General features: G+C 39.6%; 1 protein-coding gene across 1 annotated transcript; it reads right to left on the reverse strand.

Moving 5' to 3' along the window:
* Nucleotides 1-8,103: 8,103 nt before the first annotated feature.
* Nucleotides 8,104-32,458, reverse strand: LOC139732405 (short transient receptor potential channel 4-like). The gene is made up of 12 exons (XM_071643269.1): nt 32,273-32,458; nt 23,238-23,417; nt 18,686-19,019; nt 18,020-18,189; nt 17,063-17,411; nt 16,460-16,599; nt 13,452-13,567; nt 12,374-12,610; nt 11,488-11,683; nt 10,877-11,071; nt 10,246-10,293; nt 8,104-9,401 (listed from the first exon to the last, which is right to left on the reverse strand). The coding sequence occupies exons 1-12, from the start codon at nt 32,456-32,458 to the stop codon at nt 8,112-8,114; spliced, it is 3,441 nt and encodes a 1,146-aa protein (XP_071499370.1). The 3' UTR covers nt 8,104-8,111.
* Between the last annotated feature and the right edge of the window lie 39,631 nt (nt 32,459-72,089).

Raw genomic sequence — 72,089 nt, forward strand, 5'->3', positions numbered from 1 at the left:
TGAATCGGAAATAATCGACAGGTGCATGGGATCTCGGATTGTGCATTTGTGCAAGCTGCAGGCCCATAAACCGGTTGTGAATAATTTTTCGTTCATTTGTTCGATTGCTTGAAACAAGTGCAATTGCTTTATGAATGCTGCTATTGTATGCTCTTTCCCTGGATAACCTAATGTCGGTCTGAATTTCAGTGATAGACTGATCGAGTGGTATATTAGTATGATCTGTGCCTTGGACACTGTCTTAATCACGCTGATAATTAACAAGTACACGTCCTTGTATTACTATCTAGGCCTATTTGTCATCATGAGCAATTCATAGTCTGACGCCGAGAAACCTGCAGTAATAGCTTCGATATATACATATAACCACAACAGTTGATTTGATTCCTTGCGTTACATAAATTTCATAAAATAAGCGTAGACTATCTATTTATGCGATTCACTGTCCTTTCATATTGTTGATATACTAGTACAGCAACAACAACAACAACAACAACAACAACATATGGTTGATATACAACTCTTGTCCATTCTGTTTTGTCTCTTACATCCTTTCCTCAGTAGTTTTGGTGTTGTCTATATAGTCTCGTTTCATGCTTGTTCGCGTCTAAGTAAGTGTATTTATCTGTTCATGTATTAGTTATTTCAGTGGGCTTCCAAACTTCTTCCTCTTCTTTTTTTTTTCTTTACGGTATTTCAATTTATCTTTCCATTGATGTTCTGTTACAGAGAGGCCCACATTCTACAAGCTCTGCCTTTTTAGTGGGTCCCTCCATTTTTTTCGCACTTTACGCAAGGTTATACATGTACTTTACGCAAGGTTATACATGTACTTTATTTCGACCCCTTCTGTTTCTTTTTTTGTTTACTGCCTGTACAATGTATGATTACTATGAGGTTCCGCAGTTATTGTATAGTCTTTTCATTCTACAATGTTCAACTTACCTTATTCTCTGTTATCAAAGGAAGTGAAATGTATAGATGTTTTGTCGAAAAATGAAATAAACTTTAAAATTGGAAAAAACAATGAATATAAGTCTATAGATGTAGATGTAATACTAAATACTACGTAACTTCAAAAGCAATGATAGTTCTCAGAAAAATGACAATTTTCAGAAAGCAATGGCTGGTTTTCGAGAAGGAATAGGAAATATTACTGTTACTATTTTCATTTATTTACTCTTTTTTTAGAGGACAACCGATTTCAAGGAATTTGCCTTCGCGAATATCTCGGAGACCTGCCGGAATTCAATGTGTGCTACTAATGTTACTGTGTGAGATGTAGAAAAACAACACAACACAAAACAAACACAAAACACAAAAACACACGGATAGGCTAGTAATTATTCAAACATTAAAGGGGAATATACCGGAAGTATACATCAACATCCAGGGAAATCATAAATGTTATAAAAATACTTGGGAGAAGTTTTAGGACATCAGGTGATTTGTTTAAATGTTATGAATGTTTCAAATCTTCTTTAAATCATTGCATCATCATTACTGGATAAAAGGCTTCATCATTCAGTGATGTCACACTAGAGAAACAATATAGGGAAAATGTAACGAGAATTCCACATATTTTCATTTGCTAGCATAATTTACGAGCATTTGATTTAACTCCTTTTAAAGGCAGGAGAAGATAAATTACCTTTAATGCAATATTTCAATAACAAATCGAAGGAATGTGTGCTTTTCGGAAGAATTGAAACGTCAAATTTGTGTTTTATTTCTTTAAAAAAGTTTTATATTACAATTTTCGCTGCATACGGCCATGCGCCTCCTGAGTTAGTGTATTTTCCCATCGTCCCTTTATCACTTAACACATGAAAATTCCAATGCATAATCAAATAGTAGTAATATCAGAATGAACGTAGCAATAAATCACCAAAGAAGCATGATTGAACGTCCCTGTATGCATCATATCATGTGTGTGTGTGTGTGTGTGTGTGGGCGCGCGCGCGCGCGTGCTTTGATTAGTTTGATTAACTTGATCAAAACAGGTTTTCTGAGATTTATGCAGAATTTTATATCACTAGTGTATACATGGTATGATTTGCAAAAAAAGAAAAGAAAATGTATGTTAAAAAAAGAATGTGATTTAGCAGCACAAGTGTTTGTGTAATGAAGCAGATATTGATTGGTTTGATTAAGTTGATGATAATAGCGTTCTCTGAGATTTATGCAGGATTTCAGGTCATGTATGTTTATACATGACATAAAACATGAAATCATACCATGTATGTTCTATACATGGTATGATTTGCAAAGAAAAAGTAATATTGTACTGTATTTTTTTAAAAGATGATTTGATTCAGCAGCATAAGTGAGAATAACAGCTGCTTATTTTTGTTCATATTCATTTCATTGTGAAAATGAGCCTGATATAGAATGAAATTCAAATAGAGAATGTCATAAAAAGTGTGTGTATGTGTGCTTGTCTTGAATGCGAGATCGAAGAAACTACAATAAGTTTTTGACAAAAACGAACAAACAAACAAACAAGCAAACAACACAGTACACCATGCTCTCAAGAAGTTGACTGTTTCAGAACTCAATCATCTTTATTAGACAATCTTATGTACAGATAATAATATATAACCTTGTATGGCTTACCTCCATTCGGTGTTTTACCACCCATCATCTTCAATCAGTATAGCATTCACATAAACCTTGATATGAAAATATCCCATCATACAGAATAAATGTGCTTGAGAAAATGTGCAAGGTATAGAAGATAAATAAAACAGAGTATGATACGCAGTTCCTGTTTTTATGTAAAATATATATTCTATATGTTACCCCAAATTGACACACACCATTTTATTCTAGAGAAACTAAAATGTTAACATACATAATATTCGATTATTTGCTCATACATGGTTACACCTCATGATGAAATAGCGGATAGCATTATAACAATGGAATACGAGTACTGTGTATCAAATGTATGTACATCATCCATGACGACATCATAATAGGCCTTTAAACATGAATTTTTGGTTGTTTTTATAGTCATAACACTACGATTACAACTTGGAATTTCGATAAAACTTCGCGTTTCTACAGTTCTATTCCGTTTCTTATCACACAGTGGAAATAGAGCATACAGTAAACAGAAGGGTTCTTTCTTCATACTTTAAGAACACATGGCGATGCAACACATAAAACGATATCATCCACCAATGCTTACGAAGAGAAAGTGCAATAAATCAATCGTTTTCTATCTTTAGTAGAAAATCATTTGGTCGAAACTCTAAAAGCCATGTATGATGACATCGCATCATTCCTATTCTTTTCTCTCTCCCTCCCTACCTTTATGAGAATGTCATTCAAGACAGCCGTACCAAAGAACAAGGGAAAGAAATAGGCCCAGGACACATGATGATGGGATTGACTTTGTTATGTCTTTTCCCGATATGTAGTGAATGAGATAAAGTTGCATAGATGAAGATACCACCGTAACATATACTTGCTGGCTTCGATGAAGATTTTTTCCCCTCCAAATCCCTCGTAGACTCAATACAGGTGAAAGAAAACACGTCGGTATTGTTTTTTTTTTTTTTTTTTTTGAATGACTGCTGTGTTATGCCAATATTAGATTTTTTTTAAATCTGAAATGAACCGCCTATGCCATTAGGACTTCGAAGTAATCATGGATCACAGGATAAACTTGTACACGCATCTTATGCGTTTTGTCCCTTCCGGTACCACGAAAATATGACCCCAGGAAAAAATGACCTCCAAGCGTCGTTGCGATAAATGCCGCCCTCAGTTTTTGACGCGAATGAGAATTCAAAACAATTGTATTTGTTTTATAATAGTATAATATATTCAACCCTTTATGGACTCCAGGCAGTGTGTGCAGCGTTATGTAGTTTTCAGTGCCAATCGGGACTCAAAGCACACAGGAGGGCTAATTTGGAAAGAGTTCCTGCTGATTAGACAAATGTGGTTCGATGTAACATCGCCACGTGTGGCATGCTAAACTTGACGTTGGCCTCATTAATCGGAAATCGATAAGAAATACTATGAAAATCATTGGAAATCGATAGATATTAGTAAAAGAATCATGATAAATCAAACCCTCACTAAAACTTTTTTTTTTGCAGAACCTTATAAACTCAACTACAACAAAGAGCTCAAGTTTACATGCTGTCATGAGTAAATATCAAAATCTTTAATCTGGAGTCTATTTTTCAAAACCACATTTATTGTATAATCCGTCATTGTTGTCTGTCTACCGATCCGATTACAATATCTGTATTATTCCTGTTACGTTTCAAATGTTTGGTGCCAGTATATACGAAAGGAGAACGAAGTAGCACCTGTGTCGCATAATCTTGTACAATTCTAAGTGAATAGAACAAGACTGAAATGTCACATATACAAGGTCAATAAGTATAAACGCGTTTATCATAGACATTCCAGATTGGGCGAGATGGTGATTTTAGAAGAGTGGAAAATCCATGTATAAAATACGACGCCAGATTTGACGATATCACCCCAATATCACAGCCTACATAAGTATAATCGTATCATGTACATTATGATCTTTGGTGCATCTGTCCCTAAGAATGTATCACTTGAGTGTAAACTTTCATGACATGATATTATAGGAGCAACAACAATAACAGCAAAAGTGATATCACGAGCAATGATTGCAACGATGCTGACGATGTAGTCGATTATTGGTATAACACTGGCAAGAAGACAGAAGGAAAAGAAAAAGGGGGTAATGAAGAGGAGAAGCTAAAAATAATGACTATGTGTGTACCGGTAATTGAGTAATTATGATTACAAGAAGAAGAAGAACGAGGAGGAGGAGGAGGACGAGGAGGAGGAGAAGGAGAAGGCTTATTACTACAGTTGTCATTCCCGGGCAGTTTGTAGCTGGAAAGTCGTGCACGCTATAGTTAACGTTTGACTTCAAGTGCCAATTTAAGTTACCAATTGCTTAAAACAAGACTCACAATGATTGCCATGATTGCTAAGAGAGCATAAAACAAAACTCAGTGATCGTCCAGATTATTATTTTTTGTGTGTCTTCAACGTCAATTAGTCTCTCTTACTTGCGAATCGTGTACCCAGTAGTTGGTTTTTTTCTTCCAGTAAAAAAAAGAAATGGAATACATATGCTATACTATGAGGCAGTATGAACAACGTTATATTGCACAATGGTCACAGATATTTGCTTCACGTTCAATGTTGCACTTCCATCGAACACGACTCAGGGCAAACTCATTGGAAGCATACCACCCACGTTATGTTGTATGCGATCAAATTATTAATGTAACGTTCGTGTGATTGCGAGCAAAGGACGAAAGAGTGAGTACTAATGCAGCATCCGTCTTGGCCTATTATAAACTATACAACACAAATACATATCGCCGTTTCAAAATTGCAAACAAAATAAACATTTTACCTCAAACGAAATAGCTTCATTCGAAATTTGAATATTCGTTACAGTTCAGGACTGCGCTGGTCACACTTAAGACAAAGAAATGATAGCGAATAGATATTTCCATTTAATCATTGACATTGAAAGTGCACACTTATACCCTATCATACAAGAATGGTGAGTTGTAATCATTTTTGTGTGCTTCGTTAGACACCTACGTTTTCAACAATATAATGTAATCTGCATACCACACTGTTTAGATACTTAACGCTCTTGTCACATGAAAAATGATCACGTGCTTTGTAATCTTGTATCTGGGTGACGAATCAAGCTCTGTACCAAGAACCAGGTGTGAAATAGAAACAAACAGACAAACATGCAGACAACCCGGGCAAACAATCGCTGAATTAATGGCGTCATGAAATTAAATGTGTTAAGTGACTTATCTTCAGCAAAGCGCGGGATAAAACAGAGCTCGATGGAGATCGCATTCTACTTCGTCTTGAGAAGGGTGACTTCTCTCCTTTTGGGGGATACGAGTTACTCCTCCATGTTCTGGCTAAGATGATACCAAGCTAATGGAATAATAGAGGAACGCATAAATAATTTGGGTTGGATACAGGTTCCTAGCTGGTTACGGCAAGTAAGAAGAATTATTGTCACAGACACCATGCCCACAGTGACTGCTGTCTAGTAGATATAGATCAAAGCTGACAATTCGTTTTGTGCATTAAACATTGATGCATGAAAGAAACATACTGTATTTCCAAATAAACAATGTGCCCGTGGTTGATTTCTGGAGTATATTGTGCATTTTGGAGGGTGATAAGGCAATTTGTGTTTCTCTTGCCAGAAGCCGGAAATAAGAGATACTTTTACAATAGATTTTATGCAGCACAATATCAAACTATAGTAGAGCGTGTAGAAATTCTTAGTTTGACATAGAAACGAAATAATAAAACTCCTTAACTTGATTGCAAGACTAGGGTCAATATAACAAACGACTTTCCTGTTGATCGATTAAACATCCTTGTCGAAAATCGATCTCGTTAGACGCACTGATCTCTGTGTAACAAGTTACATAGAGATCAAAGGTTAGACGGTGGCAACAGAAGCATCTATGGCTGTTTTTATTTTTTGTGTGATCACTGCAAGAAAATGATACAACGAACTGGGATACAACTCCCTCTTGACTATTGCTTTCTCGTTTACTTGCTACTTTGGAAAATGAAATGATCGAATTTTTTCTTGTATCAAACAGAAACAATTAACGTTCTCTACAAAAGATGAAATGATATGTGGCAGACGAGACAACATGAGTTACGAGAAAAAAGACTACGACAACGAAAATTGTTGCATAAATTGACTTCGATTTTGATTCGATTGTTTTCATAGCAACCGATTGATATTACTTTCCTTTGCAAAAAAGTGCATATACATGTATACGAGCATGGAGCTCCATGATACAAGTGTTATCTACTCTACATCTTTCATTTTGTAACCATAACCATGATGCGGCACACGCTGAGTTTTTCTTCTAGATTAAAACATTGACTTTTTCATACGTACATGCACGATTGATTTTGGAACCATTTTATCATACACACGCACACACACACACACACACACACACACACACAAACAAACAAACGCACACAGCCATCGACTATCTTTACAAGGTTTTTGAAAAAGGTGGTGTTTCTTTTTTTCCATTTTCTACAAAATATACGAAAAAAATCCGTGGAAGGCAGAAGAAGTGTACAATTTTACCATGTAATGAAAACAAAACATTTACGTAAGATAACCATGGTAACGTTTCTCGTACTATTCGTATGACATGTAAAAGATTTGAAGCTGATGAACGGACGTAACAATACTGCTGCTATATGGATGAAGAAGGAACTAGACGTAATCGAAATCTTGACGAAAATCGTCCAATGGGAATTTCTGATCACATCGTTAAATTCAAATTCAGACAAATATGCCAACAATTAATTCTGTTGTGAATACGATTAAGTGCATCACGTGGACCACGATTACTTATGCCGTCTACTCTTTTCCGGCTTTCAAGTTGATGTCTTTGGGATTATACAAGTAAAATGAACTTATGATTTTTAAGAGCATGACTACAAAAAGTCAGCAAAGATATGACTGAGAGTATATTTTCACATAGACATTCTAATCATGCATCGAAATACTTTTGAAAGTGCAATTTGCATGTGTATTGCATTGATCAATAGCAAGTTACTAATTTCTCATAAAAGTAAAGTAAGACGAAATCCAGTGACTCACTTATGGAATGTTAGTCCATTTTATTTATGTAAACTGAGGGGTTTTGTGTTCTAAAGCCATGGAAATTACTTTCTCTAGCGTACAGAAACAAATCTGATTTAATCAAACATTTGAGCGCAAAAATTACGATCTATTGGCAGTTTATTCTTTATGAACCTGAGGGTTTGGAATACCTACCACAAAATACTTCATAGCTTCAACTGTAAAGAATATAATACTTTGTTATGACAACTGATCAGTGATTGTTCATGATTACAATCCACGTCTTTATTTGCGTGCAATGTCTACAGAAGCCGATAATATTGTCCAGCCTTCTCCATGGTACGTACAAAATATCAAGATGCATACTAATTACTGTTTTTCGTTTTGTTTTCTTAGCAAAATATACTTTACTGAGTGACGTCCACGCTGCTTTCACTTAGTGTGGCATGTTGTTATAGCCATTGTAGACATATCGTGACATGTCAATTTCTTCTGGGTTAGGTTTAGTGTTCTCCGCCCAGACGTAAGAAGGTCTTGTAGCCTGCCAGCTGATTTTGGGAATCTCCGTCACTTCCTGATCGGTCTCGTTTCCTAGCAACGGTGACGAGTTGACTTTCTCGACGGAACCATCCTCTTCTACTTCTTCGCTCTCCTCCTCCTCTTCCTCGTCGTCCTCCTCATCCTCCTCCTCTCCCTCATCATCCCTTTCCGCGTCTTCCTCCTCGCTATCATTGTTGTTGTTGGATCTCCGTAGTGTGTTCTCCCCATCGTCTTCTGTGGAATCCTGCGACTGGAAGCTATTGTTTGTGGACGCAATGCCCGACGTGCCCTGAGAGTCTCCGCTGGCGTCGGGAGAGGGAGCGTTCGGGTCCGCTTGAGGTAGCTGGTGGAGGGGATCGTCCTCCAACCTGCCAGCGAAGGCCTTCTCCCTGCGCAGTGGGGCGCGACCCGTCAGGGATGATCTCCTCGACACGTTGTCCTCCCCCACTTGCGACGAACTGGTGTCCTGACTCCCGCTGACTTCCGACCGGCTCTCCGCCTCCTCGTCCACCGTATCCAGCGTCCTGGACGTTGGATCCTCCACCGATTCGGATATTCCCGAGTCGCTCAGGCATGGCTTGTTCCTCGCCAAGGCGCCCTCTTGGGGAACGGGTTCCACAACCGAGGCCGCGGACATTCGCCTCGCCTCCAAGTTCGGCAGTTCGCCAGGCGGAATTTGTGACATTCGCCTCGCCTCCAAGTTCGGCAGCTCGCCGGGCGGAAGTTGTGACATTCGCCTCCGCATCGACTTTTTCTGCAGCTCGTTCACAGCGATCATGACGTTCTTGACGTTCTTCACCTTCAGGAACTCCGGCATGGAATAGTCCTCCTCCTGGATCGGTGCGATTTTCAACGGCTTCGGCGTCGGGTGGTCCTGGTGGACTGGGCTCTTCTTCCCTTTCTTCCCCTTCCGGTACAGGTATGACGGCACCCTGTGGAGGGAATTCTCCTCGTCGGACGGCGATTTGTTCTTGTCGCTTGAAATGGAATCCATCGATTCGGACTGGAATTTGACGATCTTGGACGAGGCAGCCGGCTCCTTTCGCTTGAGTATCTCAAGCATCTCGTAACGGAATGAGGAAATGTCTTGTTTGATTTCGTTGAGGTCATCCTCGGTGACACCTTTCTCCTGCTCGCCCCGCTTGGAGTTCTTCAGGAAGCGTTTCACCAGGCTCTTCATGACTCGCTAATGAAAATAAATGCACACAAATAGGAAATACTGTCAAAATATTGTCCACAAATCTTGCACGTAATAAAAGCAACTAACATGGGTAGAACTTCTCAAGACTGCAGGATATCGGTGTTTTTTTTAAAACTGTTCTAAATTTCTGACACTGCTCATTTGTAAACTTATGTGACCTCACAAGCAATAATATAACATAGTAGATGCTTATCGTGTGTTCAAGTTTCAATATACATGCCACTATCATTGGCCGTTGTCTTTCACTCTTTCTTTTTAATTTGTGCACACGATCCAGTCATCCAACTGATCTGTTCTACTGCCATCTCGCTATTATTTTGCTGACAAAAAGTTGTCGACATGACCCAACGTCAAGATACTGTTTGAAAAAAAAATGTACAGATGACTTTACTACCTCTAACTCTTAACTTTTTCAATGACATGTGGACGCAGATCGAACACTTCAAAATCATTGTTTATGTTATTTTCATGGGGGATGGGTGGGTGCGTAAACAAAATGCGATACAATTTCACGATTATGATTATGTTTTCCTTTGCTTTTTTAAGTGCCATGATTCTATGTTTAACATTGATAGTAATATTTTTTCTTGTTTTGAGAAATACGAGATACATTCAATCGAAAGTGAAGCGGAAATAAAGGTGACTGAATATGTTAGTTTGAGTTTACGCGGGAGTAGATGCATGAGTGCAGCATCTCTTGGACAAATGAATGCAATAAATGCTTTATGCGTCCATTTCTTTCCCTAGACGACGTCATGAAGTTGAGGGTATTATGAACTAACACAAGTCAACATGCATTTACATTGCATAGTTCCTTTAAGGTTCTCACCTGGTAGTCGTCGTCCTTCTCCTTTTTCTTCTGCGTTTGATCTCTTTGCTACGATTGTGACGGAAAAAAACAAAGATGGGAAATGGGTTCAGTATGACACTCCTTACGTTTTATCTTGTCTGCCTCTGAGTCGCTATACATGGTATTGAAGGGGAGTCAGATTTTTGTTTCCCACCCGAAGAGGTACAAGAAAGTTTTCTAAGGACGAAGATTATGTATGCATGCATGCATGTATGAATCAACCAATTATGCGGTGAAAATGAAACGTAGAAAATGTATCTGACACACAAAGAATTCCGTTGCACTGAAACGGGTCCCGCTCAACACTCTGGATGATTCTCATCAATGCTATGTTTCAACTAGAAAATCATGCAAAATTTACATTCTCAATACTCACAATTTCAATGATGCTATATTGCAAATGGAATTTTACTTCATAAAAATATTTCCATATTTGGTATCAATTTCCATATTTTGTTACATTTCATTTGAATCAGTGATACAGTTATGGGAAGAAGATATATATGTAGTGTGTACACAATAACCTCAGACAAGCCCTCCCCCCCCCCCCCCAAAAAAAAAAAAATCCTTATACCAGCAACATGATTGGTTGGTTTGAAGAGTGACTTACTGCTCGAGAGACGTTGGCGAGGGATTTCCTCCTCCAGTAGCAGCAGCACACGTTCCTCCAGGTCCAACGAAAGAGGTAGTAGAAGGATTTTGGGCTGGGGAGGGTGTTGAAAGGAGGGGGTAAAGTGTTGCCCTCCTCGAAGTAACTCATCCATAGCTTCGCTCGGGCAAACTTCCACTCCATGTCCGCCCTTGTCTGGAGCGAAAAAAAAAAAGAAGAGAAAAATCAAAGCAATGAGTGACACAAATAACAAGAGAAAAACCTGAAATACTGTTTATTTTTCAATGTTGACTGTGGATTGAATGCGAACTAGCATACACGAAAACACCACACACACGCGCACACACACACACACACACACACACACACACACACACACGTACGTACGCACACAGACACACAGACACACACGCACACACACGCACGTACGCACACAGACACACATACACGCAAACACTTAACGACGTACTCCTGGTAACCTCTCCGGTACATGTCGAGCCGTTGCGTATACTGGTATCATTTTTGTCAGATCGTTTACTGGATATTTGTTCCGTGGTTGTTTCGCCACCATGAACAGCTAAACTCTATCAAAGAAATTCTGTGGAAATTACCTGGATTTTCTGGAATGACGTGTTCATCATGGCGATGAGGAGGTTGAGCAGGATGATGATGGTGATGAAGTTGTAGAAGCAGAGCATGACAGCGCCGATGAACTCGGTGATATCGTGCTTGGGAATGACGTTGGTGACCGAAACCTGGAGCTGCCCTAGTGTGGCCCAGATCAGCGCTTCGAGCGATTCGAACATACTGTGGAAACATAGAGGACAGTCATCGACAAACGATATGATAACGAAAATTTCTTAGCATCCTTTGTCTGGTTCCATAATGTTGGTGACCTTTTCATATCAAGGACATCAAGCTTTGCTGTTTTGTTGCATTGTTCATAGCTTTCACTGACATTGTTGGCGTTCCTGTAACGAAGTTAGAATGGAATTATACCTAATCTTATGTCATTTCATGTTGTTCTTATTTGTCTCACCCTTTTTTTCTTTTTTTTTGGTAGGGTCAGGGTCGGGGGGGGAGATAATGATGACGAATTTTTGGAATAGATTCGGATGTCAGTAACTAATTTGTATCCGTTGTAGATAAAACGACAGACACAGTTATGTGCATTGCATTAAGAAAAAAAGAACAGTGATGCTGTTGTGAGTACGTGCAGGTAGCAATAGTAATAAAAGTACGGTACGTAACTGTCTATTGTTCAGCTCAAGTGTTACAGGAGGATGATGTCACCGCTAGAACATGAATACATCTGGAGGATTTTTTCAAGATGGAGCTTAACAGAGTGTAGAAAAATTAAGAAAAATGTTTACGGATGTATGACGCATATTTTCATAAAGTATTTAGTGATTTGGTTATTCACAGACCAAAACCCATGAATAGATGCCAACACACATTTGCACTGCGGGATGCCTTTAAAAGCACCGAGCCACTCACTTTGAGAAAACGTCATTGGTCTGTTCGGGGCACGTGACCCCGAAGCAATCCTTCTCGCTTCCGTTGTCTTCGCCGCCGTAGACCCAGTAGAGCTGGTTGAGGCCTGCCGCAAAGGAGAAGAGGACCAGACCGATGAGAAAGAGGAACTTGAGGATGTCCTCCACCATTCGGCCGAGGGAGATCTGGAGGGGGCCGAGGTGTGAGTTGGCGGTGAAGAGGTACACGAGGCGCAACATGCTGGGGAAAAGAAAACAAAATGTGTAAATAGTATGTACAAACAGAAATTTCAATAATTGTTCAGTGCGAGATTTCAGAGAGAATGTAAGTGAAGAAGGCGAACGTGCTATCAAAGCATATATACTGGTTGATGAAAACTGGTTAAGGAAACTGGTTGATGAAACTGGTTAAGGAAACTGGTTGATGAATGCATAACTGTGACCACTTATATCACTTTTCATTAAAAGAATGAAAACAACAACAAATGGGCAAGATTGACAAGAATCCTGCTTTTACCGGCCCATCCACGTGAAAAAGGAAGTGGCCATTAGGAAGCCATATGCCGATTCCATAATAACTGCGTTGTTCGCAGCAATTTTCTTTGCATTTGTGAGGTTTCTTCTTTTACGCAACAGGAAACGATTATCATTTGTGGGTGGGGAATCTAAGATTCGTATTGTTGTTATCTCTCGTTGTTGTTGTCGTTGTTTATACGTGGTAAGTATTACTGTTTGGTGTATGGCTATAAGACCATGCAGTCATTGTTATTTTCATGGCACCCTTTGATTTTCTTCCCTTGTTTCGTAAGGATGTTCATGAATAATTAGACGGTAATGTAGGGCCTCTGAATTTCTCAGTCACCTAGCTGATATCCGCATCATTAGTGTTTACCAGTTCTAACAAAAACTACAATGCATCTGTCATGTTGGAACTATGCAACGTCCGCCAACAGTAGTTCGAGAGGGAGAAGGCGGAGGATGAGTGGGGTGTAGCTTTTTTTTGTTTGTTTTAGTTAAGCACTTTATCGTTTGTGTGTGTGTGTTTGTGGGTGAAACAAAACGGTCATGTGATAGAACCTCACCTTAGTACGTTTGCTATGGCGAATGCGGCTTCGGCCAGAAGGGTGGGGTCGCCCATTGTCCATTGGTCCCTTGGTAAATTCGGATCCCCATACCGCTCATTCTTTATTACATGTATCTACGTCATAGAAATGTATAAAATTGTAACGTTGTTTGATTATGCAACATTTTCACATAACGCCATCACGCACAGAATACGGAGTGCATCATTTTCCTGGAGGATCAAGAAATACTTAGTAACGTATACACTCTTAACTTTGACCCTTAACCAGTGTCACACTGGGAGCACGTTGACAGGTGCAACTATGCACCTTTCAAATATGACCAGAAAGGTGCAAAGTTGCACCTTTAAAGGTGCTCCCACTGTGGCACTGGTCTGAAAGGTGCAGAGTTGGATCTTTAAAGGTGCTCCAATTGTGATACGCAAAACAGAGAAGGGTAGATGAAATGAAGAAAACGAGAAGATAAGAAACAGGAGAGAGGTCGGGGGAGACAGAATTAAAAAAAAATCCAAGTATAATCAGAGAGCCTGTATTTTACAGCAATGATAAAGTTTTTAATGATAATGAATAATAATAACGATAATAGGGGGTATTTCTAATGCCTTTATACCACTCAGTCAGAGTGCTCAAAGGATATGATACTTCTCTGCTATTCCGTTGAAGACGACTGCAAACGCTCTAAGAAGTAATTTGTTAAGACACTTTGAACATGAACTTATGGAACCAATTCTCGATTCTACGTTTCAAAGAAATCAATTATTCCATGAGTATCCCACTCGACGTTCCAATGAATTTCATTTACATCTTTTACAAACTATTCTTGCTATCTTATCTACACACTTATCTATACTGGCCCAACTTATTGGAATTTTTTGAACAAGGACATAAAAAATGCACCCTCTATCTTACATTCATTTAAAAGGAGATTAAAGTTGTTTTATGGCAATTTTATGATCCCACAGATTTGAATCAGCCTGTTGGCTTATCTTAATTCCTTTTTGAAGAATTTCAATTATAAATAATATACTGTTACGTATTTTCTCGTCCCTGTTCTCCTAAGACACTTACAGAGTAGATTCGATTTTATTTGTATTACTTCTGCATCTATTTTTCTCTATTTTTCTGTATTTCCGTATCCTTTTCACGCATCCCATTATTTTTTCGATATAATTCTGTCGAGGATCGCTGGATCTGTTTTGCCTTTCTGTCTGTTGTATTGTCTTCCTGTTATATTAGTCTTGTCTCGTTCTGTTTTGTATCTTAGTAGTCCATGGGCCAAGACCCGAAAAATGGGTTGTTGGTACCATCTGAGGTGGCACAACCCTTTTGGTGTCAGTTTGTTTGTCGGGCATAGATATGCTTATCAAGCTATGATAGCATTTCCAAATGAGTAGCTTAGTCATAATAAATGAATTTTTAACCAATTTGGTTTCGTTTTTATATCCCTATACTTCTGAATCGAAGCTAAACCGCTATACAAAGAAAAACACTTCCTTCTGTATGTCCACAGGTGTTCTGTTGTAAACGCGGTGCGCTTAGTCTTTGTTCAGGGCAGCGAAGGGAATATCCAAAGGGTTATGATGTCCACAGCTGTCACGCGGTGCGCTTATTCTTTATCTAGACCAATGTACCGTTATCATATCTAAAGTTCCTCATAAAAGGGATTATCTATACTGTTTTTATGCTACCCTATCAACAAATACATCAGTTTTAAACAAAAATCACTCTGTTCATTTACAATATCATTCATTATATTGTATCGTAGTGTACCAGTACATTGTTTTTGTATTATCTTATATTGTTGGAGGGAAATAAAGCGACATTGGCGTGGTATCAGCATTTTCACCGAAGCATTTTGGCCGGAAAATGATAAATAATTGAAAGATACGGTAAAATTCACGAGGAATTGCTTTTGTTGTTGTTGTTGTTTTTAGATAAAAAGATATACACTGTATCATACGCTTTGGATATTTCCTTCGCCGTCTAAGATAAAGACTAAGCGCTGTGGACATCATAACCTTGGACATTCCCTTCGCTGCCTTGAATAAAGACTAAGCGCACCGCGTTTACAACAGAACACCTGTGCACATACCATAGAGCTGCATTTTACAGCTCTATGGAACACACAGAAGACAGTGCTCTTCTTTGTATAGCGGTTAGTTTCGATTCAGAAGTATAGGGATATAACAACGAGACCAAATTGGTTAAAAATTCATTTACTATGACTAAGCTACTCATTTGGAAATGCTATCATAGCGTGATAAGCATATCTATGCCCGACAAACAAAATGACACCAAAAAGGTTTTGCCACCTCAGATGGTACCAATATCTGGCCTGGCCCATGGACTATAGTCCCCCTTTATAAGTTTTGTCGTCCGAGTCTCGTTTAATGTTTATTCGCCTGTGTATGTGTGTCTGTCTGTAACTCTGTCTTCTTAGTGGGCTTCCAGACTTTTTTCCAGACTTTATTCCCAATCTTTTTTCCCCTTTTTGCATCAGTTCATTTTCTATTGACATTCTGTACCTGAGGAGCCCACATTCTACAAGCATTGTCTTTTTAGTGGGTCCCTCCATTTTCCGATATTTTGCGTAATGTTATATTGTCTGTATCACTTCAGTCAATCAATTTTCATTACAACATATTTGTTACCCCAAGGTCCCACAATTATGTTTTCTCAATTTACTTTGTTTTGATTATGCAACCTTATTCTCTGTTACCAAAGAAAGTGAAATGTTTATTTTCTTTTCGAAAAATGAAATAAAGTTTGAATTGAATTGAATTGAATTGAATTAAGGAACTATACGGCAAATGCCCAAATACGATTAGACATTCTGTACGGACTGTGGAAGTGTTTTCTATCCTAGTAGCATCCAGCCGTAAATATCCTTTTCGAAAGAGTGAGGAATATTTGTCAATGAGACTTTGCTTGCATTTCTGTCGACAAAATCATCAACTGTAACTACATGACCTACGTACAATGAATTTTGGAATCTGGGGAATACTTACATTGACGTATGCCGTTATTCGCAAGCCTATCACTGCCATGTACAATGAATTGGTGCCAAAGTCGAGTAGGTTCCACCAGTCATGTAAATATTCGAGAAAACCGGAGTCCCATAGCTGCTTGATTTCCGCCCACACGAACCCTGCCAAGGAGAAAAAGGAAGGGCAAATACAAAATGATAGCAATCATTTTTTTTTTGAATCAGCAACTGAGCTAGCTAGTCATGAGCCCATATTGATTGCGTGTTGCGCTCATATCATTGTGTGTCGTTTGGAATGTATACATACCGTATGCGTTTTTGATAACCGTTACTAAGGTAATTTTCAATATTTTTTCAAAGTAATTATTGTTCTCGCGTCACCTGCATTTTGCGCATATGCGCTGAAGTCATTCCAAACAGCAGCGAGTTGTTAAACTGATCTATGAAAGTTGGATACAAAACGAGTGTAAAAAAAATACCACTGATCACGTAGGGCCAATATATAATACGGGAGTCAAGTGATATTTGATATTACGGCATCTAAGGTAACTATCCTCCTTATAAACTGTGAGAAAGCTTTGACAAGACGTTTTTAAGACCTATAGAGTGTCTCGTTATCTGTTACCTGCTATCCACCAGCATATTAGCAGCTCGACGTCAGTCGGCGACGGGCCGCGGGCGTTCACTCGGTTACTGGACGCGTTGTTCCCGATGTCGAGCGAGGCCATGAGTAGGAGCACGACAAAGACCAGGTAGGAGGCACTGTGACAAATGAACTTGAGAAATGGAAGACGAATAATGCGGCCCAGTTTGGTCTTCGGCGCGATCAGGTACATGATGGAGAGCAGCGGGAAAGACATGCCGACGAAGAAGCTGATGAGCACCTTCAGGGTCCAGTGCTGCCGCCGCCATCCCGGCAGGCCCTGGTACCACTCCTCGGCGAGCAGCTGCTGGCAGTTTGGATGAGCTGTGAACTGGGGGACAGAAGCGAACGTGGGTGTTGATTCCGACCTTCATTTTTGCCCTCGGGGCAACTACTAGAGAAAGAGTAGCCAACACGGCTTCACCATTCCCGACCCCATTTGAGTTATTTGAGGTATAGCTGTCGATATCTACACACAACTGTAATGTAGTTTATAGAGTTAACACAATTATAGTTGTATGTTCATGGTTTGTATTTTGTATTTGGCACGTTTGGAGAAATCGCATCTGACATTCATTCCTTTATTGTCTTTTTCTTGATTAGATTTTTTTTTCTTTCAGTCAGCCGTTACTACTCGTAAAATTTTACCATATACAGTAGCTGTCTTGTATCGATTTAGTTTCGTCTATACAATTCAATTGTAATCCATCATGTCCATTCTAAACATTTTGACTTTGCCTACTTTACGAGTGACAAAATTCGATTTCGTTTATCATTCTTCTTTTGCTTCTTTTGGTGAGGCCGCTCCCCAGTGATACCCCATATTATGACTCATCATCAAGGCACTTCGTCGGCAAAGAATTTCGGCAAATAATGTAGAACCACCCCATCTCCCTGCCAGACAATGGAAGAGACCAATCACGTGGCATATCTACTCACCGCTTTTTGTTTATACTTGATGGCGAGTCGTAGCCTACTGAGCGGCTCCTCACCGCTCGGGGCGTCCTCGTCTCGGTTGAGGATGGCCGAAAGCTCGTGAGAGCCTCGAGTCTGGTCGAGTAACATCGTGGCGAAGTCGCGACAGTTGTCGGCCAGTTTTTCATATTCCTCTGACGTAAGACAGAACAACACCAGACAAGGATACTATTGAATATACCCTTGTCCATTTTCAAGTACAGACAATACATTTCATAATGAAAGATTGGATGACGTAATGACTAATTGGCTTACTCGAGGTTTATGTTCCAGGTGACATCCAAAATAAGAAAATAAACCCTAATGCTCCATAGAGTTCCATTAACTTGATTGCAACACAACTTGGTATCTCGACAGAAAGAAGCAATCCATCAAAATTGTGGCGTCTCAAAATATGCAACTGCTTACCTACCTCAGCCTCCTTTCTCATAATACAGACTTTGAGAAATCATAATTATAGCAAACAATTTGAAACAAAATGGTCGCAGCCTAAGCATTTCCATTACGTCCTACCCAATCACTGCCAATGTACAATACGAGTGTCAATTTTCCAAAGTTACTGCGTCCTCATCTCGTCAAAAGACTGTCTTACTGATACAGCCAGCCCCTGTTGCTGTGCTGTTCCCGTACCTTTGAACTCGTTTTCACGGTGGCTGAGTTTTCGCAGCTCCCAACTGAGCTCGAAGGCGGTGAGGACGGGATCGTCGCTGGAGAGTGCGATCAGCGAAGAGCTGGCCAGCGCGCGGTAGACGTTGAGGCGCGAGCGGGAGTGGCGCAGACCGTCGTGCCGGATGCTGGCTTTGCAGTCGTCGCACCCGCACTTCACGTCGTGTGGTTTTGGAATCGAAGCTCCCCGCTCGAGCAGGACCTTGAGGATCTCGTAGTTGTTGCGGTGGGCAGCCAGGATGACCGGCGAAATGTCCGAGTCGTAGTCAGTCTCAGTGGGCTCTTGGAGAATCCTCACCTGTGGCAAGTAAGACAAAAGATGCGCGTCACAAAGGCGTGTTCATCTTTAGGTCCTGGTCATATGTGAGCGAAGACCAATGGCCGACCATTCTATCACCCCTGAAATCACTGTTCGGCATTTGGCTATTCCAGGTGGTAAAAAGAGTTTTTGGAAGTCAGCAAATGGTTGCCAGCGGTCGGTGACCGGCTTTGGTCGGTGTTGCATTGAAAGCCTTTTGCTTTTCAGTTCAGTTCAGTTCAGTTCAGTTCAGTTTTTATTTCTGCATTTCAAAATCAATACAAATCAACAAATCAACAAAATACTTACATACTCATTTACACAGCTAATATTCGTAACGTTTGGATCTTACATACATTTTCTTTTTTTCAAGAACGAATATCATATATGAAAGGAAGCAATAGGAAATGATAAAAATGAAATGCAGGGGACCATCATCACAAGCTAAGCTTGACGAGGATGATGGCCCCAGGTAAAGAGATACATAAAGAAAATCTTGCCACTCACTGAGTGGGGGGTAATTGTGCAATGGGCTCAACGAAGAGATACATAAAGAAAATCTTGCCACTCACTGAGTGGGAAGTAATTGTGCGAAGGGCGTGCGGTGCAGTGCGGTGTGCATTGTGTTGGGATGAATCTTGGTTTGTACGTTGAGTGTTATTTTGTGTATCAGTGTGATGAGGTGAATGTTACTTCAGTTATGGCCGTGAACTCATTGTTTAGGGTGTTTGTTGACCAGGTGGTATGAATATTTATGTGTCAGAAGTATACTGGATTATGAGGGTGTTTTTTAGTTCTCGTTTGAAAATGTTCAACGACGTACGTTGTTTTAAATTAGGGGGTAAAGAATTCCAAATATCTGGTCCATTGTGCTTTAATGATTTTTGAGCTAAAATGATTCTGGGGTTTTCGAGATGGTAATCGGACGACTGACGTGTTGGATATGAATGAACGGTGAAATTTGGAGTGAAGAAGCCATCAAAAATTTTTGGAAGACAATTAAATGTATATTTATACATAAAAACAGCAGTTTGAAAGGTGTGAAGATCCTCAATTTTCAATGTTTTTAGTTGACGAAATAGGGGATTGGATGGGGATAAGTAACGGGAATTGGTAATCAAACGTACAGCACGTTTTTGGAGAGTAAAAATTGGATTAATTTTAGTTGAGCCACAGTTTCCCCAAGCGATATTGCAGTATGTGATATGTGGTAAGATCAATGCATTGTATAGAATAGTCAGGGAATTTTGAGAAATGAAGTTTTTCAGTCGATATAAAATTCCTACAGTTCTTGAGACAGACGTGTGGATATTATGAATGTGATCGTTCCAAGTTAAACTCGAGTCAATTGTGATTCCTAAGAATTTAGTAAATCTTACTTCAGTTAAAGATAATCCATCAATATTGATATTATAACTGCTGTTAATGTTCTGTGAAGCAGTAGGTTTGAAACGTATAAAATTTGTTTTAGAGACATTAAGGGATAATTTATTACATATAAACCATCGGGAGACTTTGTCTATTTCCGTGTTCAGAGTATTAAACAGTGTTTCAAGGTTCTCATGGGAGTAAAAAATCATCCGCAAAAAGTATAAATTTAAGAGTTTTTGATGTATTTATTATATCATTAATATATACAAGGAACAGTAGGGGGCCAAGAATTGATCCCTGGGGAACACCACATACAATATTAGAATTCGGAGATTTAGATGACTTAAATAGTACATATTGCTTTCTGTTGGATAAATAATCAATAATCCAAGAAAGTGCTAAACCACGAATACCATATCTTTTTAATTTGTAAATTAATATATCATGATCTATGGTATCAAAAGCCTTTGATAAATCCATGAAAATTCCTATAAAATGTTTTTTATTTGCAAAAGATTCAGTAATCTTATCTAACAATTGAATTATAGCTAAATCGGTGGAATGGCCCTTTCTAAATCCAAACTGATTAGGTATAAGTAGGTCATTTACATGAAGAAAAATGTACAGGCGTTTATGAATAATTTTTTCCAGAATTTTAGAAATACTAGGTAATAACGATATTGGTCTATAATTTGTTAAAAGAGAAGGGTCGTCTTTTCTTTTGAAAATTGGAACTACTTTCGCAATTTTTAATGAGTTTGGGCATATTCCAGAAGACAGTGAAAGATTGAAAATGTAAGATAAAGGTGTGGTTATTTGTTTGATGATTTTCTTCAGTATATAAACACTTATTTCATCATGGCCACTAGATCTACTTGGCTTTAATCTGTTAACAATCTCCAGTATTTCTTCCTCATCTGTTGGGGTAAAGAAAAGGGATTTGTCGCAGTTTGGTGGAAGAAATTCAGTAAAGTTTGAATGAACATGTTTGTTTTTTTTATTTTTGAAGCTAATTGGGGGCCAATATTTACGAAGTATGAGTTAAAAGCATCAGATATTTCATCAGGGTTTATGAGTTCTTTGTTGTCATTATAAAAAACGGACGATGTTTCCTTATTATTTTTACCTGTTATTTCATATATAGTTTCCCATAAACCATTTACGTTATCCTTTTGATTATCAAACTTATCAGAATAATACATTTTACGAGAAATACGAATCAAATTACTGAGTATATTTCTATACTTTTGTAATCTGTAAAATGTTTTGTATTGTGGGTAGTAATCGCCAGTTTATACAATTTATTACGGGTTTTTATTGAATTGATGATTCCCTTTGTAATCCAGGGATGTTTGTTCTTTCTGCGTGTTTTTTTCTTAACTAAAGGAATGTTTTTTCGATAATAATATAAAAGTTTATCTAGGAAAATATCATAAGCTTTATCGGCGTTATTTTGAAGATACACTTCTTGCCATTCTTCCTTCACTAAATCAAGATTAAGTAATTCAATATTCTCGTCTGATTCTTTTCTGTACATTATCGGCCTGGGTTTTGAAATACTTTTGACGTTTTCAGAATAACGAAGAATAATGAATATCGGTAAATGATGAGATATATCATAATATAAAATACCATACTGCATTGAAAGCCTTTTGCCTACCAAACTGGTCGCAAATGTGTTGATTAGTTGTAAAAAGGTCGGCAATCGGTACCCGACTGGTTGCTAACCTCTTTAAGACTGATCTGCAGGGATTTCTTCCTCTCGTCACGAAGACCTATTTTTTTCGGCAACCAATTGCCGACCTATTCCCGACCGAATAAAGACTGATCACTGACCACTGCCGAGTGGTTGCTGACGAATCTACATGCATCTGGCATGAAAAATAATACTACATGTATTTTTTTTTTCTCCTCCTATAGAGTGGCTGCATGCAAATGCCTGATACGCATTTGTAATCCTGTAGTTATTGTTGAAGAGCCCAAATCAAAAACCAGCAACTAATCGGATGCCAATTTGGCAAGTCGCCGACCATTTGCCGATCAGTTGCCGACTATTAGCAAACCATTTTCCCGAGCAGTCGCCTACATTCATCATCTTTTTGTTTATGTTTTTTTTTTTTTGTTCACAAAACTTCACAAAGCGCTCTCCTCGGTTTGCCAATGGTCGGCAGCAGATCGGCAACCGGTCAGCTACCAGTCACTGATGAAAAATGTTTCGGGGTTTAGTCGCCGATTGGATGCCGATGGTCGCCAGAAATTTTGGGGTGCTGGAGGTCGGCAACGAATCTTCGCGTCAGTGTGACCAGGTCCTTACAGACGCAAAAGCATAGTTCATTATATTCGGTAGGGAGGGTGAACAATTACTCTTCGGTGTTTGGATTTACCGAGCTGTAGTCCGAGTGAAACGGTGCTCATGCAGTGATGAGAGTGGGTCCACTGATGATACAAGTCTAGACATAAATCTCTCTTTCCTTTCGTTTTTTATCTCCTCTATCTATCCATCCATCTTTCTATCTATTTATCTATCTATCTGTCTATCTATCTATCTATCTATTTATCTATTTATTTATTTATCTATCTATCTATCTATCTGTCTATCTTTTCTCTCTCTCTTTCTCTCTCTCTCTCTCTCTCTCTTTCTCTTTCTGTGTGTATCTATTTCTATCTTTCACTGTTCCGGAGGACACTTTGTTGTTTGTACTCTCTTATTAATGATAATGTTTTAGGAACCAGCAAAAGCCATTCTTCAATAGAGGTCACACACACACACATACATACACATACACATACATACATGCAAACATACAGACAAACAAACAAGGGCAAAATGTCGATGTGGATGCTAACATGCATATCCTTCTTGGGAGGCTTGTAGTTGAGTAGCAGCTCCACGGCTTCCACCACCTCCTCGTCGATGGCGTGCAGGAGGGCATCGCCCACGTGTACGTGGTGTCGGAGAAGGAGCTCGATGATCTCGATGTTCTCATTTTGGATGGCGATCTGAAGGGCAGTCCGTCCTAATGGGTCCTAGTTTCGAGCAGAAGACAAAGAAAGGAAAAATGAATAAGCCTGGTCGCACGGAACCACAGTATACAACTTTGTAATTGGTCTTTGAAACATCATAACCATTCACATGATTGTATAGTGTAAGATCAGACACAAGTAATGACATTATATGATCGAGGAGGTATCGCATGTAATACATCCTTGATGTGACTATGAGCAAAGGTCCTTTTTAGTGTCCAAACCGCCTGAAACATCGCAGACCTATAGCTATACATTCGCAATTGAAGTTCTGTTTGTACAATGAGCTCTCTATAAGGTGCAATGAACTATTGAACTCTTTCACATTAGAAACAACATCACTGTACTTTGTCATAATTCACTTTCATTTCATCTTTGGCCCATGTTCATGACTGAAATTATGAATCCTGATCTGATTTCGATTTTTTTTTTCATTTCATGGATTAATACTTCCTGTTTATTTACCATATTTATGATTTGTTGTTTCATTGAAATTAGGGAAAGAGAGCTTCGGCATATTTCCTGTGAGTAGAACGAGCTTTACCAGCACAGGTTGCTTATCATTATTATAATTACCATCATCATAATTATACTTTATGATGATGATAATAATGATAGTGGTAGTAGAAGTAGTGTTAAAAGTATCGTTGTTATCATTATTGTTATAACTATGACTATCATTATCATTATCATTATCATTTTCATTATCATTAGTTGTATTCTTTCAATTCAATTCAATTCAATTCAATTCAATAGTTTATTTATTCTTATGAATTTTATCGTTACTATGATGTCCTCTAAACCCGTCTTCCTGTAAGACCGGATCCGGTGAATCCGTTTCTTAGCGTTACGTAAAATCCTAATAGTGGGATCCAGAATAGGCATCTTAAAATTATTTATATTTTGTTGTTACGGAATAGAGAGCATTATGATTACGGCGTTACTTTTGAGATATCCAGGGCCGTACTACACTTTCCTTTTAGTGGGTTATACTTTGCGAAAGTACTGTTTTCCTTTCTAATGGAGAGAATTTTGACATATACATCATGTAGCATTCGTGGTATTTGTTTTTCGTACATGTTCATAGCTCACTTGTGAGAGCCTCAGTAAATAGTCACTCGTAGATGAAGTACATGTTGTAAATTGCAGTTTGTTGTACTAGGATGAAGTGAATAAAATGCAGTGAAATAAGATACATTTATATGTATATATATATATATATATATATATATATATGTATATATATACACAAAATATATACATATATACATATATATATCATATATAATCATATATATATTATTAATAGTGATGGTGATAAATATCATTATGCTAGGATATTATATCAATTCCTAACCTTGATATACACGTGGTTGTTAAAATGGTGCACGTACTTTATCAACTCGACCTTGTAATGTGGTTACAATGAAAGCTAAACTGGTATATAGCAGATAAAATGGGTCGAACCAGAATAACCACAATTTTTGCGCTCTTTGTGGTCAAATCTAAAAATAAGCTTTTCTATGTAACGCCTGTATCGGAGCCCGTGGCAACGGTTTGTGCTTTAGGAGCTCATCATGTCGGAGTTCAGATTTCAGAAGTCTCTCTAAGTTGTAACCGAATTTGTTTAACCAACCTGGATCGGAGTCGGCTGCTGTTACGGATTGTGCTGTAGGCGTTCTTTCATGTCGGATTTCAAATCATACAAAATCTTTGAAACCGACTGCGTTTAACCGACTTGGATCGGAGGCGGCTGCTGTTATAATGATTGTGCTTTAGGCGCTCTTTCATGTCGGATTTCAAATTACACAAATCTCTGTAACCGACTGTGCTTAACCGACTTAGATCTTCTGTCATAAGGACTGCGCTTTAAGCGTTCTTTCATGTCGGATTACAGATCATATTAGTCGCTTGTTGGATAGTTTTATGACTTGTACGCCACCGATGTTAAGTTAGCATTTTATGCGGCATTTCATGCATTGGTTCCCAACCGATAATCTTTTGACAACCGAAGAATTAGTATTGCCGGAAGAGACAGACAAATAGATGGTTACAAATCAATTAAAATGCTAATTTCTTTTTATCATCTTAACGCCAGTATTACTGAAACAAGACATCTCAGGAAATACATAAACCATCACATCTGTCACGACCTACAATTACACCGGTAAAACGGATGAGCTGCTGCAGATTATCAATTCTGGAGAAAGCACGATTGAGTTCGATCTAATCGGATTTTGCCATTTGACGTAAGAGAGGAGAAAAAAAAAGAATGTCCCACTTATCGCTTTTCCGATCTCTAGGCTTCAGCGCACACTGAATTGATATGCTGAGGTTGACTACTTGCTCTTGGTTCGTCTATATACGGTATTCTAAATTCATCGATTCAGCAAACTACTGGGCCACCGGGCGCCCAAGGATGAATTTCTCCGACATACATATTTCATGGTCGATACATTCGGAGCGAGAAGCGAGTACCGATGTTTGGATTCCTTTTTTTTTTCTCATCAACTTGAAGGATTGTAGGTTATCTGTTCAACCAACTCTTAGCGACACACTGTAGATCATTCTCTGATAACGATACTTTTATATTGTCTTCCGTTCATGCTGTGAAATATATTTGCTTTGTTTACCATTACGCCGCTACCTAATTTTTGAGGATTCAAATTTCAATATAGATGTATTCTCAAAATCTTTATCGCAGGAGCTTAATAGAAATGGGCTAGTTTGATTGTCTTATTGTAACCAAACACGTTTTTATAAAATATAGTATGTATTACATATTCTGTTTAATACCATAAAGAATGAAATTATGTACATAAGATATTAGTGACCCCCCAAATACCATGGAATTAGTCAAATTGCAAACTTCGTCATGAGTGGTTACACAATATGGACCATAGATTATTTTACGCACTTGATAACCACATGCATGGATGAACACCAAAGGAGGAAGAATGGTGCTATTCACTTTCTGCGATTTAATTATCAAACTGGCAAGAATTGGTTCCTATATAGTTCACCCGTTGTTCACCAGAGACGACATTTATTATGTTTACTACCTTATTTTGTATGCATGTCCACGTAGTCCATATCACAAACACCAATAGTGATGGAAACGCATAATGTGATGTTAACTATATATGCGCAAACGCTTTGTGTTGTATATTTTGTTTGTTGGTCATTTTTGTCCTTGTTTTGCTCCTCTTGTAAGGATTGTTTGAATGAATCGCCTGTTTTACCAAGAAATAAAGAGAACAATATGAAGATAAGTATGTCTTTCCTTATTTACAGGTAAATCATATCGTATCATACATAGTACCTTTATACACAGTTATGTAGCCAATGTATGTCATGTTGATATTAAGTATCATGCTCTGTTTAATTTTGTTTGTGTCTTGTTACACAGAAATAAAGCAATAGACCAAACCAAACCAGACCAATGGGCTGGGAATCAATATATTTATCTTGAAAAGCATATGGCATGAGAAAGGAAATGAGGATGGATGGGGAAGAGAAAGAAAGAAAGGAAGAAAGAAAATATAGCGATTACGATAAAAGATGGCAACCATGGCACCTAATAGTACCCGGATGGTATAGGCATGCAGTATATCGATATCATGAGGTGTAAGATATTACTTAGTGTTTTCGTTTATCACGAAAAAAAGAATACAAAAACTTACCCGCAGTTCCTGCGATCATCAACAAAAAGTGACATAAAAAAGGAAGAAGTGGGTTTAACGACAATGACATTGTAAACCCGTTTTATGGCACAAATTTTCCGTCAGAGTAGAGCATTCGCTGGTAAAGGAGAAGGTGCAGGTATACTTGTCATTGAAAAGCAAGAATACAAATGGAAACGAAAATAAGTGAAAACTTGGATCCGATCTTCCATACCCGTTTTGCTGTGGAAAATCAAATTGTCTCGAAGTGCACATTCACCAAGGGCTTTTATGAACAGCGAGGATCTTCTCACCAATAGTTTTAGTTTCTTGAAAGGGGTCGGGGCAGTGAATTTACAGAAACGCATTTCCTCCTGTTCGAAGCTGATCCTGTCAATTGAAGATGTTTCTTTAGTATACATACTGCGATGCAACCAGTGGAAAATGGTGTTGTTATAAACGATGGTATTATCATCAAAGTAATGTCTGTTTATCCCTAGCAAGGGAGTCTTCTATAGAACGGACACAACGCGAATGAAATCGAGGTTACATGCTAAACGAATCAATTCGTTTCTCTGAAAGCGTTCTTACAAAGTTTGGTCTTTTTTTTTCTAAAGGTCAGGATTTTTGCTGACTCTTTGTTATGGTTAACAATCCGATTTTCCTTCCTACAAAACGTTCCAGTGACTTTGTGCTATCACTTGGACAATATTTCTCAAAGTATACCTCTGTCTAACTCTGAGTTCACTTCGCCATATCATCCAGGAGACGGCTGGTGATTCTGAGAGTAAAAACTTTTTGCATTAGTTAGAGCTGTAGCCAGTTGACCTTGAATTTCAATAAGAATTAATTTGCCTGTTTGGGTGCAACGTTATTACAACACATCATCCAGCGGAGAGTAGCTACTAACTAATCGAGTTTTCGTCAGAAGGGACTGAAGTGGGAGTGTTGTAGCAAATCCATGGATCACCATGACCAAGTAAGTAATCGTACGCCAAATTTTAACTCTGAATTTCCCAAAACGCACTTTTCTTGATCAAGTTCAGTACGTTGCAGTATAAAAAAAAGAAAAAAAAATCTTTTTCAGAATAATTTGAAACACTGTTATCCGATACAGTCTGTAATTCATTCATGCATATTTTTTTTTGCAAAAGAAATTACTTAAAAGTATATCCTTTATCAAAAGCTGCAACACAATTTAAAGGGAACGTATAACACTGAAAGTAAAACAAAGTGGTCATGGTAACCACCTTTTATAAGGACCTCTTTGCTTTTGGACATATCAGCCATTCAGCAATTTTCATCAAATTATCTTTCAATTCCTCTTAGAATTGTATGCTCTTTAATGTTTCATGTAAGTGGTTACTAATTATCCCACAAAAAGTTACAAACTGAATCCCCATCTCAACCAAAAGTATACTACTCCTTTAACTACAGTCCAACCAAAGCATATGCCAGTTAAAAAGGTTGACAAGTTTACTTATTGAACTGAGAGGAGGATCCAAGTGTGAACTAACACATGTGTTTTATTTTCACATTATCATACACCTACACACAGAACACAAATACTTGGATACAAACATAAACACACAAGCACGCATACGAAAGTTTCTGTCAACACCGGACGTTATTCAACAGCCTTTAAGCTTGATCGCAACACTATACTTCCTTCTTTGGTCTAATCTCTTAGTTGCACTACATAACAATATGGTTTATTTCACGTAGATACACTGTGAATGATATTTAGGTGGTAAACGTGTTGAAAAGAGGCGTGAATGAAATATCTAGAGAGAATATCGTGTGTGCGAGTCCGCGAATACATCAGCAAACGGTATTTTATCACGCATGTGGGACATACTGTTATTTATGATACTGCACTACTGCGTGACTAGATCGTAAACTAATGCGAGACGCCAATAAAAAGTAATGCATGAACGATTAAAACGCTCCTTACGTTCCGAAAAACATTCATGAATAGTTAATTTGGTTGGAGAGCTGTCATTCGAAAAAAATATGGACGACACTTTAGGGGTTTTATATTCACAAGACATTCAAACTACTGTCGAATCTGAAGGCAGATTGTAATGGGGGGGGGGGGGAGGGGGACACAGTATTTGTTACAATGAGTCAACCTGACAGTCATTCTACAAAGCTCTGACTCTCCAGAAGAGCCCTGATCTGGGTTTCGCTTCCTTTTCAATTTGACGAGAGAAATTTTGTGTTTGTTGTTGCTTTTTTGATTCTCAGTATTTGTCATTCGGTGTGGTATTGATGTCGTATTTATATTTATATCTATATGTATATGTTCCATGTCTAAACTATTGGAAGGTTCAAAAATACATTTCAAGGCCACGCACACCCTGCTGTCCCAGCCCCTCATGCACATGCACGTGCACCTTTCGCAGTATTCAGAATGTAAATAAAGTATATATTTCTTCCAGTGTTGTCAAGCTTTCAATCTTTGCTTTTGTCGTCAACCCCCTGTAACCTAAGCAAACATTCCCTAATAGAAAATTCAATTTACGTTGCTCATTGATTATGGAAAGCCTGTATCATATCACAGCAATTTGTATCACGAATACAAAATTTTTACTTGGTTTCAACGTAATTTGTATACGTATTTTCCTTGTAAGATTTTGTTCATGATAAAGTTGCAGAAACAAATAAATGATGACATAGGCAAAACCAACTGGGACAGTGATTGTTGAACCTATTTGAAAACAAAATAATATTTACAACAAAAATGATACCTGAATACGTCCGTTTTGCGTATCCTTCCTATTGTATGACAACACGTGCCACCTGTTGATCCTCAGTGAAACCTCTCAAACCAACTTGTTGAGCCTTTTCCTCCCTTCCCCACCCCCTCCCCTCCACCCCCCCCCCCTCCTCATCCGCCACGCTTATACTCTCCATTATCGCATCATCCGCAGCAAACTACCAATGCTCATTGACTCAAGCGTGTAATGTACATTATTGTACGCACGTCAACAGCGTCCTTGGCCGAGTGGCGAGCCAGTCGAAGCGATGAGGCATACACAAAATCAGCTGCACAGATACACTCAATACATTTTGTATCCTCTCCACATTGCTTTAACAAAGAAAAGAAAATCCTGACTTCCGTTGCATCAACATTTTCCAACACCACTTTGGACTCAACACATGCATGTGATCGCTTTCTTCTTCATTTTTGTCTTCCTTGCCAGGAAATCTCTCTCTTGCAATTCACATCACTCATCTTTATCTGCAAGGTTACTTTTGAAGCACGTGTCAATAATATTCTAGAAAAGAGCATGAATATTCGAGGCCTCCTGTACGTATTCAATGCAGGAAGCCACGTGAGATGGTAGTCTTTTATGGATGAGTGAAGTATATTTGTGTCTATGTAAGACAGATTAGAGCGCAACAAAATGAATAATCGACTGTCCCTGACTCTCCTTTCCTTTTGCAAAATTGGTTCTAATGATCGTAGTTGTGCACGGTTGTAAAAAGATTTAACCCATCAAGTCCCATTGATAACAGACATCTGTGGTTTAGTGCTTTGTCCCTTTATCATAGTTTCTCTGATTAGTGTGCCTAAGACAGAGTAAACAAGGCATTTCATCTGAGCTAGTCCACTTGCAGAATATAACTAATTCTAAAATTGCATGGCAATACATCCTAGAAGATTATTCTATCACATTAATGCCCTAAATCATTTGATGACAAATGATATCCATTCGTCATGTTTTTTACGTTTGTATACAAACCCAATTAATCACTTATGCTTCTGTTATCAATTTGTACTTATCTATGCCTATCCACATCTATGTTATACTACATTTTATTCGAACTTTTACATTTCGCGTCATTACTGCATGTTAATCATGACAAATTCTTTGAATTCATACTAATTTGTAACTGCATGCAACTTACCTTACGGCTTCACTGAAACAAGTGCGTATGCTCGTTTTATAATTAATGGGCTATTTGTTTGGGTTTTTTTTTTAATCCTTCTTGCAACCACCGTGGCCAAACTGCGCATGCGCCTCAACAGAGTACCCCTTATATTGCGAGGTATAAAAATTTCCGTAGGTAGACTACTTCAATTTCCTGTATGGTATGTTTTTATACTGAGAGCTGCTGGGCACCGCTAGTATGCTAAAAATCCTTTCCTTTTTTTTTCTTTCTTTCTTTCATTTCTCCTGTATCAGCTCCACTTCCTGGTGTGTTAAAAAAAAACCTGTCCTTTCAAATTAAGACATCAAGACATCAAGACATCAAGAGCATCCTTCTTCCACGCATTTTTATCACTGTGATTGTCAAGGCCAAGTATTCTCCATCTTCCTTTGAGAGCGCGAGTGGCGACGATTTTGATCTTCTTGCCTCTCATCTCGAGAAGTATAATAGTTTCCTGCTAACTAGATCGATCTGCTCAGAAGGTTTCTAATTTGTTTGCTTCATCTGTCCATGTAATTACCATATTCCTAAAAAAGGCAGCCCTTATATAGCTGTATCGTGTATGATATAACGCGACCAAGCTGCACTTCACCCAACCATGTGGACATACGAAATGAAAATGCAGTACGCTTTAATAGCCTCGATGTAATTGAAAGGGTGAAACCTCGATCGAGCGTCCCCAGCGTTTGCGAATTTAATTCCCCGTAATTTCTGTAATCCGTCCACCTACATATTCCTTGATAGCGCCTCCAAGATGGTGGATGAAGACTAGTTGATAGATAGCGGAGTAAGTTGATTTGATATTGAAACACCGCTTCTTGAGACACCTATATCCGTTCAGCCTTCCAATCTCGATTCTGTCATGTCTGTTTGTCTCTCTATAGTCATCATTACACGTTTAGGATCCAAAAGGTTGCGCGAGCTATAATAGCATGGTAATTGTGATTATACCTGCAATCTAATATTGCGCCAAATCCATGAAATGAAATTAAATGAAATGCTCCAGGCGCATACGAAGGTAAAAGGATAGAGATAAGACAAAGAAACTGGAAATGGGCAGGGTATATGAATATTGCAAGCCGTAAACATTAAAATAGGCTCCAAATATGAACTTTCTGCGATTCAAAAAATGTCTTCACATGGCACACACTGTAGTCTGGGCTTGCCATGACTTGGATATGGACAACGTGGGGGGGGGGGGGGGGGTAAGGTGTTTGGAAAATCGTTGGAAAATTTCCGTCAAACTTTCATATTTACCTTGCAGTTGATGTTGATGTTGAAGTAGATTTCGGCTTCCTCTAACGCATGCCTGACGCTGGTGTAGTCTCCCCGCTCCACTGCAAGTAGGTACTGCTTTTCGGCCGGTGAGAGCGGGACCTCCTTCCGGACGATATTGAGCGGGATGCGGTCGCTCAAGGAATCCACGTGGTAAAACTTCGGCATGATGAAGCTTCGCTGCCGAAGCCCATCACTACTGCAAAGACGATAAAGACAAAGATAGTTGTGAACTGTCTTCATTCAGTCATCACTTTTCTTGTTATGGGAGTAGAAAGCTTTTCATCCATCATTCAAACACACTTTTGTTGTCATTCGTAAACGTTCTTGATGTGCAACGTGCTATGAAAAATGAAGTGAATTCTTAGTTACCGTTTTCAAGAAGAAGCAGTAAGTCAAATGGAATAGATCAAATCAATATTGGCACCAATGTATCAAGAAGTCGCCCCCATATCTGTATTCCTTCCGAATGGTTCATATACGACGCCACGAACTCAAGTGTCATTTCTTTCATCTCCAACTCCTCCCAATACAAGATATACAATCTATACTCAGTCTGGCCTTGGCATTCCCAAAATCTGAATCGGAAAAACAAACAAAAAACAAACAAACAAACAAACACAAGAACAGCAACAACAACAACAAAAACCCACGTGGTTTCCGCAACCCTTCTTCCTGTGAAGTCGAATTTCAGTGACATCACTCTCTCGTACGGACACAAGGAGTGGCGGGCCACAGAGCTTCAAAACATGGCACTCATCGGAGAAGTCACGCCTCTCCGTACTGTGCCCTAAGTAAAGCCTTTCTATTTTTGTGCCACTTCGAAGTGCTTCCCTATATATTTCTTAAGTTCTCTTACGTGACAAAATTTCTTCCTCGACTTTGTAAGGTGTGGGCGAGAGATTTGCAGCAAGTTCCCTATTATTATCACCTTCCTCCTCTTCCTCTTCTTCTTCTTCGTCTTTTTGGACTTGGTTTTTTTTTTCATGATTGTGTCTTCAACGGTGATATACACTCATCGACCTCTTTGCACCCCTCCCCCTTCCACTAGACATAACTCTTATCATAGGCCTTAAAGGGTGTGTACAGTTCTGGTCGAGGTGAAGATTTAGCTTTTCACGTTTTGCGAGATATTCAGAAACTACTCTATGAGATGTCAAAGAGCATGCAGTTCTAAGGGGTATCAAAAGTTTATTTGATGAAAATCTGTCTTGAAATGGCTGAGATATCAAGGTGAAACAAAGATATCCTAATAAAGTTGTTGCATGTCGCCTTTTATTATTATCACTTTTTTTTTGTATCTCAGCCATTTGAATACCAATTTTCATCAAATAAACGTTGAATCCTTCTTAAAATTACATGCTCTTTCATATTTCATAAGAGGCTCTTCATTATCTCACTAAGGAATGTTCAAACATGAATCCCTACCTCAACCAGTACTGTACAGTCCCTTTAATTGATTCTGCTATCCTGAGACCAGTCGTGCCATAGAAGCCGGATTGTGATGCTGCATGCATCATTCGATCTCAAATTGGGGTTTAGGGGATGGGTGAATGAGTGGGAAGGGAGATGGTTCAAAGAATGTCAAGGGCTGAATGACGATGGGAAACGGTGAACAGAAGTCACTTGGCGATCCCAGCGAAATTACAAGCGGATATCCGTACAGCTTGCTCGCAGCTCGAGATATACATGTTTGCAAGGTACTTGACACCTGCGACTTTGCGGAGAGATCAGTACCACGGAGCATGTGTGAGCGAGATAAAATTTGATGGGGAGAAAATAACCTTTCTTCTCTTACACCTGACAAGCATACCTCCCTTCTTCTTCTTCTTCTTCTTCTTCTTCTTCTTTTTCTTCTTCTTCTTCTTCTTTTTCTTCTTCTTTTTTAACATGAGAGCTCGCAACATCATCTGGCTCATCTTCTTTTCCTCTGAATGGCCGTATCAAATTTTAGAGTTGAGGCTTTCTGTTCCAAATCAGATTGTGAATGAGCCGAAAGTCACGGGCAGAGATTTCACTTGTGACAATCTATCGCCTTGCGGCATAGAGAGAGAGAGAGAGAGAGAGAGAGAGAGAGAGAGAGAGAGAAAGCTAAGAAGCACAAATTGGCATGCGGCAGATTGCAAGTACATCAACTCGTTGCAAGATGTTTCTCTTTGGTTAACTTTTGATTCCGTCCCATCTCTCTCTGCCTCACCATCCACCTCTCTCTCTGTCTTTCTCAATTCATTTTACAATCTGCGCCTCCTTTCCTCTCTATCTTCCTCGTCTCGCTATCTCTTTTCTTTTGTCAGTTAAAGCGGATGATAAGGTTAGACGAAACAAATTGCATATACAGTCAGATCAGGAGGTGGTACCTCCTCGGACTGAACTAGGAATAAATGAGCTACATGGAACTACGACCGCGGAGGTTCATTACTGTGGAAGATCATCGCCATATCCGGGGTAACGTAAATTCTTTCGACAGCTGAGAGAGCTACCTGTCGCAGAGTAGGGCCTTCACTTTCATTTCATTCCACAAAACATTCTCTAAAAAGTAAGGGAACCTCATTTTTCCCCCGAAGTGTCATGAAAACATGAACGAATGCCTTATCAATGCGCGCATGACGTATGTGTTTGTTATACTGTATGTGTTGCATTTCCGAGCAGTAAAACAAGACCGAACAGTCAGTACATTAAATGATGCAAAGTGGATACGTCAGTTCTCGCGCGCCTCTGATTTTTTTATTTCATTCCGCGAGAAGGGATGTCCGGTAAGGTTACCACTCACAGATCGAGTTCGTAATGCGCAAACAATCAGTGTAGAGCCGTAAACAGAAAAATTACGGCTCTGAATCAGTGTGGAAAGACAAAATTGAAGATTGTTTTAAACGTTCAGCGCTAGCCTTTCCTCATACTCGTCAACAATGTCGTTAGAGAGCCAATGCAGTAAAGTCGACAAGATTTCCTTCCAAGTCTGCATCGAAAACAGGTTGTGCAGAGATGGCGGTAGTACGTTTTACCCATAAAAAAAAATCTCTCCCATTATCAATTCACTCATGGTGATGTCCGTGCGCAAATTTACAAAATTTGTTCGACGAATCCCCAAAGGCCATTCATCGAATAGAGCGCACGATCGGCATTACTATATAGCATAGTTTCCTAACCTTCATTAGCAATTCATACAACGGCGGGCCTGGCAGAATGTGTGAGGTGTAATCTAATAGGGCACTTCATGAAATAAACATGATTACATCAGTCGATATCGATGACCACATCTACCGTCATACATGAACATCGCTTATCACACCGTAAACTGTGCAAATAATGACATCATGGTGTATACATGAATGAAGTCGGCCATTTTGGAATTCTGTGTGGCCATCATAATTCATATAATACTTTGCGATTATAATTGACATGACAATATTCATACTCTTCATATCACACATGTGATCTAATTTCGCGGTTCTTTCCATTTTATTCATTGTGTATCGATAACTCTCGGTCTCTCTCTCCCTCTCTCTCTCTCTCTCTCTCTCTCTTCCTTTCACACACACACACACACACACACACACACACACACCACAACCTCTCCCCCTCCCCCCCCCCCCCTCTCTCATCAGTACTCATAAATTGCTGTCGTGTATTACAAACGTCTGATTGGCCCCCTCGACCCTTGGCATGGATGAAAGTGGCAGTTTCATCTGTATATACCTGCTTCTATCACTGTCTTGCTAAGATATACATGAAGGTGTGATAATGCTCCTGACAGGCAAACTATGATACCTTGCACACCTCTCTGCTTCTATGTTCATCGTATTTCAAACTATCCTGTGATGCTCAACTGGTTTGACTATATACCTCGCAACACATCGCTTCATACATGCAACTTCATCGCATGATTTTGCAATGGCAAAAAATGGCGACAAGCAGGGGCGGATCCAGGAATTCCGTAAAGAGGGGACGCGTTTACAAAATTAAAGGGGGGCACACGCACCCCTCCCCCATTTTTTTCTTTTTATTTCTTTTGTTTCAACAAAAAAACATAAAGGGGGGGGGGCGTGCGCCGGTTGCGGTCCTCCGTGGATCCGCCACTGACAAGTGCTTAGAGAGCGCCAACCTCCTTCTATGCCGTAGGTTCATCACCACCAGAGAACCCTGCACGTGCATCCTTGAAGAAAAAATAATAAAACGAAAAATTCCTAGATCGGAATCATGATTCGGATAACTACTGTACAAACTACTGAGTAACCGCTTGTTGCTTATACATGTACCACGTAACGGACTTACTTGTCTGACTAAATTTATCGAAATTCGTTCACGACTTTTTCTTTCGAGTAGAATTGCTAACAGACAAACAAAAAAACAAACACTTATAGCAAAAACGTATAACCTCCTTTTTGGAGGTAATCACAACGGGGCGACTCTAGTCAGCATATGCCCGTCCTTGGTGTAATGGGCTGCAACTGACGGAAATATAGTTAGTTTTAAAGGTACAAGTGCACGCAAATGGTCTCTCTTTCATACTTTATGAATTTTTTGACTTCTTTTTTCTAAGAAACCTAGCTGAAGCCCGCACCGACTGTTCATTGTATTAAAAAGTGAAACGAATTCAATAACAATTGCGGACAGTTGATATCTTCATTAGATCGCAGGGCCAATCATGACACGGGGAATTCAATTCTATGTGTCCCTTGCTATTCGATTATAGCTTCGGCAATAATGAATTCAAACGGCGCAGTCAAGAGTGCGATTCCGTGGGAGTCTTGGAGAATTTATTCGAATGACAGCGTCGCCTACGACAGACGGTTTCCGTGAACCGGCATATCATGAGAGGTCCCCGCGTGGGGAGACGATGGGGAAGAGCCGCGCGTGAGGTGCAATAAGGACTATCAGCACTTGATCAACAAGGTCTGTCCGGGATGTCCGTCGGGAGATTGAAAAGGACGTGAGATGATCTCCTGTGTTCTTCAGCTCTCCACAATCATGCTCTCCTCTCCCTATCTATCTATCTATCTATCTATCAATCAATCAATCTATCTATCTATCTATCTATCTATCTGTTTATCTATTTATCTAGTTATCTGTCTATCTATTGTCTATCAATCTATCTACATACCTATCTATGTTTATCTATTTATCTAGTTATCTGTCTCATATATCTATCTATCCCCCTATCTATCTATTTAATTTATCTATCTCTCTATCTGTCTATCTATCTATTGTCTATATCAATCTATCTACATATATACCTATCTATCTATCTGTCTATCTACAATCTATACATCCATCTATCTATAGATCTTTATATACGTATTTTTACCTATCTATATATCTGTTCATCACCACGGACTTGATCGACAAGCAAAACAGTCTGTAGGCGAGGGACGCAGGATAAACTCAGGTGACTTTCAGACGGACATCAAAGTAATGTATGCGCAATGTGCGCTAAAATGAAATTCAATACAAAAAAAATAGTAGTAATAGTCCACATCTGCTTATTAAAATGACGTTTTTTTACGGAAGTCGAATATTACGAGAATATAGTGTATGCAAAATGTGCACCTACATGAACATATCACAAAGAGCACACTGGAGTTTATAAACAAAGTGCGTGACGATACATCTGGTTCCTTCAAGGTATAGCAGTTTACAGCAAGCGCATCATATAATCAGGGAGGTGAGACGAAAGTTTCGTCTCACCTCCCTGATATATACAATGCACTCAGTCTAGAATATTTCAGTGGCTACTGTGGTAATTGCAGTTTTGATGACTTGCAATGACCGCAGTCTACTTGGTGATCCCCCCCCCCCCCCCCCGCGCCTTCCTTCGCCCCCTCTTTAATCGGGAACATAAGAATTTACAGCCAGCCTCTACTGTGTGCTTCTGACAGGAGAAAGAGAGGAGCAAGAGAGAGAGAGAGAAAGGGGGGGGGGGGGGGGGGAGGGGAGGGGGAGGGGGGGGGAGAGAGGGAGAGATAAAGTGAGTGGCGCCCTCCTAAGTTTCATATGATTCTTTGCAGACGTAGACGGCTGTGTAATGCAGAGAAGAGGGTTCCATCTGAAAATGAAGCTAAGGTCTTCGACGTTAGTGTCGTTGCTCTTTAGAAGTGCGAAGGACACACTAAACTGAGAAGTTGTGCCTGCCTGTTTGACTGAACTCCTTTAGACTCTATATTCCCTCGATGCTATGCAAATGAAGGGCTAAGCCTCCTAATGGATCACCGATGTCTATTTGTAGGCATCTATACAGAAAATGTCCCACGCACTGGATCCGGTCTTTCAACACTTGGCAAAAGAATAAGAAAGCAGAAAGAAAAAAAAAGAAACACCACCTCGCTTGCTTGGTTTCTAACAAACGGTAAGCTTCTAAAACCTGCTCAGATTTAATGCTGATATTTTAAAAACCTTTCTACTGACTGAAAATTTCCCAGGTGTACGAACAAAGTAAGACACACGAAAAGAAACCCCTCACTCTTCTTAATTTTCACGACGTCCATTTGAAATGACTCAACGTTGAAAGTTTTTCGGACTGACGAGATAGGCTTATGTATTACGATGAGAACACTGTGTCATGGCAGACGTGTCTGTCTGTGTGCGTATTTGATGTGTGGGTATGCATGAAAATGAAACAAACAAATAGAAAAAGGAAAAGAAAGGGAGGAAATGAGAATGATTGCATGCCTCCCTTGTAGTTGTGTGTAACGTCCGTCTACGCAAATGGCTATAACCTACATCTCATCACTCAGCGCAAAAGTCCATGTACATGACGCAATGTGGGTAACTTGCAAGAAGCCATCTCTATTATTGTGTTCCAGAAGATTGAAAACATAATTATGCCGTTTTGCCGGCATTTGATGTAACGTTTTGCAAAGAAAAAAAAACAAAAAAACAATTAAATTACATATATATATATATATATATATATATATATATATATATAAATGGTCGTCATTCTCTCCAAGACATTGTAATCCATGTTAAAATCGTTAATGGAAATTAACATATGTATATATATATATATATATATATATATATATATATATATATATATATATATATTATATATAATCAATTTCTCACATTATTTACACGTGGCAGAAATTTGTTTAGTCCGCCAAGAGATGGAAGGAGACATATGATTATGCTTGATAAACACGAAGGGACGCGTTTGTTGTTGTTTTTTCATTTATTGTTGATTTTGTCACATGTAGGCCTATCATGATCAAACCTAAACGCAGATGAGGAACCGTTATATGTCGTCTTGAGCTCGAATTTTTCCTGTGATGATCACCCTGTCCGTCGGTAGTATGAATTACATAACTTTGCTCATTGGTATCTATGACATCCAGCATGTCTGGACTGACAATTAAAAAAAAAATACATCCTGCCGGGGCATGGCATTCACATTTTCAAATGATGTCTTCATTATGCTTACCCTTTGACTAAACTGACGGAAACGAAACGGCGCGTTGACGCCAAATTTGTTGAAATCATTGGCATTTCTGTGTAGGGGCCTACCTACCTACCTATATCACTTGGCGACATTTCTTTTTTTTCCTACAAAGAATGAGACATATATTATTTTACAGAGATGTCTGTGATAAGGGCACGTTTAAGTAAACTGCCGCTGATCGGTTTTCGTTCATTCAATGACAGTTATCGTATATCAACCGCTGAAGGCATGTTGATCACGTGGTCATTATGACGCAGATATTTTGGCGTATACATTGAGAACGATGACAGAGTTGCTAACCGTCAGTCCAAGAGATGCATGGCCTGCGGACAAGTCTTAAAGGAGACCTCCAGATGATTTTCAGATTTTTACATTTGAACAACTATAAATTAGTTACACTGAGGATAGAGTTTCAGCATTTGTGATAATTGGGATGAAGAATAAGAATTGTTTCAACATTTAGAACAAATTGCAATGAACAAGGATGATGACATGGCAGAGTCACCATAAGAATGCAGGAGTTGAGGCTCAAGGAAGCAGAACAAAAGAAGAAGGCATGCATAGATTATACACAGGTGAACTCGCATGCAAGCGGTGTTGTAATGAAATTACACTGCTACATTTCTGTAGGAAAAGGTGTGCTCGTCTATTATTATGTTTGCAAACACACGAACATGGAAGAATCTTTCACGTCGGGGCTATCTGAGTGTCTACGAGACGAAATCAAATATGTTTACTTTTGATTGATAGATTGACTCTGCCAGTCTGCGTCTGTCCAACCATATACTACTGCAACCGGCACGCTGGGGGGGGGGGGGGGGGGGAGGGGAGGGGGAGGGGAGGGGGAGGGGAGGGGGAGGGGAGGGGGAGGGTGTGGAGAGAAATACGCGCGCGTCAAAAGTCTAAAATGCTCAAAATGATTTTTCGGACAATTTTGAGCGTTTTGAAAATATCCTCGAGTGTGCGTCATGTTAAACACGGAGTGTCAGTGTGTGTGTGTGTGTGTGTGTGTGTGTGAGTGTGTGTGTGTGTGTGTGTGTGTGTGTGTGTGTGTGTGTGTGTGTGTGTGTGTGTGTGTGTGTATGTGTGTGTGTGTGTGTGTTTTACATGTCAAAATCCTCTTCTTAGATATGCAGTTACCAAGCTTATCATACCAACACACATCCAAACGCGATCTTCCTCTTTTTGGTTTGTATCTAAGGAACTGTTTGTCTGAAATGACCATCAAATTATTTGTGCCTTTAGATTTGACCAGAGAAACATCATCTCAGAATAGTTTCAACTATATAAAAATCACCTAGTTGGTCATGCAAATGAAAGTCAAAATTGACAAAATTTCCCATCGATGGTATTTATTCTGATAACAGAATGATTTCTTAATATTCCATTTTGCTTCGTGTTTCCCTAGTTTCAAGGCCGACCATCATCAGCGGACCGATGTCGGGACGTGTGTCTCACACAGCTCTCGTCTGACTGTCTGAGGGACGAGTTCATGCCTGGTTTGGTTTTTGAGTTTGTTTTTCACTGCAAAACTGACTGAGGCAGGGACCTACTCGTATAACGTAGAGTTCTCTTGTAGATCCTGCGTAGTGCTCGCGCGTACATCCGGGCCCCACATTTCTGAGGAGGAAAGGTCGGGCTCGGTTTCTCTAACCGCTCCGCTGAACTTCCGGTTTAAAGAGCGACAACACTCGGTCGTCAGCGATATGGCATCGTTAATGGTTGAGGAAAAACGCAGAACCCTTTCTCTTTCCCGCGCTCTATATGTCTCTCTCGTTCCCTTTTTAATTTTCTCTGTCTCTCGAAATGCCCGCCACGGCATGCCATGGCTATTGGTAGTGTCAAATTGTCGACCTGTTTGCTCACAGATCCAATCTGGGTAATGGTCTATACCATCTAATCGTCCATTATCTTCTGATCACGTGACCTGACACCATTGTAGCCCTATAGCCACGACGCAGGTTCTCACAGAGTATATTGGCTTTGAGCAAGGTATCACTTACCAAAGCTTGATGATCCATCAGCGAAAAGGTATATCTCGGTTGTTTGTTTATTTGTCTTTTTGTCTAATGACGATTCGAGATACACTGGAGTAAGCAAGACTTGTAGAGTGACCGTTTCAAGGCACCTAGTAGAAGGTCTACATTTTGTCATTCAAATGAAAATGAAACTAATGCCTGGAAAGGATGAGAATTTGTTGTAAACGTTTTCTCCAAAGGGATTGGTAAAGACAGGGAAAATGAGATAAAATATGCAAGGTCGTTACGATCATAAATGCAGGAATACGAGGAAAATGTCACCTCCCTAATACTATCCCATACTAAGTATTGTGCAGTCATGTATGCGGATACACTGCCATGGGCGCGCACGTGATACACACGTTCCACAGCTATTGACATTGCTCAGAGGAAACAAAAGACCTTTTGCGCGAAGAAGTGCTCTATGCATTTTAGAATTTTAGAATGTCTGTGATGCAGGTTGTCTTTTTTCCCCTCTCTCTACTGAATACTGCTCTCTACAGAGTCGTAACATGGCAGATACTGTATAAGACTTTACCATTCATAAAATGTCATAAGTCACGGAACATCTATTCGGAACAAAAGTCAGCAGTCGTCACGCTCGCTCAAGAAAGTTAGAGCAAAGCGAAACCAATGACACGGGGCTCAATGAAGGCATTGCAAAAAAAAAAAGAAAAAAAGAGCGGGCGACATGAAAGTTTACCGTTTTCCCTTGCAAAGGGTCTTTTCAACTCGTTGGCGCGATGCTATATCCGCAGTCGAATTGGGTGTCCGCAGATTCGTTTAATTTCATTAATTATTCATACACGCAGATTGTGAGGAAACTCCGATGCGCATAACGATACACACTAGTTAAACCCCACCTGATAATACACTGTACATGCAACAATTTATTCTTACCTTTTTTTCTGTGTATTAAAACAAAGTCTTTAATTACACTGAATATCTAGCAGTTAAGCAGGGAAATCGAGAGGGGGGAAGTCCATGTAAACGATCAAAATAATTCCATGCATGCCCCTATATCACAGAGGATGTATAAGATTATCAATTGGCCACAGACCGCAGTTGAACTATAGGTATCCCTTGAGATTCTCTTCCAGCTACTTAATACTAATCATGCCTAGAAGAACGGAAGAAATCGAGCAAATTATCATCCGCGTGTGTGTGGCTACAGGCTTCTTGGTATTCTTACAATGGCGCTCCGCTAGTTTGTGGTATGACGATAATTCGTAGGCAGCAAATTTACCGCGAAATTTGGCGGGATGCCTATCAGTGAAGTGCGATCAATATCCGTAAAAGTTTTGTCCATGTCCCATACATTTTGCTTGCAGGAACTACTTTCTATTTTTTTTTCCCGCAGTTCGCTGGAATAGTGCCGACAATCCGGACACACTAAGGCCACGTCATAAAAGGATGTTTTGGGGCTTTTTTATCTTATCCTCTTGCAAATGTTCTATTATATCATGATGACTTCACTGAAGATGCGTGTTTTCTCTTGATATCTTATGAATCTCGGTAGGAAGTCAATTTGGCAATATTGCAATGTTTTATTGCAATTCCTGTCAATAAGCTACCAGTATTTTTACCGAACTACAACGATGTCAACTGCGGAGATGTCTTCATCAGTCGGCTGTGCTTTCCTTTTTCTTTCAAATTTTAAAATGAAAATTCATATTTATTCGTCCACATAGCACGAGCAGATTATTCATATTCGGATATCCATTTATCGTACTCAGATATCTATCTATCAGAATTCTTAAAATTGCTGTAACCATGGCAACAGTCGTTTCGAAATCATCTAGTGAAGACGCTGTACCCACGGTGAATAAGACCATGAAGATTGTTATAAAGGACGTACATTGCATTATAGCATCAAAATGCTTATAGCTTTTAATACTTCACTGCTTTATCAAGCTTTCTAATTGAGAACTTGTTAAATACATGTACCAGGAGGACATTTCCTTTTTCTTACATAGAGAGAATCACTGAAAAATAAACAAACAACAACAACAAATGACTAAAATATACAAGGCACACAAGACTTAGTGGCAATTGATACTTTTTAATCGACTTTGACAATGTTTGAAATATGGATGTAGTAACATTGGAATCGAAGTTTTCGAGGCACTGGCATTATTGTCACAATATTTTGACATTTTAGTACTCGGGTTGTGCGTCTGTTCTCTTTTTCTGGGGCACAAAGTGCTATGGTTTTTCTCTTCCGCTTGTTTCCATCATCTCTCCGCATTTCTTCGAGCATTTTAATGACTTCGGTAAACCAAATCCCACACGTATAGATGCCAATACGCACAGTTTAAGTGCATTTTCTAAAATTTCAGATTATCTTGATTTGAAATGTGGTATTTTTGTGTGATTATCACTATTACTTTTTGGTTACAGAGGTATACTTTAATTAACTGTCCGACAATTTAACTATCTTTAAATGAACTGCTAAACAGAAAGTATAGGAGAGATAAAAACTTACGTCGGCAGAAGAAAAAAAAATAGCACGACGAGACTTAACATAGACTGAACTTAAAACAAAAGGAAAAAAGCTTAAACTTACTTTATATTACCTTGAATGTCGGCAAAACTAGGGAATGTCATATTATGACGGATGCGAGTCCAAATCGAATTTAAATTCGATCAGCAAGAATGTTATTCAATCAGGAATGCCTCACGTTGCCGGCACATTTTGCCATGACGTCTGCAACAACCCCTATATCTTTCAATTTTAAGGACTGGTGTTTTGGCGGCGAGGCCGAAATTAGAGGAAAACCTTGGAAGGTAACCTTGATGCCAGGTATTCTAGACGTACTCACGTGACATCCACTCATTTGCCATTTCACTTGAGTGATTATTCTGATGATGTTCGAAATGCCTTGAGGGGAACACACAAGTCTTTATTTTTGGTATTTTCGATTTCAACTAACATTGATGCACCCCCTGCATGACACTAGGAATTGTGAATATTGATATTACATTCTCTTATTTCTCTTGGCTGTTTAATGTTAAACCCGGTGCACGTCAGACCGCCACCCACGAATCATACAGCCCACAAGTCATACAGCCTATGAGTTCGACACTAAGCAAACAAGGCCAACGAGACCGACAGATTAAGCCTCGTGCTGTATCTTTCGAACTCGTGGGCCTTATTTGCCTAGTGTCGAACTCATGGGTTGTAAAACTCGTGGGCTGTATGACTCATGGACCTTTTTTAAATGTCGAACTCATGGGTTGTAAAACTCGTGGGCTGTATGACTCATGGACCTTTTTTAAATGTCGAACTTGTGGGCTGCATGACTCGTGGGTGTCGTGCGATGACCCCGTTAAACCTGTCCCAGAGTAATGATGTCGGATAGAGAGAAAAACAGGCAGACAGACAGATATAGATATGATAGAGACAATCAGACAGACAGTAAACGAACGATGTAGTTGGAATTATGTGGTTGTGATTAACGATCATTGATATCAGATCTCCGAGACACGAGGAAGTGCCAGATCATAGGGAACCACAACGCAATTTTGAGTAGGCGGAACAAAGCAAAACAAGATTTTCTGCAGGAAGAGAATAGAACTCTATAGCAGACAACCTCTCTACATGCCAGTGAGTCAGAAAAATAGGAAGCGGCAGAAATGAGCTGGCTAATCAGTCTTTGCGGGTCAAAGACTTCCAAGTGATGTAACGAGCACTATAATATGACAAAAAACCGTGAGGGGCCCCTATAAGAATTTACCTTTCCAAACCTCATTGTATTTAAACTGATCTTGTCCTGACATTGTCTTGTCCAAACATTTCAAGATTACAGCAAACTGCAAACCGCCATACTCCAAAAGTATCCGATATATGTGAGTAAAGGTGACACGTCATCCGCATATACATGGGTCCGGATGTCCATGACATCCGTGTCATCGCTGATTTAAGAGATGAGTTTTTGCTCACGCCAAAGGGTTCGGGGGAATTACGAGAATTCTCCCGTCTCCGCCCATCAAGTCGCTGTTGGTAGGGGCATCCAAACGCACGCTCACGTCCAGCAAACATTACGAGCATATTAATCAGTATTATGTATGTCCCGCGGTTTTGGTGTTGATCCAAGAGAAGGGAGAAAAAAAGCCTCGAGGAACCACGATTTGAGAATCGTCATTACCTCTATTTAGTTATCCTATCTCATGCATTTTCACTGCATAAAAGATGTAATGAAGATAATATATCTATATTCGAATTTGTATTAAGGCTTACATTTACAATCATATTTGTATTTATATTCATTTCGGTATTTTAACATTGATTGATTGATTGATTGATTGATTGATTGATTGATTGATTGATTGATTTCATATTCTTATTTATTATTCATCATTAACATTTATATTCGAATATATATTAAGGTTTACATTTACGGTCATATTTATGTTCATATTCATTTCTTTATTTATATTTATATTTATATTTATATCTTTATATTATCATTGATATTCACACGGCAAGTAAAGCAAGTCTTGATGCTTATTTTCAAAGATGTGAACAAAGTATTATAGATCCGTTATTGCCGTCACATACTAAAATACTACTGCAAGAATTAAAAGGATGTAGGTGTATTTATAAAGCTCTTCTTGGAAACACAAAATGTTTACCTTTGATATGTTCTAAATGGGAACGACATTTGGAAAGTCCCCCTGAAACTGTAAAAATGGACAAGTATCACATTATGATAATTCGTTTGACTCTGGACATTGGGTTGAGATATTTTCAGTATAAAACAGCAAATAGGATTTTGTTTTTAAATAAGCAACTGTATAAGATGAAAAAAAAGTCAGTAGTGATAAACGTTCGTTTTGTAAAGAAGAGTTGGAAAATATTGTACATTTCTTTTATGAATGTGAAACTGTATCATAGTAAGTCAATCTGGAATGAAACTGAAATGTGGATAAATGAAGGTTCTAGAGCAAAGATAAAGTGTAGTCTTGAATTTTTATTTATTTTTTTTTTTGGGGGGGGGGGGGTTAAAGAAAGGAGAAACGACGCTCTAAATTGTGTCGTGATTTTGATTAAGCAACTACTGTTTGTACAAAAGTATAAAAAAATAACACAGAGTCCCTAGGTTTAACTTTACGAAGAAAAAATAGTATTGAATATTATGCAGATGAGAGATATATTTATTCTGTATCGGGTACTCTCAACAAGTTCAGTTTAAAGTGGCAGTCACTCCAACATTTGTTTGTGTAAATGTTTACGAGAGAAATGTTAAGAAAAAAAAAGAGATTAGGGTTGAATGTGTTGAGTTGTACTATATTGACGGAGAGATAATGAAATAGTCCATGGAGGGCTAAAAAGTTTGGAAAAAGTCTTGATGCTTCGTGGAGGCATTCACATGCTACACAGAAGCTGGGCACATATTACTTCTATTTTAAACGTGTCCTGAAACTGTCATTCACGCTCTCCCTCATTAATCCAGGGCCATCAGTAACCCACTCAAAAGCCCAATATCCTAATTAAACTCCCCACCCCTTCACTGTTTTCCTCTCCCCCCCCCCCCTCTCTCACACACACACACACACACACACATTCCCTCTATTTCTCGTCTTTTATCATTTTGTAGAAACAAATTCTGCGCCTTTTCTTTCGAATGAACCGAGTGCTAAGAGAAAAGTGGTGCGGATCGAACCTCAAATACGACACGGCATTTCGACTCATCCCTACCAGCCTACTCGGTATACTCTTGAGATTCGCCGAAAAGTGTGCGCTTGCACGTCTATAAAGACGCTTGCCAAATTTGATTCTTGATTTTTTTTCCTACATGGTTCGTCTCCTCCTCTTGATGCGTGATGATGCTTTCAGTTTCCCCCGTCGATCCCATGTCTCCCTCCATTTCCTCTTGAGATCGCTAATAGCCATTCCTAGAGTCTTTTACTGCCCCCTTTTCAATCGCATCGCATTATAGTAGTTAAAGGAACTATGAATGCAAATGCTTGTTGATTTGTGTTGATTCATGATACCTTCATCATCACCTATGCGGCCAAATGAATAACAAAACACAACTGTGTCCTATGTCTTATGATAATTTTCTCACTATTTTTCTTCAGATTATTTGGATACTCCCACAAATAAGCCTTCCAGACTACTTCTACAAGTGACATCTATTCTGTCAATTATTGTTAAAGTACAGGTACTAATATGATTAACAAAACACAATGGAATACACTTCTCCCTACGCTAAGCATCACTTGCATATATCCATATTACTAATATGATTAACAAAAGACATTGATGGGAAACATGCAAAGTATTCTAAAACTTTTGTTAATCATATTAATACTGAAGCAACAATTGAAAGGAAAAAATGAATGGTAGAAATATTATCACAGAATATATATGGCACATACCTAGACATTCTTTTGTCGCATAAGTGGAGGTGATCGGGGTTTTTTTAGTCAATACAAGCAAACATGCTTTTGCATCGCATAATTCTTTTCAAGTCGAGGAACACTGCACTTTGTTCTGTTACAGGTTTGACACACCCCAATTTTCAAAATGCTATTAATTGAAACTTATCCTATCCTTGATTGTATGGATACAAATGACATAATTTCTGTCGCATAAGAAATGCTGGATTACTAGTTCATGACAATCTAATTGGAAATCTATCTGTCAGTGATTATACATGGATTTATTGACGATTTTGTTTGGAAATTTTGTTGTTATATAGCAATGTTTGAATGAATAATACCTGGGTTTTTTTTTTCACAAGGTTTAAGTACATCCTTTCAAGATTGCCCCTGGCTATGCATAAATGCAACTTACGTGCTAGCTATTAGGTATCCATAGACGACGCATCTGTTCCTTCAGTTGCAAACCGTTTCGTTCAGTCAGCAATACTCACTTCGATCATTGGCGGAATTTTCGCAAGTTAATGTAAGGCGATAATGCAATACAAGTACTGCTTCCGAGATTGCTATCATTAGTATTTGTAAGCCCCGACAAGTAGCCATGTAAACCAGGCACTATTGCCTGCAGGCAATAGTCTATACCGTGCATACATTTGGGGCTCAGTATGGTTTGACCAATACGATTTTTCCCTAACTTGTAGCCAGTAAGCAGCGCATAATGCGAGGTCAATATTCTCTCCCTCGTCACCATATGCTCTCGCAGTAAATCGTGCTATCAACGCATTCGGTGAAATTTATAGAGGCCCCCATTATGTTAATTGCAACCCAATCGCAATCGGCCTGTTAATTCAATTCGCTGTGCAAAGGTTTAACCGATCCATCTTTTCTTTTTTTTTTTAATCTTGACACACACTGGATGTGAATAAAGCGTTATCGGAATGATGCAGTCATTTTTCGGATTTTCGGCACATTAACGTGCCCAAGCCGTGCGTTGACTGGTCATACTAGACGTGTGAGCATTTATGATCGATGTGTATGAACTATTAAAGAGAAAAAGTGTCCGACACCTAGACTGAGTAGGGCTGAAAAGTCTAACGTAGATCACCGATGAATAAAATTATCGCATCATGTCTAAACTTACTATATTAAGTCACTTTTAGTCACAAGAATGCACGTACTAATATCTGTCATTCAAAAGTTTTCTGGAGATTAGAGTATTAATATTCATTGTTCACATGTTGCGATTTTGTTTTTCACATTGCGTTATTTGATAGTGAATCATGTGTGTGTAAATTACATCGAATTAAATTCATTAGAAGTCACCAACACATGATTTTTTTTTGTCTTCATTACTTCGTCATTTTAGATTAATAAATGAATAATGCAATGACATCCAGAAAGTGATTTCAGTTGAGTTTTACAATTACAACATGTATTTGCTTTCAAAATCATTGTTGGTGTTTGCTGATGTGAATTATTTCTAAGATAAGGAAATCCTAAGACGTAAGACAAAGAAAGGTCGAATACATGTGAAAAATGAAGGAGATATATGTATATGTATGTATGTATGTATGTATATATATATAACTGCAATAGGTTTCTGCTCGGAGTCCAAGAAAGTATTGGTTCACAACCGTAGTTCTTAAAAAAAAACTCCGTGAAAGACGTAGTTTTAACGAATTTACGCCCATAGAGCTTTGTCAAGTCAATGGCAGATTTTATTTTGAGGAAGATATAGATCAAAATAAAAGATCAGAGGTCTTTTATGTATATATATATATATATACACACATATATATATTTATATACATGTATATACACTATATTTCTAAGTTGTGTTACGTAAAAATCTGAGGGTATATTATGGAATTTTATTTAGTTTAAAGTTTGCTGTAGTACTGGTAAACAACGTCTGTGGATAAAATCTACGATAATCTATGGAGGCAAGTTTTAAAAGACAACTACCCTTCCCATTCCCCCTTTGTAAATAAAGTTTAAGACCCCGAAGCATTATAATTTTGGGCCCTATTGATTTTATTTATTTTTCCAATGTTTGTGAATGTGGTCAAAAGTGACACTAAAGCTGCTACAAGTTAATAACAATTTAATGCCATGGAAATGACAATCCCAAATTTGCTTCCTACAGGAAGAATATGCTGCAAGAGAGTCTTTGCATATGAAACACATACACCCCCATCCCCCCCCAAAAAAAAAAAAAAATCCATCAGAAATTTAAATGCCTCGCTTGACGAAATGTCACATGAGACATTGCGGGCATCTATCGTATCATGAGATGTTATGAGTTCCCAATTTGGCATGCACGGATGTCTGGCCCAATATTCAAACCGTTCATGATGAAAGAACCTGCCATGCATGGCATGAAAGTATAATAATTACAGTATGAAACGTGCGAGTGTACATTTTACAAGGCCGCGTGTTCGCGTCGGAGGGATTTCCCCATTCAACCATAAATCAAGACGATAATCACCATGTGTTCAAATATTCATTTCGTCCTCCACCTGTTCAGCAATAAATTGATAAAATGATCGCATTTGCGTGACGATCACATTAAATTAATCCATAGTATCATAGCCATTTTATTTCCGTCATCGTCACATTCTGTAATTAGCTAGACTTTAGAACAAAATTAATGATTAAGGCATCTCCTTGTTTTTATTCCCTTCCAGAAAGTCCACAGGATTATTTATAAGCACTATACACCATTCAAGACACAAAACAACAAAACACTGTGCTCACAATCTTTCAAAACGCCTGTGTAGCTAGGTGACAGCTGTAGGTTAATACACGGAAGGTGTCTGGTGTTTGCAATAAAAAAAATAACATACATGCCAGATCTGCATTCTGAACACTTGTTGCAATATAGCATATCCTGTAGGGTCCTATTTGGTTATAAGAGCCATTTATTTACTTTCTTTTACCTGTTTTTTTATCAATTTGTTTTCTCTAAATACGATCTACTTCATTACATATTCATAATCAATGCGTACTTCTTCATCACCTCATATATTGCTATGCGGTCCCTTTGTAAGTTGTTCATAGTTTACCTTGTTGTTGTACATTTGTATTCTTTAGCTGTTAGCAGTACATTCCAAACTTCCCTGTGCCCGCAGAACAACATTGTTTACCATTTTTACTGGCCTAGATATTATGTCCACTGGAGTGAATATCATGTCCACCACTGATTTTCTCTGCATTGTGTCGTAACTTTTACTGTCTTGGATCTTTTCCATTTTGCTTAAATCAATAGAGAATCAATCAAGAAATTAAACTCACCTAACATCAAGAATGAAATGAGCTATAAGTAAATACTGGTGTAAAAAGGTTTGATAACAATAATAACCTCATTGAATTAGAACAGGAATTATGTATAGCATTAAGAAATTGTAGCACAATTTGATTACTCCAGCACAAAGTCTCCGTGGAGAACATTTCAACTTGGCCCGAATTCATGTTTCCGCTTAATGAGGCTTGCCGGAGGGATATTCATTAATTGATATTCTGACCTACCCGTGGCAAGAAATGGAACATTCTAATCAGATTACCCACAATGGGGGAGCAGCTGATTTCCATATCGCTGACGGACGGAATTCAATTTGACAGGAATAAGCGATCGTTTGGAAAGGTAAATACAGGCGGGGGATTTTCTTTCTCTTTTCCTCTTGCAAGTGCTATGGTAAACGATGTCATAGCAGGGTATGCAAACCACTGGAATAGGTATTCTATCCTACAAGATGGGAAACAAACACAGGTATATCCGTAAAGGGATGGTGTAGTATTGGTAGAGATAAGGATTGGGCTTTTAACTTTTTGCAAGATACCACGAAACCATTTATGAAATAGTACAAAGCATACCGTTCTAAGAGAAATTCAAAATTTACTCGATGAAAATCGGTTTTGGAATGGCTGAAATATCGCAAAACAAATTAAAACAAAGCAGTCCTAATAAAAGGTGGGTCCCACCTTTTATTAGGATCGTTCTGTTTTGGATATCTCAGCCATTTCAAAACCAATTTTCATTAAATAAACGTTGAATTCCTCGTGGAATTACATGTTCTTTCATATTTATAAGAAGTGTCTAATTATCTCACCAAATTAATGTCGGAAACCTGAAACCTGTGGTAATATACATGTATGTGCTGACATGTTTCACTTTATTGTCAAATTCAAGTTTCCACGCCTCTGTCACGTATATAAATCAAATAGTGAAATGGATTAAGAATGATAGGGAATGGCATTCAATATGTCTCAAGTGCTGGTAATCGGGTGACTCATATTCTATGCCATATTGCTTGGAATCGCCACCATAAGGTCCTTTGGGTTTTTGTTAATTCGGTGATTCACCATCTTTTTTGGACGATGACAGATTTTTTTTTTTCGGAGAAACTCGAATTTGCTTTGATCCCACCTGCTTAAACTGCTGGTTGCCATCTATAAAAGGTTTTCAATACCGATGTTGAGGATAGTCATAACCTGCAATAAAGACTAGGAAGCCCCGGTGCGACTTCGCGGAAGTGGCGAACATTTTAGCGATCAGTGATCTTGATACAATGGGCTTCTTCACATTATAATTGTATCGGTTCTCTCCTTCCCCCCCCCCCCCCCTCTTCTCATGGCACTCTCAGTGTTCCTCCACAGTATAGGCCTATAGTCGGGCATTTTCAATAATTGCCTGAAATGCTACTGACATTTCACTAAAAAAAGGAAAATGCCTCTAAAAAGTATTTATGACGATTTAGCCATTGTTGGCAAGACATTCTCCTGACATTTTGTGGCCATGATTCTCATAAAAAAGGGATACCTGGAAAGCATTCCTAGCAGCATATATAATCAAATGCTGAGTCGTGACTGCGGAAAAATTGACGGCGGACAAATGCAAGAAATCTATCTTTACCTAAAGAAAGTGCTGTCGTTTGATTGGAAAAACATATGCAATTAGTTAGGAACCATGGGTATATAGAGTGTTTCGCTTTTTTTTTTCGCTCGTTTTCTGTGTTCTTCAGATGTTTAATGAATTGTTTCTTGTCTTGTTATTACCAATGCATTTAGAGGCGAATGTAGCCAGGGTGAGGGGATTTCAACCTTATCTCAGTTTCCCAAATGACGTACTGTGCCCCCTTGGACCCCGCCCCACCCCTACAAAGTGTATTATATAATATGGTTATAAAGAGAACTATTGCAATTGCTGTGTTATCTTTTTTTTAATCATTAGTTCGCTTCTTTCTGTTTTCTAATAATATACCCTATTGCAGAATGGAATTTCTGATGGCAGTACACTTTGTATTACGCGATGTTCTCACCTTGCACAAACGTACACGCGGATCTTTGATCGCTGTTGATACCTGTCTTCGGTGTTTTCTCATACTTCTTTTAAAATTAAAAGAGAACCCATGCTTTGCGCGCCTTGATGACCCTAACTTATTCCCTGCTCTCTGAACTCTGTCGCACCTGACAACATAATTGACTCGAAATCCATTACACGAGAGGATTCGCAGCTACGGTTAATGACAAAATCATATGCGTAAACAAACAGACAAAGAAAGTCGCGTCTTTGCGCGCAGATTTTCAATCTCGCGTCTGGGAAAAGAGGGATTTATGGCGCCGCTTGATGAGAACATGGCACTCAATGTATCCCTGATGTACAACTCTCCCTAGCAACGCCTAGCAACAGGAAGAGTGTGCGCTCCTCCAAGAGAGATGGTGGTCAGGAGGAATCAGGAAAATCGAGGAACAAGTAGAGCTCTGAAGCTAGAGAGCAGAGTCCATAAATTCAGGCCGAGCTTGATTAATACGTCTCGACTTCCACCACAGAGCACAATGTTAATTTCCCTTTCACAACGATCATGTCAGCAATGTTCCTCACAAATTCCCACCCTATGTCACCCCCCCCCCCCCCCCCCCCCCGACAGATCAGCCAGAACAAGAAATAACGGGATGACTGTCACAGCTGAGTCGTAAAGTATCGCCACGACCGTATTATGCGCTTGTGCGACAGCTCAGAGCTGATGGAAATTTACCTACTTGACTACAGGATTGATTTTGCCGCGTGAAAGGAATTACGTGTAATGCTTAGATTGTAAAGGGGATCAGTTCCAAAGTGTAATAATGAGGTAAAAGTGCTTTTTTGTTACGCTGCTAACTGTTTGTGGATAATTGCAATGGCACATTGTACGTAAGACCATGGTCAAAACGCACCACCCCCCCCCCCCCCACACACACACACAAAAGGAGAGAAAAAGATAACAACTTCTTAGAGATGGCGAGGAAATTAACAAAGGGTCATACAGCAGTAGGGCAAACGAACAAGACAATCAGGTCTAGGTAAGTACTGCATACAAGGTGGAAACGAAAACTGCAGAGTTAATGCCGTATATTAGAGACTGGAATGCACGCAAGAAGTCTTCCTCGCATTCGATGTATACAACAGGCACATTTGCCTCAAAGCATGGTGGCTTGTCTAAAGGTGTACGCAGTGATCTGATTGGTTATCAAAACTTAGAGTGCGTGTATATTTATCATGATTCCCGTCGCTTTCTTGCACATTGCGATGATTGGTGGCTGTAATTTGAGTATTACAGACCACTTATTAAAATGGGACATCTTACATATGAGGGTATGGTTCTCGAAAGGAGCTCACTTTAATCACTGGTAATATATCGACCTTCTAAATATGGACCACCTGGATGTATGTATGATTTCAGTAATGGTAATTTGCCCCTTTGGCTGCCATGATATTGTTCATTAATTTAACATGGATACAGTACAAGGCAAAATCACGTAATAAATTGCTCATCTAATCATTTTCTTTAGCACTAGAACACCTTATGGATAATTATCTAACAGTAACACACTACTAAACAGCACAAAAATAAGAAAGATACTTGTAGCTGCCGGAATTTCAAGGAGCCTGACTCGACTATCATTCATGCTAATTTCTGGTTCCTATTGCCCTTACTTTTTTTTTCGAGTGCCTGCATATTTGCAAACATGTACGATTATCATTGCATTTGCATTTTGCATTCATTATTCATTCATTCATTTATTTATTCATTCATTCATTCATTCATTCATTCATTTATTCATTCATCCATCCATCCATTCATTTATTCATTCATTTTGCGAGGAAGTGGACGAGAGTACTGCGTTGTCACTTTGGATCTGCACATAAAAAAGCGTACAGCATAAATGTCTAGCCATTGATATTCATATACTAGATAAGTATGTCGCATTAAATAAGTTTTATTGTTGGGATCGTTTCAGTAGCAACGATTAAAGACCAAAATATATATATATATCTTTCCTCCTATGACATGCTGTTCCACTGGATCGTGCGTCGCCTTCACTGCCGGGTCCAACGTCAAAATGTCATTATTGCCACATAATACCTAGGATGAAGTGATCATTGTAGTTTGTTTTGTTGGAGGCGGGGTTCTAGCATTTCGCATGTCTTAAACTATTAAGTATGCGACTCCTCCTACACCCCTGCTTTGTACTGCGGCCTCATTTTGCCAAAATATTATTGCTTTATATTGATTTACTTTGAAAGAACCACGAACACACGTACATTCCTTCTCTCTCTTTATTTCTATCTCTATCTGTCTCTCTCTCTCTCCCTCTCTCTCTGTCTCTCCCGTGTTTAGAAGATAGAATTAAGAACTCCATGCCAACCCAATCTCACACGCGTGCCGATTAGGCGAGGAATTAATGCTTACAGCAAGGGAGCTTACAGCAAGGAAGAACACGGAGTGACAACAGACGACACCTCCATGGCGGGAACTTGAAGATATTCTCTTGCGCTATCCTCCAGCTTCGCATTAGCCGACTAAATCGATATGATAACCGTATTTTAATGAGAAAATAGCATGGGCATATTTTCAGCTCAATTTTGTTCGCAACGCACGTTCGTCACGCCTAGCGGCGAAAATAATTTACCCGGTATTCCAATCAGTCGCAGAGTAAATGCACCAGATGCAAGTGGCTTTGATCGCGGATGAAGATATATTTGAAGCGTTTGTATTATGATCAGTGGCATAACACTTCGAAATTCACGTTGTACAGAATTATGTCACATTTTTTGGCAGATTTGATATCATAAAAAGATCCCTGTATGTAGCCGATCAAATTTGATTTCGTAAAAATAGTTCCGCACGGGCGTGCTGTCGTTATTTTGTCTGATAACGTATTTAGGTCGGAGAGTGTTCTGGTTTCAATAGAGAATTTGACGGGGGGGGGGGGTTCTTATCATTATTTTCATCGATTGTTACTTATACAGATTGAGGCTTCCTCTAACATGCAGAAATAAATAACAATACAGAGAATAATTTGAATGAAAGAACCTTTCACAGTCCTAACGCATTGCCGGTAAAGGAAATCTGTCCACTTTTCATCAGTATTCATTTCCGAAGAAAAATATCTGATGATATAAACAAGAAAGAAAGAACGACCAACATAATCACCACTACAGCAACAACAGTGACCAGCACTTGCTGGTACAAGATTAAATCTATGTGAAATTATCGATGGTGTTACAAACGTTTCACTGAAGTGTGTCTCGTCTGCGTTTCTATTCGTTTTCAAATACTGTCGTATAGAAGTCAATTACCATGACTACGTAACGGAAGTACAGGTGTAGCGCAAACATCCTTGAATAGCCGCAGACACGTACTGGTGCCCCGCAAGAATTTGAAATCCCTATAAAGACTCTGTCAAGACCGTGTTTCCGGCGGCGAAAGGACTTAACAGCACTTGGCACTGCATGGAGTTTCGGGGGATGTGCATGTTATACGAGTGTCTGGAGCGGGAGTGCGAAATGGTGGTTGATTTCGTGTAACAGGTGTCAGCCGCGGAAATGGGGCGCAATGCCGAATCGGGTTTCCTCGATACGAAGCGGTTGTCACACCTATTCTCTCTCCCTCCCTCCTCCGTGCGATACAACATCAGTGCAGCGTGGCGTCCATTCTACTTTGGCGCCAATCGAATACAGGCATCGCCGGCCTCCCGATATCTCGTCCTGTAATTTCCATTTTTTTTTAACGCCAGATTTATTTCTTTGTTGTTGTTGCTTAGTTTTCATGATAATTGTGCGCATGCAGGTTCAATTATCACATTTCAGCAGGTATTTGGACGGGGCCCTACGGGGAGAGCGTTACGGTACTCCATGACTATAGGAGAGACAAAATTATACGTGATTGCCGATGTCAACCTTTGTGAGCATCAGCTCTTTCAGCCTATACTTAATTTTCCCTGCCACTATATGCAGACGATGACAGAGAAGAGAGAGAAGGAGTAAACGGGTCACTCGAGTGAAAAGAAGTGCGATGTTATTAACATTTGACACTATACGAGTGCCTGTCACCAGGTTTGGGTACTAGCCTCATTGCTAGTCATGACTAGATGGCATAAAGCATAAAGATGAAAATCATAAAAGTCAAACTGGTTTTTCCCTGCTCTCGTTTTTATTCATGGGAGAGTTTATTTGTTTGAACACAGCTTCTCAGAGATCTCTTCCGCCTAAATTCCTCGTTGCAGATGTAATCAACATGACAGCACTGGTGTAATGTTACATATATAAACCATACCTTCTGAATTGAGCAGATATAAAGCCCCCCCCCCCATCTTACACACATAACGTATACATGCAAACATTGACTCTACCACAACCTCAACCACCATGCCTCAATCATCAATATCGTATATAGTTTCAGAAAATCCGCACATAATGTTCGCAGCTTGCTTGCATCGGTCCAATGCAGAATACCGCACTGAATGCATTGACCGCCTTTACCAAACCCCGCAGGCCCTTTTAAAGCACCTTACCAGTATATTTTGATTGTGTAACCTCGCCAAAAGACAACATAATCATTATCATAGCATAATGTAGTAGGGATTATCTTAATCCTATCGTCTCTTTACAGCGCCACAAAGAGTATGTTCAAGGATGTTTAAATTTTCACTTTCCCTATTACGATAAGAGAAGCCGCTTTGTAGAGATTTGATTATAGAATAACAACTTCCAACTCGGCCCCTTCATGAAATCGAGTGTGATGACAAACACAAATATCTTGTTTTCTTATGCACCACTTAAATGACGCAGCAGTTGGCTAAATAAATTTCTTAGCTTCCGTATATACTCTTCTTATGGAACTACGCTTGTATGGTTGCGTATAGGGCTTCACTTTATTCCCGGCGACTTGATGTGCAACGCTGAAAATAATTGGAAGACGGGAAGTAATATGTCAAAAGATCATTTTTTTGTTTGTTTATCCCTACGAACGATGCTCATGTTGGGGCGCCATTTCCCTTCCTGACATGACGAGTGGACGGGGTGTGGCCTATGCCCCCCTCCCTTTGGGAGCCAGATACCCTCCCCCCCCCCCCCCCGTACCCCCATGCTCCCTCTGCAGCAGCCGCCTTAAGAAATCACTGCAATAATCGGCGATGGCGCGGGATTGAGAGAGAGAGATTTATTCTCCATTATGTGATCCAGAATGCCACCGTTGCAGAACTCTAGTGACTAGCACCCTCTTGCTTTCTTCTCTCCTCCATGTCGTATTCTCTCTCCCTCTCTTCTCTTAAGTATTTCCTCTCTCCTCTCTCTCTCTCTCTCCTTCTTTCTCTCACTCTCTCTCTTCTCTTGTCTATATTCCCATCCCCTCTCTCCATCCCCCTCTCTCTCTGTCTGTCTGTCTTTTTGCCATCTTCCTACCACGCGCATTCACAGTTCATGGGATCATATTTACTCTTTCCCATTTAAAGCAGGGCAATCAGGGTTAATCCCTAGAGATGAGTGTATCCTAGAAAGCTACGATCTTAATCTTTGGTTATCGCGTTTATAGCTCCTTTAGGGAGCGGATGGTAGGCGGATGATGAAGTTCAGTTCTCAACGAAGATAGGGATATCTTGACCCGATTGTGAGAATCTTTATCCAAACCGGTCTTGCTTGGTTTTAAAGTGTAACAGTCGTGATGAAACCTCTCGTAACATACCTAAATGGAAAAATTGTTTCATTTCTCTGACACTGATATCCATCTTTTTGAAAATTAACTGTAACTCCATGTTTAAGTTGCATTTCATGATTAATGCATCAAACCAATGGAATCTTAAAAATTGCGTCAATATTGAACATATTATGAAGAGAAAGTCATAGAATTTGACTTGATATCACTAAACAGTAATATCGGACGAAACGTTGTAGTTCGATTTTTTTTTGTTTCCTAACTTGGTTGCCTCTAGGGTTCTGTTTCAAAATTAATGCAGGGTTGATAACATCCCGTTTCAAAGTGAAAATTATCTCGCGCCATATCGTCCTGTCTCTGGCCCCACTTCTCATCTGCTAGTATATTCTAGAATCAACTGGACAAATCAAACGGTAATCAAGATATTCTTCATATGCATCATCAAAAAAAAAAATCTAGCGACAAGAAAACTATTTAGAGCTGGTCTTCATATGTATCATTTGTTGCAGCTAAATCAAACGTGACAAACAATCATTTGCATGCATTTTGTCCAGTTGAAGCGATGTCATCGCTTATTCAAGAAAGCAAAATGCGCGCCAATATTATGAAGAATCGATTCCTCTACCAGTATTGACGTTTCGTCGCAATATGCACGTCAAAACCACTTGAGTCCGTGTATACTTTCCATCGCCTTCGGAGCAACCCGCGAATTCTTTTTTGTTCCCTTTTAATTTCGACATTCTGCTTCCAGGGATATAAATCGAATGACGTGAATGTTGCTAATTTTGGAAAAAAAGAAAAACACTATTTGGAGTGGTCGATTGCCTTTCATAACAAAGGACATAAACTATTCGGCTGATAAAAAACACGCACAAGATACTTAAAAAGTTTAAAATAGTTGTCAATGCTCCTGCCAAATTTTATTAAAAATTATCATTCGTGTGATTACCACACTTCCTGTGTATACCTCAATGATATCTTCAGAATGTATTTCTTCCACTGTTTTCTTTCTTTCCTGAATAACATTAACATCGCTGTGTTTTCATTCTGATCCTAACTTTATAGTTAAGATGTTGATAATATGAAAAATTCAGAATGTTTCAACTCCATTAAGTAAGGCGCTACTTAAAAAGCGCGACAATGCACACAGCTGAAGTTCTGCCTTGTTCTCGATATGTAATATCATTAACGTAACACTAACGTTGACTAATTCTACCAATTCTCGTTGCCAGTACACTCTCCTGCTTCTATTTCTCACCGTTGTGTTCCTAAATGAAAATTGTTCTGGTAATTCTTGGTTGGAGTGCTATATTCCAACATCATTATATTTATTACACCTGATGGAAGTGTGACTGTTGGCGAAAAGATTAGAGACAATAATGTTACCTCGCCAAGGAAGTATATTTGGCAAGTTTCTTACATCGTTTGCCAAACAAAACCACAAAAATTCAATGATTCCTGTTTCATATCCTTACCCTGTTATTTCATTGTTCATTATCATGTTCAAGAGTCGTGTAGACACGAACAATAAGTCAGTGTATAAAGTCTACCGAATTCTGTTAATGAGCTGACTTCTCTCGTGTCTGTAAAGTGGAAGATTTTGGTACCGACTAACACGTTTAATGGCATCATACAGAGTTCCTTGGAAGCTTCCAACTGCGTTTGATCACTAGTCCATAAAGCCCGACATCTCTTTTAATGAGTTTTATAAGTTATATTAGAAGTCGTTCGTCTGGGCGTTACGTATTAATTGGCGATTCGAACCTGCCGTAACTGCAGGCTCCTCCGCAACTCTACTCGCGTGTCGACCACAAGAGGTCAGGGTTGGAATCGCTTTGTGCATGGATGTAAGCCCTTCCTTCAAGAGTATTTACTTACTATGTGACAAGCGCCTGGTTTCCCCCCACCCCCCCCCCCCCCCCCCCCTCCTCCACTTTTCCTTTGAGTCTATGCATGCTGCTCTAAACTTTGAGAGGTGAAACAGCTCGTGCGACCCTGTGGAAACAATAGAGGCTCTTGCTCAACGCGGCACTAAGGAGTCGTCTGCAAACAGAAGGCTTGGCAAGTGACTAGCGGCAGGTGATCGATAAACCCCGCGAGGATGAAGACTTTTTCCAACCACAAAGGAGAAAAAAAAAAGAAAGAAGAAGGGAAAAAGAGTTCCTCCGCACACAAATTCAGATTGTGCCAAGGAAATGGCATCTTATATTTGAATATGACAATAACCATTGAGAAGTGTTTTCATTTGATTAGCGTACGGAAAAGCCGCTGGCGCAGGGAACAGAAAAGAACGTATTTGACTTTCATACTCCAACAGATAAGATTATGTATTATTCACTACAAATTGAATAAAGTTATTATGCTTATTGACTTGCGAGAGGTTTTTTGAATTCTTTTTTTTTTTTTGGAAGCGAAGGTCTGTAATCTAATCATGCACAATAAAGTATCTAGTGATCTTAGGAACAGGTTTCTGCGACACTTAGGCAAATAAAAAGTGTTTAAAAGGCAGATAAGAAACAGTTTGAAATAACACGCATAAAGCACACACTCCCACACACATTTTACACACACACATACACACACACACACACACACACACACGCAAGATACTTTCACTAAAACGCACGCATGCACTGAGGTAAAGATACATTCGCTTTCAGTAGATGTTATTTAAATTAAACATTTGAAATATCGCTGTGAAATATCGTTGTGAAATATCAAGTGTGTTGAAAATCTGAAATACCTCCAGTATAACCGCTCTTCACGTCTCTCATTACTCAGTGACTGATCGGATCATCTCATAGCACGAATTACCAGGTTATAATTTCCAACCTTGGTGAGCCACAGGGGGTTGGTGTTATTTGCCCGTTTTACTGATGTTATGTGGAATGGACCCATTTACCTTTAGCGGATTTGTAAAATGTTGTCCGATAAAGCCGGTTTCATGCATTGCACTTCCTCACACACGGAACCTCCATGCATGTTGTGTTAGCCGAAGGAACATTTTGTTTTTTGCCTTTTATGAGTGAGGATATGATACGATTCACACAACTTAAGATCACCTGGTCTTACTCGAGTGACAGTGACTTCTCGTATAGGTGATATAAGTATTATACGACAAAGGTTAAACATATCTTTGGTCACCTGGCCTTACTGGGCATCGAACCAGTGACTTCTTGTGCAGGTGGTAGACACGGTGAAGTTTGAGCACATCTATGGTCACCTGGCCTTACTTACGGTGACTTCTTGTTAATCTAGTACGTACTCTACCGACTGAGAACAGCTATTTGGCCAGAGTGGTCTTTCTGGCCCTCAAACCAGGGACTTTTCTTGTGTCAGACAGTCATGCAGGACTGAGCCAGATGGAAGGGGATGAATGAGAAGCAACACAGAAGGGCATGTCCCTTAAAATTAACGGCACGCTTCAACTCTTCATTATAACATGAAGTCCTTAAAATAACACACATATCATAATTACACAAGAGCCAGGAGAAAAACACGACATACGTGTTCGTCAATATGGACAATTTAGCCAATTACTATATAGTACTAATCAAGACGATAACACAGCTAGTCAGAATTGTCAGACCAACATTGATCCTATCTGACAACGTTATTGGGCTAGCATACTCTAATCATGCCATAAAAGTTATAAAAAATGGAACACGAAGTGTAGAATCAAGTTGTTGATATCAAATTGCCCTACATATAGGCGGGATGTAATCAACTATTACGTCGCTGTAGCTGCAAACGGATGAAGACCGTGTACATAGCGGCTCTACGGGAATGAGAGAATAGCAGGCGAGGAGCTTACCTAAAACGACTCCGGAACGAGCCGAAGATCGGAACTCGCATCAGGCGAAGAACGAAAAGCCTGACACAACTCTCAATGTCTCCACTTCACAGATCACCATATCCCAGGATCCAGAACGGTCACCAGAAAAACACAAGAACTGCTAACGTGTTTATTCTCATTGAATGTACGTCCGGTATGTGTGTATATAATTTTAATGCAAACGCCACAACAATCCACTGGTCTTTATTAAGCAATGAATCTGCTTCGGCATCCGCATACTAAGCCGATACGCTGTGGGTGTGTTCGATGTGCGAAGGGAGAGTAAAACCCGTCTCCATAGTCAGACAGAGTGAGAGAAAATGCGAATTGATGACACTGCATTATCAGCGTGTATGATTTTGGCAAATTGGAAGTCAAATAATGTGAGCATGGTACGGATCGAGGGAGACCAGTGTTGAGATGGGTGAGAGAGAAAACTGATGAATGACGTAATGTTAGGCCTTCATATGCGTTGTGCAAAGTCAAACGCTCTTTCCGGAAATTTCAGCCTGACTTCATCCTACATGGGCAATAACCTTCAGCGGGAGGGTGTTTGCATTAAAGTTATTCGAGCTCCGGCACCGCCATTGGTACACATAGACTCTGCCCTCGCCGTAATTGCGAGAAATGATGACTATCACCACGGAGTCGAGCGAAGTCATCGCATTTCTCTTCGCCGCCGAAAACAAGCCGGAATAAATTCGCAGCGACAGCTCAATGCACAATGACGGACGATGTTCGCCAGATCTTCACTTCACTACCATTAATCTCCTCTCCTTGTTCTCCTTTCCCTCATCCTTGTCCTCCTCCAATGACCAAACATTGGTAGACTGCTCCTCCACCTTTTCCTTCCCCACTCCTGGCTGCTCCCTCCATCCCTCGCTCCAGCGCGCTGCATCGCGGCGGTGTCTAGGCAATTGCGTATTGTGTTCCTTCAGCCTTGTTGGCAAAGATTGTGACCTTGCGATTGTGTCAAGTTATATGATTTCATCTTTTCTCAGAATGCATCGAGGAAATTACTGTAGTGTGGCTGTTTAATCTGATCTTTCGTTTCGAAACACGAAAGTGTTGATTATCTTCATTCCAGAGTCCCCGGCAGAAAATTGGAGGTACAGTACATCTAAGTTAGCCACTTTAATCATGTCCGTCATTAGCTTTTGCGTCTTAACTTATACCCATCTTTACTCGTTACGGAGGGGGGGGGGGGGGGGTAAGCATGTTTATGACAAAAAAATACAAAATAAGACGGATTTTGGCGTGCATCTGTCATATTCAAAATCGGCTATTATAGACGTCTGAATTGTTCGACGACAAGACATCTCTCGATCGCTCTGGATAGAAGGGCCGAGGGAGATAATCCTCCTGTTGATGTTCGGTATTTGTTCCCCACCTACTGATAACAGGTGTTAGACTTTGGCGTGAGATGAGGGACAACATACTCCGTGAACTCGTAAAGTGCGGAATCTATCAGTGAAATATAGGTTCCAATGACAAGTCGCAGAAATAACGCTTAATTCCGACAACCACCAAACCGGTATTTGATCCGTGATTATAGTGTTCGAGATTTTATTCTGAACTGTATGCATATGCAAGAGTTCAATCAAAGAGGTTTGTGGATAAAAGACTGCAGCGGTTATATAACTACATAAACATTAGGTTTACAAAGAGTAACGGGGAACCCGATGAGCACTTAATAAAAATAGGGTAATACGAAAATGTGCCTGTGATCTACGGTAGATGTCAACCTGTTGAATGAAACACAGAACGCCAGAAGGACAATTTTCACAAGAGAGAGACATACTCGCTGAAATGCCTTAACTCTACAATTTTTTGATCATCAAGAAGTGAATTTGGGCTGTCTGACTAGTTAGATTCATGGACAGTTACCGATATGAATACAAGGAAGGGAGGATATGCTTACATCAATAGGAGAGAGCTAAAGTGATTTGGAAATCCCAAAGAGAAACCTACAATATACTTTAAGAAATTCTAAAAAGTCTCATCAGGGAATTGTGAACATTCACGTGACAAGCGAAATTACGTAAGATTACCTACACGTACTTCCTATAAAGTTTGTTTGTGTGTGCGTGTGTGTGTGTGAGTGTGTGTATGTGTGTGTGTGTGTGTGTGTGTGTGTGTGTATTTCACTATTTAAAGCCGCCCATCAAAGATACGGGGAAGCGTTAGACAGATCAAGCCCGAGCAACACCAATGTTTCTTGCAACACCAACTCCTCTAAAAAAAAAAAAAAAAGGGGGGGGGGGGAGAACACGACCAAGGGGGGGGGGGGGGATGGAGTGATGAGGTATGTTGCGGAAGACCTAGAAATACTAGTAGGCATGTACATGGGAGTTGGGGTGTAGGGAGATGGCGCGGAATGACGCGATGTGGGCGTGCGAGGAGGCGGGAGGGAGGTGTGTGAAAGGCGATGGTTATCGCGAGGCTGTGAAGGGGAAGACTAGCATACGATTGTAAGATATGGAAAGACTATTTGATGGAAGAGTTGAGAGATTGAAAGGAAAGAGAGGGAGAAAGAATTAGAATTACTGACATGATATCACGCGCCTGTTGCCGCCCAAAACACGTGCAAACGTAAAAGAAACAATAGATGAGCGAATATTCTACAACCAACAAAATATTGTCGTTAGGTCTGGACATTTCTATAATACAGGTAAAAAAATGCACGATGACCTAATTCCCCATGCCTGCTGAGCTGAATCTCCCGTGTTTCCCAAACATTTCCCTCAACCCAGTAGAATAATAAAACAATTTAAGGTAATTGCCCCCTCTCTTTAGAAATCAGTTTCAAGTCACGCCAATACCGAAGATAACATCTACAACAAAACGCTCATATCTATTTTCATCGCGCTCAGCCTTTGTTTTTGTGTTTTGATTTTTTTTTTCAAACATGGGATGAGCCTATATACAAACGGGGTGGGGGTAACTACGAGAGAGATGTGCAGGGTATGCACCCTAAATAAAGAAGGTGTTGTCAAATTATCTCGAACAGCACCACCTGTCCAGTGCTTGGGGTCATGTCATAATCGGATAACGACGACTTTACATATGGAAATACTCAATTATTTCTTCGTTCGACGAACTTGTTGCTTCGCTTTGCTCTATACTCTCTCTCTATCGCTCTAACCTGCATTCCTAATTGAGAGTACTTAATTGCCGTCAATCCGATGTCGTAGATTTTCTGTGCTGATGCGATAAGGCGTGTTGACACCTCAGCGGGAGAAATGACGACTTCAAAGCCACGTATAGTGGACTGTGATGGAAGTCAGACGTTTCTGTGGCTTATAAAGCTATAGATGTGGTTCAAATGGGTTTTTTTTTCTGCGACGAAGACAATCTCGAGATGTTGCACACATGCACACACACATACATACACACACACACACACACACACACACACACACAATTGTAGTGACATGGTGTCCCATTTGTGGCTGAACTCTGAGCAGCGAGATATGGAAGGCCTGATAAGACACTTTCTCTATACCGCTAGGGTCGTAACAGTGGCCGTAAAAATAGGAAAAAGTGCAATTACAACAAAAACATATTTAGTTATGGACGCCAATCTCAATTTTATTAGCGGCACTGCTCTCTACTATTGTGAAATATTGTTGTGCGTAGCGCATACGTCAGTTTATCAGTGTAGATAACATTCCTGTGATAAAAAAAGAAGATATATACGTGAATATATATATATATATATATATATATATATATATATATATACATATATATGTATGTATCATGTGTCTCGTTAAAAAAGCATGTCTCTGGGGAAACAAGAAATAAAAATCTGGGTTTTACTCCACTTTTTCCCTTGTTTTCCCAATGGCCCCGCTCTACTCTGAATAACCTTACAGAAGTTAATGGGAGACACGCAATATATCATTTTCCTGACTCCTAGAAAAATGCTTTCGTCCCTAGACAATTTACCCGGATTTAACCCTCCTGGCCCTCAGAGGAAGAGGACATCTAATTTCTAGGCTCATATTTAGGTCGGCAAATGTCATCCAAGGGCAGTGAAGGTTAAACAACAACACGAGTCTCACAACTACAACCAAAAATGAAAATATTGGGTGTAAGCAACTGTACCGCCCTGGGCGTCTTTGGCACTCAGTTTACTTCGTCGCGATTTCCTCGAACTCTGGCAGTTCGGGTGTTGGACGGGACGAGTGTTTCGTGAATTAACATACAAAAAAAAAAAAAAAAAACTACGATTTTAAGGGATGGTGCATTAGAGGTGTCACCAATTAATTGACCTACTGCGTGAGTTTGAATCCATTAGAAGCCAGGTCATTCCTTTTGGCCTTTATCTAGATCAATTATAGTGATATGACATATGAAGAGAAAAAAGAAAGAAAAAGAAAACCTTCAAATCGCTGATTACGTGTCTACAAGTGGGAGGGACTAATTCCGCTGTAGAGACACCTTAGCGTGATGTTTGCGCAAACTTGTCATGTAATTTCATGCGTTATGTATCGATCCAGACGTGTGCGCGTGGCACACTTATCGATATCAAAGCAGGCTGGTGAACAGTTGGTATATGGGCTCGGCAGCAAACAGAGACACAAACGAACACCTGGGTCAGAAACTCGGCAACGAGAAATGGACGGAGGGAATTTTGTATCGACAAACAGTCCTCACTTATCGAGGTATCGTCTTACATGGATCGAACCTGCGGCGTACAAGGCTGGTAGCGTCGCAATCTGATACATGCACAGATCTGCTTTTTGAGTACACATCTGCCGATCGATCAATTATGGGAGAGTTAATCATGAACCATAAAGCATAGGTATATATATTCCTGCATCACTATGACCCCTGGACATACATTTTGGTCAGGTTATATTGCCCCTCGAGTGCCGACACGGTTTGAAGCAACAACGCTGATAATTTCATAAAGAAATTGATGTGCCACACGTTTTGGACGTTAGGATTATGATTGTCTTTGTACATGCTGGTTAAATGTGTGCGATGTGCGATGAGCTATTGAAAAAGAGTTAGGAGTGGTGGCACCACCATCAGCAAATCGCTGGTCGCCGAAACACAATAAAGATGTCGAGAGATATTCCATGTTGTCAAAAATCGCAATATATGTAATACGAGAGTCTTTTTTTTTTTGCTCTGACAATGTCTCCGCGTATTCCTATGCATGACTCTCTTAATGGTAACATAACGTATACTCTGATCATCATTACAAACAATGTTCATGACCACTAAACAAATTGTTGGGAAAACGTCAAAATGTCAATCTCTCACCCCCATCCTACACCAGGCAACCTCTCATCTCCATCACTCTACCCTCATCCCTCAACCTCCGTCCCCCACCCTAATCCTCTCCTTCCACTAACTTCACCTTCATCTGTTCATCCTTCACCCCACCTTTCATTATCTCATTCCTCAATCCTCACTCTTCCATCACCCCTCACCTTTCACCTTTTTACTCTTCGCCATCCTTAACCTTTACCCCTTAACCTTCGACCCTCATCATTAAATTTTCAACCACATAATCTCACCAGTCTCAATCCTAAACTGCGAACCATCAATACTAAATCCTGAACCTTTAATCTTGAACTCTTGAATTTCAATCCTAAAGCCTCTATCCAATCATTCGCTCTTCACTATCTATTCCCTTCCCTTCATCCTATTACCCTCACTACTTAAACTTTCTCCGTTAACCCTTAACCTTCAATTCACAACCTTCAACACTCAACCAATACCCCTTATTCCTAGATCATTCCTAACCCCTCAACCCCAAATCCTCATTCGCAAACATGCAACTGCTGCATAGTATATCTATATCAACTACACGTACCTTAGGGGCATTAAACCACGACTTGGCTTGTTTTCCTAATTCCGCCCAAAAGGCATGGCGTGGGTCGTATTTTTTCTCTCTCTAAGTGTTAAACGTGAAAACAGTCCCTCAGAGATGTGGATTTCCGTTTCCACTTTATTAAGAATTCATTAGTGAATCAGAGAACGTGCGAATTTCAAATAGAGTGAGAAAGAGAGAGCCCTGTCTATACACGCACTGTGGTCATTACGCACCACTTTAACAACGGTACAATTTGACAAGGACATATGACCTACGCTAAACACCTGAGACTTTCCCCGTGTGTTAATCGCCCCATCCCACGACAAGAAAACAGGCACATATATTATTTGATGGAAACGGCTCAAACTGATTGGATAGCTCTCATTATCCAGTAAATCAGTAATTCATCGGCTACCATCAGTTAGCCTACATTTGATATCAAATGGATAGATTAGTTGATGAGGTAGCTCTAAAAGAGAGGATTTAGAACCGGCGATGATCATCACGCTTTCATAACTGTGATGAAACAGTATAAGAAGGGTAACAATAATAACACTTGCTTAATTTTCCTTATCATTTGGCTAACAATATTATTGAAATCACAAATTCAACATTATTGCAATCACTATAGCATGTAACCATCATTTCCGCAGTTTTGTTTCAGATAGCGTTTAGATTGTGTGGCAGTCTGTGTTTACATACTGTATAATCGATTGAATAGGGAAAAAAGGGTCATGTGAAAAGCTATGGACCCGTATATTTTAATTCATTAAATAGCCACACTCTCTTCAACGGATGGATCTTCCATTAAAGAACAAACTCCAGGCATATACGTACAACTACAATCATGGAAGATTGAATGTTGTGATAAAGAACGAGCAAAAAACAACAAGCAAGCAAACAAACAACGTATTATGATTTAGATAAAAACAATATTGATAGAAATTGTGACGAAAATAATAAAATTAATGATAATGAAAATAATAACAGTGATAATTCCACTCATGATAATACTTATAATACTAATAATAACAACGAAAAAGAATATGTCCACAAAGGCAGACCCTTCAGAGTTGGCAGGATATTCATGAGGGCCCCGGAATTGCTAATGTGTGGTTTAAACGTATATGGCATCTTCTGCAAATTTTACCGGTAGTATTCTCATTGCAGGCTTCTGCAATGTGAACACGGCATTCCTCAAAGTCAATAAGTCAAATTTGGAGGGTTTCCTAATCTGCTCTTGATTTGAAGGAATTGAAGTTTGTAATCCACATAAAATCTTAAGACAGCAACATAGATATTACGATGTATCACATGTGTGCTGTTATCGTGTTCAAACACCACCGATGGGAATGCAATTGATTTTGTCTTACGCGACTCCTGATGAAGTATCGCATGCTTCTAACGAATGCTATAATGTATAAGCAAACGACCAGTGGGACTGACGGTTTTGAGTCCTATCGAGAAAAAAAATAGGCAATGAGGATAAAGTGCCTTGTTCAGGGGCACAACCGCTGCAGCTAGGAGATTCGAATCAGAGACCACCTCACTGATAAACCATGGTCTTATTCCCTGAGCTACACACAGAGCTCTTATCTACATACTTAGCGTGTGTAAAACAACCGCCGTAAAACCTTGATCTACTACGACAGGACTGAAGGTACATTTTTGTGATCGTGTTATTTCTCAGTCGCATGGTTCTCGACACACTCAATAGTAATAAACTAGTATATTTAACCACTGCGCTTAAAGTGAAAAGAGTAATCAAATTGGCGTATGGTGTTTCATCGGTCTCTGAAGAATGACAATGATTTATGTGAAGCAGTCCAAGAAGAGAATAGAATGTCTTACCGTTTTGACATGCTCATGACTGATGCCTCTCCGATCTGTCGGTAATGAAAATAATCCAGTTACGAGATAATATGGATTTCCGCATTTGAACTCGAGTTTGTGGCAAACGTTGCGGCCGTCTCTTTGCGCGAAGGGCAGGGTTGTGTTCCGCAAAACAAACGTCAACAAGTTTTCCTAGGGCAGTAGGGACTGACTAGAAAACGCCCTCACACCATCGAGTATTGCCGCGAGACTGACGAAACAACAAAAAACGTAAAAAATGCTGATATTCCTCGTTTTTGTTACCCTTCGCTTCTCTTGTCGACTGTGTCTGTGCCAACCTGCGACAAGTCGTGACGTCAGATACACATTTGCATTGTTACGTGAAATCCCTCTACGATTCATCTGATCGCCAAAGGGAAATATTGCTAGAAAGAAGGCAAGGCGCGAAATAATAGAATTAAACACGGAGAAACAGCGAAGCAGAGAAACTAGACGGGGAAAGGAGACAGATAGAGAGAAAGAGAGAGGGGGAGCACTGCTGCAATGTTGAAGAAAAGAAACGACTTTTGAGCAAAACGCGAAATGAGTCTTGTCGCTGCGAAGAAAAGTGGGAGAGGTAGAGGAATGATAAAGGGAAATCATCGGCGAAAGACAGGCTTCGTCTCCTCGTGAGGAGGGTATTAACGCTCCACGGCGTCTTACACTCCGGTATCAGCGCCGAAGCTCACAATAGGTCGAATTATTATCCTCACGAGAAAGAAGCTTAGGGCACAACCATCGCTTTCCGACCTCTCGCCACCACTATAATTCTTCCTCAGCCAGTCGTTCAGACATTGCAGCTGTTCAACGTGCACTCTTAGACATCGCAGAGGAGAGAAAATTGCAATAGGGATAAGTCCGAGAGAACGCAATAGTAAATCTGTCTCCCGTATCGACAGGTAGGCGATTACACGTTGTACAAATTCCACTGATTCTCACTGATTCTCTGGTTAAGTAGAGAATGATAGGGATAAGCTGCGCAGGTGACTGATTACCACTACTTGTAGACGACATGAAAATAATAATACAAACGTGCGTCTTTTCCAAATGAGATTCTTCACATCAACAAGTGGTCTGGAGCTGTTCCATATTCATGCTTCAGACTGTAGCATCCCTGTAGCGATGGCAACAAGAAAAATGATCGCGACAAGGCGAAGGTAGATATGAACATGCCCCAAAGAAGCCGTACTCAATCAAGAAAGTAGGCAACTACTTTAAACTTAGTAATGTCCATGCTTCCATTGTTCCTGCTCATTACCAGTGGCAGCTGACGCAGCTGTTATTTACTACGGAAAAGCCAACAATTAAAGGGCATATGACAGGCGACAATGGCGATGTATATAGCAGGTCACATGATATGATCGATCTCTGTCTGTGTTTCTTGTCCGTTTGTTCGTTTGTTTGTCCGCTTGTTTGTTGTCTTTTCTGTGTGTGTATTTCGTG

This window comes from Diadema antillarum, unplaced genomic scaffold, assembly GCF_040938485.1.
Source record: "Diadema antillarum isolate AM-2024a unplaced genomic scaffold, OU_Dant_1.0 seq00000420_RagTag, whole genome shotgun sequence".
NCBI lineage: Eukaryota > Metazoa > Echinodermata > Echinoidea > Diadematoida > Diadematidae > Diadema > Diadema antillarum.

Bases quoted from the DNA above. Each gene is read 5' to 3' on its own strand.
- LOC139732405 (XM_071643269.1), bottom strand. From the start codon at position 32,458: ATGCCGAAGTTTTACCACGTGGATTCCTTGAGCGACCGCATCCCGCTC. The intron at 16,600-17,062 runs GTAACAGATAAC...TCTCCTTGGCAG, and splicing joins AATATGCTGGTGGATAGCAG to GGTTCGTGTGGGCGGAAATC. The intron at 11,684-12,373 runs GTGAGTGGCTCG...ATGTTTCCACAG, and splicing joins ACCAATGACGTTTTCTCAAA to TATGTTCGAATCGCTCGAAG.